The 70,308-nt window shown below is 48.2% G+C and overlaps 4 long non-coding RNA genes and 10 other non-coding genes across 14 annotated transcripts; 6 read left to right on the forward strand and 8 right to left on the reverse strand.

The window, feature by feature from the left end:
• Positions 1-817: 817 nt before the first annotated feature.
• Positions 818-900, forward strand: TRNAL-UAA (transfer RNA leucine (anticodon UAA)). Its single transcript has one exon. It is a non-coding gene; the product is annotated as a tRNA-Leu (tRNA).
• Positions 901-5,689: 4,789 nt separating this feature from the next.
• Positions 5,690-7,118, reverse strand: LOC131513638 (uncharacterized). The gene is made up of 2 exons (XR_009262679.1): positions 6,789-7,118; positions 5,690-6,589 (listed from the first exon to the last, which is right to left on the reverse strand). It is a non-coding gene; the product is annotated as an uncharacterized LOC131513638 (long non-coding RNA).
• A 2,315-nt stretch (positions 7,119-9,433) lies between these two features.
• LOC131513637 (uncharacterized) lies at positions 9,434-12,491 on the reverse strand. Its single transcript, XR_009262678.1, has 2 exons — positions 11,932-12,491; positions 9,434-10,348 (listed from the first exon to the last, which is right to left on the reverse strand). It is a non-coding gene; the product is annotated as an uncharacterized LOC131513637 (long non-coding RNA).
• Positions 11,386-17,230, forward strand: LOC131513636 (uncharacterized). The gene is made up of 2 exons (XR_009262677.1): positions 11,386-11,733; positions 12,760-17,230. It is a non-coding gene; the product is annotated as an uncharacterized LOC131513636 (long non-coding RNA).
• LOC131513635 (uncharacterized) lies at positions 16,668-20,781 on the reverse strand. Its single transcript, XR_009262676.1, has 2 exons — positions 19,465-20,781; positions 16,668-18,116 (listed from the first exon to the last, which is right to left on the reverse strand). It is a non-coding gene; the product is annotated as an uncharacterized LOC131513635 (long non-coding RNA).
• Positions 20,782-25,490: 4,709 nt separating this feature from the next.
• Positions 25,491-25,564, reverse strand: TRNAI-AAU (transfer RNA isoleucine (anticodon AAU)). The gene has a single exon. It is a non-coding gene; the product is annotated as a tRNA-Ile (tRNA).
• A 2,073-nt stretch (positions 25,565-27,637) lies between these two features.
• TRNAT-AGU (transfer RNA threonine (anticodon AGU)) lies at positions 27,638-27,711 on the forward strand. Its single transcript has one exon. It is a non-coding gene; the product is annotated as a tRNA-Thr (tRNA).
• Positions 27,712-31,161: 3,450 nt separating this feature from the next.
• On the forward strand, positions 31,162-31,234 carry TRNAV-AAC (transfer RNA valine (anticodon AAC)). Its single transcript has one exon. It is a non-coding gene; the product is annotated as a tRNA-Val (tRNA).
• A 1,600-nt stretch (positions 31,235-32,834) lies between these two features.
• On the forward strand, positions 32,835-32,916 carry TRNAS-CGA (transfer RNA serine (anticodon CGA)). Its single transcript has one exon. It is a non-coding gene; the product is annotated as a tRNA-Ser (tRNA).
• Positions 32,917-33,723: 807 nt separating this feature from the next.
• Positions 33,724-33,796, forward strand: TRNAR-ACG (transfer RNA arginine (anticodon ACG)). Its single transcript has one exon. It is a non-coding gene; the product is annotated as a tRNA-Arg (tRNA).
• Positions 33,797-35,185: 1,389 nt separating this feature from the next.
• TRNAI-AAU (transfer RNA isoleucine (anticodon AAU)) lies at positions 35,186-35,259 on the reverse strand. The gene has a single exon. It is a non-coding gene; the product is annotated as a tRNA-Ile (tRNA).
• A 2,404-nt stretch (positions 35,260-37,663) lies between these two features.
• On the reverse strand, positions 37,664-37,736 carry TRNAF-GAA (transfer RNA phenylalanine (anticodon GAA)). The gene has a single exon. It is a non-coding gene; the product is annotated as a tRNA-Phe (tRNA).
• A 9,862-nt stretch (positions 37,737-47,598) lies between these two features.
• TRNAI-UAU (transfer RNA isoleucine (anticodon UAU)) lies at positions 47,599-47,692 on the reverse strand. The gene is made up of 2 exons: positions 47,655-47,692; positions 47,599-47,634 (listed from the first exon to the last, which is right to left on the reverse strand). It is a non-coding gene; the product is annotated as a tRNA-Ile (tRNA).
• Positions 47,693-66,723: 19,031 nt separating this feature from the next.
• TRNAT-CGU (transfer RNA threonine (anticodon CGU)) lies at positions 66,724-66,796 on the reverse strand. The gene has a single exon. It is a non-coding gene; the product is annotated as a tRNA-Thr (tRNA).
• Between the last annotated feature and the right edge of the window lie 3,512 nt (positions 66,797-70,308).

Genomic DNA, 70,308 nt, shown 5'->3' on the forward strand with positions numbered 1-70,308 from the left:
TCCCTGAGGGCCGTGTCACACGCTAGGTGTTGGGTAGCGCCCTCCAGATCTCATTTCAGCTCAGGAGACCCCAAATGTCCCATCGGATCCGTACATTCCCCGCGACGACTTGCAGCGCCCTTGACGGAGTGTGGTCCGCAGACGGAGGGCGGTGGTCACCCGAGTGTGCCCGGTGGGGTTGGCATTCTTGGGGCCCACCCTATACCGGAGGTGCGGGGTCCCACCCTCCGCTCCTTCGGGGACACACTGGGCTGGCAGTTACAGCCCCTTGCCATTAAAATCGGAGTCACGCATGTGAACTGTGTCCGCTAGGAATTTCCAAATCTACCGCCAGGGCGAGCTCGTTTAACCTCACGTCCCTTGGGCCCCAGCCCCGCTGCCCAGCCCCGGGTTGGGGAGGGGGGAGGGGGACGGGAGGTCTGGGACGGGGGCGGGGAGGCGGGGCACGAGCTCAGGAAAACCGCGGCCTCTCACGTGAGTCCGGATGGCGGCGGCGGGGAGCGGAGGGAGCAGGTGCACCGGGTCAGGGGGTGGACGGGGGGTCTTACTCTCCGTCTCTCCCCCGTTCGTTTTTCTTTTCGTACCACACAGAAAGAGCTACTTCTCTGAGGCACAGGCAGTGAGCTCGGGGGAGGGGGGGGGGAGGGGGGGGGGACGTGGGCGCTCCCCGAAAGCAGGCGGCGGGCTGCTTCCTCTGCGACGACCCGCCTCACGTCCGATGCAACCCCCAAAATCAGAAACCCGGGGCTTCCTTCCTGCGCGGCGCGAATACCGTGCTTGCAACAAAAAAACAGTTGCCGGGGGCAGAAGCCCAGCCACCGGGATGGCCGAGTGGTTAAGGCGTTGGACTTAAGATCCAATGGGCAGGTGCCCGCGTGGGTTCGAACCCCACTCCCGGTAGGGCGAGTTTCTGGAGGCTGGAGGCCCCCCTGGGGCGGCGCCGGCGGCGAACACGGCCTGACCCCGCGCCTGCTTTTCTTCTTGTCCCTCCTACGCTGTCCTCAAGCAGGAGCACCTGCGCGAACCGAACCGATTTTTGCTCGGACCCCCTCCGAGGGCCAGCGTGAGGCCCTCCTCCCCCCCCCCCCTCCCCACGCGCCGCCCCAAGTCCACAGTCTTCCTAAGGAGCTGCTCCTCCTGCGGGCCTTTCCGTCCCAAGGGGGACGGAGGCCTGGGGCCCCGCCGGACGACCACCCGCCAGGTGCACCTCACGCCCCGCTAGGCTGCCCCTGCGGCTGGCTCTGAAACACGGATGACCCCGGGCCAGCGGAAGGTGGATGTCTGCAAACGGAAAGACGCTCCCGCAGGGGGGTGTTAGCTTGCCTTCCGGTCAGTGTTGTTGGGCATCTTTTCAAGTGGATGAACCCCCTGGGTCTCCTCTCGTGTGAACTTATTATATCCTGTACTCATTTCTCTCCTTCCCTGTCAGGTCTTCCTCTTAGGGGAAACAGGAGTCCGTCGGGCCTTCTGTCGGTATGTCACAGGTTTATTTGCCTTGGAACTTGGCAGGGATTTTGGAGGCGGACACTTTGGACTGTGTGCCCCCACAGTGATCAGCCTTCTGGTTCAATGTCTGACTTGCATGTGCCTTTTCCTGCTACAAGAGCGAGTGACAGAGGAACGCCATTTCTTCTGCCATGGTCATGATTTTTTTTTGTATCTAGATCTCCGAGGTATCTGATTTTTCCCTGTGTTTTAGTATGCGAGATACAGATCTAACTCTACCTTATTTCCAGGGGATTACCAGTAATCTTAACACCATATTACTGAATGTCCATATTCTCCCCATCCGTTGAAATGCCGGACTACTAAATTCTGTTCTCTAAAATGCATAGGACCAGATGATTGGAAAGACCATGAACCTTGGAACTCAACAACCAATGTTCTAATTCTGGCTTTCCCATGGCCTCTCTGAGCCTTGATTCCTTCCTTTGTTACATGGAGACAATAACCCTTATCTCACGTAAACGCCTGCTGAATTAAAGAAGTCTCTCTGCCTCTGGATAGATTAGTCATCTTTCCCCTGAGAAGAAACTCACACACTTCTTTTGTAGCAGTCCTTAGCAGAAACCCCGAAATCAGATTTAACATCAGATAAAATTTGTCCTGATAGCTAAATTGCTTCTATGTTTTGAGATCAAACATCGAGATTCCACATTTGAACGTTCTCTGATCCTGGGGCAGCTCAGTGCATCATTCTCATGAGCGGCCTTGAATTTCAAGTGTGAACGTTGAGTTTCACGTTTGCTCCCGGCCATCCCCGGCAGAAGGAAGGAACTTCCTGTGTCTTCACGGTCAGAAATAAGTCGGTTTGAGAAAGACTAACGTTCCATGGAGAGGCAAGACTCCTCCCTACCAAAGGTGGTTTCTGTCATCTTTTTTCTTTCCCGTGAATGAGGTAGAGAGAGGACGGGTGGAAGTGGAAGATTTATTTTTTTCTCAAGTGAGATTCCAGATGGCAAAGATTTTACCCCAACTGAAATCTGCTAAAGAGAAAACACAGCAGTCTCTCAGTGGTCGGTTAGCGATGTCGTGCAGACTGGTGCCCAATGACACCGACTCCAGGTTCCGTCACTGCACAAGTTCTCTTATGTCACATCTCCCCACCAGAGAGTCAACTCATCTAAAATTACCATCCCAAACCCATCTCTGCCACCAGGAAGATCTGAACCTGTTGTGTCAGGCACTTGACTTTATTAACTTCCTCCCGATCATCAGTGATGCTGGCGACTTCCACGCAGCCCCAACCTCTCCTGTTGTTCCTCGAGGCAGGTAGAATTCCGTGATGGCCTCCAAGTTGCCCTCCCACGGTGTATAAGCCCTGTACAATCCTTCACAGATACTAGTCTTTCATCTAATACATAATTAATAGCTACCAATTCATCCCTTAAACTAGTTTATATACATAGTTTATAAATATATATATAGACCATAAATGGCACATATGGTACATATATATGTGGTGTGTATATATATATATATATATATATGGTGTATATGTATATATTTTACAACATGCATCTTGATATTGGGAATGCAACACTGAGGGAAAAACAAACTAAGTTTCTTTCCTCCCACCCAGGCTTTCTGGGTAAAGGAAGAGACACACAGGTGGCTTTTATTTTCAACAGGAAACCGATTCGAGGAGGAAACTGCGGCTTTCTGGATTGGTTTTGTCTTTGGACAGAAATCGTCAAGCCAGCCACACTCCTACCACCTCACCCTGGGCCATCCTCTCTTTACTGCTTGCGCCAGCCTTCTCCAGAGAAACAGAACGAGTAGGGTGGAATATATAGGTTGGCTCCTGTGAATATAGAGGCTGAGAAGTCATCAGATCTGCAGGCAGCAACTGGGAGGCCCAGGAGAGCCAATGGTGTGGTTCCGGTCCAAAGAGCAGCAGACTTGGGATTCAGGAAGAGCCAATGTTTCAGACTGAGTCCGAGGGCAGGAAGAAATGGCTGTCCCGGCTCAAAGTCCGTCTGGCAAGAGGAGTTCCGTCTTCTTCAGGGGAGGGAGGCCCATTTTTTCTACTCAGACCTTCAACTGATTGAAGGAGGCCCACCCACATTAGGAGGGCAAGGTGGTTTACTGTCTACTGATTTAAATGTTAAACTCACCCCAAAACACCCTCATGGAAACATCCAGAATATGTGACCAAGTATCTGGGAACCCCATGGCCCAGTCAAGTTGACCCATAAAATTAACCATCACACCAGTTCCGTGTAAGCAAAACCATGATTAAAAAACAAGGAAGGACAATTTTCACTAATCTCAGCACAGTGAGAATTTAAGAAACAATGCAGTATATATAGCTTTTGCATGAGTAATATATTCACTTGGCTGAAAAACGAGAGAGTATTAGAAGCTTCCTGAGGTCTGTGGTCCCTCCTTCCCCATCTCTGCGGGTCTCACCAACACCTTTACCTCAGTTTCTTATACAACCTTCCTTTTCTTAATGATACTTGCAAATATGAACGTAGTCTTATCTTACCTAACTTTTTACATAAAAGAGAAAATATTTACCCACTGTTCTACAGCTCCAATTTTCGGGTAATGCACATGGCCCAAGTGTGGCTTATTTTCAGATGAGTTTATCCAACCAGGAAAGAGTTGGATCTGAACGTTTCTTTCCCACTGCACCTCTAGAGAAGGGAATGAAAGCAAAGTGTAGGAGCTAGAACGGAGGAGGAGAACTAGAGGGGACTAGAAGGGAGGAGGAGAAAATGAGATCCCCATTACTTTTTTTTTTGCTCTTAGGGACAAAATACTTTTTGTCTGATGCAATATAGTGTTCAGAGATACCTGAAGTAGGGGTTTCGAAGCAGCTAGTGATCAAGGGAAAGTATATATTCATCCAAGAAATATTTATTAACCTTCACTCTTCAGAATGTAATAGTTATTATTTTTTAGCAAAGATGCTTAAGAAATAGCATTGTTAAAAAATGGATAATCCTTTTAAAAAATGGATGTATGTATACGTATGTATATAATGTCCAGCAGTATCTATACTGCTATATATACATTTTATATATATATAAAATGTGCTTAAGTGTTTACTTAATGTGGGAATATATATGTATATTTTTGTAGCCATATTTTTTATGTGTTTTGGCAACAATCCTCTGTAATACTTGTATAATTAAAAAGGAGAAAAGTAAATGCAGAAATAGTGAAAAAAAAACCAAACAACCAATCCTTTGGATCTTTATAAGTGGAGAAAAGATGAAATACTTAAAAAAAAAAAAAAACTTTATGAAGAATCTTTCGTCCTGACAGTGTAAGGTGGACGCTCAGGGTTCCTTACCCAGGATGGGAGTCGTCTGACCTACAGTCTGTATCAGGGCTAGTGATGAGGAAGGTTGAAACGATAGAAACTTAGAACAGTGAACACTCTTGTTGGTTATCAGGATTCCAGTATGAATTCAGTTCTCTAGATCAGGGGATTCCTGCAAAGGTGGCCACTCCCTGATCAAAAGATAAATGTGCTTTTAAAAGACCATGGGGTAGACTAGTTCGGAAGGAAGACTTCGGAGCAGATTCCCCAGATCTAGAGAAGCCGACCCCTTACTGAGACCCTGAGAAGAGAAGGGTTCACGGACACGTGGACACCGCAGCAGAGCGATCTTGCCTCCCAGTTCTGCCTCCGCCACGTACCCCCCCGCCCCGCCACAGTGTCTCACGGTTCCAGTGGAGATAATAACCCCTACGTCACCGAGTTGTGAGGACACACACACACACACACACACACCCCGCGTGCAGCACAGCAAGTAGGGAGTGCTCAGTAATCACTGGTTCCTGTGCCCCATAAAAGAAAACCATTCCCTTCCTTGATAAGCTGTCCTGATGAAAGTGTTCCTGATTAATTTCTGTAGCTTTTAAAACATTCTAGACGTTCACTTCTCACTTCTCTAACACTGTCGTCTCATCCACACTTTTACAGGCCGAACACCTGAGTCAGGTGCTCCCAACACATCACCCCGGGCCTGGCCGCGGGCCTCCGGCCTGGCGATCTGACTCCAGTCTCCAGGACCCTCTGCGGTCCCACAGCAGCGGTGTCGTGAGTAGCGCCAAACGGTCACCGCCCTTCCACCAGAGCGAGGAAGACGGCTCCGCCAGCCGCGGACGCTGTGCCCGCCAGCAGCACTTGCCGAAACGACACTGTGGGGAAAAGTGATCAGTCACAACGCTCCCAGAGGGAGGAAGATCTTTATTGAAACTTCAACTTCACAGATGGAGGAAGAGCTTTGTTAAAGACGATGAAATACTGTTACGGAACAGCCCAGTAAGTGCACATTTGTAGAGAAAATGGAGGAGAGGCATCTTGTAATTTAGGAACCAAAATACAAGACTGCCTCTCTGCTTCTTCACACACGATTCTACCCCTTCACTTCCTCCACCACGAAACACACCTCTGATCCACGGCTCTACAAAGACACCTGAACAGAACAAGGGGGAGAGTCGGGGACACTGCCTTTGGGGTGGGTGGCTGAGAAATCGCCAGCTGCGGGTAGGGAGCCCTCTTCGTTCAGTTCGCTCTCTCTGCTTGGTTTTCGGCTCAGTTTCGGGTCTTCTGACGAGACGGTGTCCATGTGGCTTGGTTGAGATTTTAAAACTCCAACAGCTCCCAAACCCTGGGAACTGTGAAGGCAGAGGGCTCCTGAGAAAACAACTATGCTGATGACTCTGGTGGAGACAGTCTCTAATTTTCAAGGAGTGGAACAGGCCCAGAGACTAAGGTGTGGTTTTGCGATCACCCCGTAACACAAGGTCCAAGCTGACAGCGTCCAGCTGTGTGACTGGGACGGAGACACAGGGCCCTGCACCCAGAGGGGCCTCCTGCTCGGCCTCCTGCTCTGCCGTCACTATCTTGAAATGGTTGATGACCTTCGGCCAAGAGACCCCACAGCTGCATTTTGCACCGGGCCTCACAAAGCATGTAGCTGGTCCTACGTGTTATGTTCTACACTCTGCTGTCAAGAAAAGGAAGTAATTCTTCCCCGGGTTCTGCATTCTACCCCTTGTCCAAAGTGCGTTTGGTGCAGAGAGTGCTTCTTGATCCCACTTCTGGGGTTTATACTGCAAAACCGAGCTGCAGGAAGAAATCAAGCAAGAACAAAATTTTTAACATACATCCCGAAATCATGGGCAAGCACCATAAGGGACACTAATGCTCAGAACCGAAGAGGAAAAGGAGAAAGTAAGGAAAGTGACTACTGATGGAACTTGAGACTAAGGAAAAGGAAGACCAAAGAAACAAGCTTTATCCACTTCCCGGGAGGCTGACTGACCTTCCTCAATCAGAACCCGATGACCACTCCCCAGACAGGAGAAAGATGGCCGAGCCGGACAGGTGTATGAAGTAAGGACACTTTTGGTGATTTCTGGCGGGTCAGGTCCCCGAGCCACTTCCAAAGTTTGCAGATAGTGCGTAGATACCGAGAGGAACACAAGAGCCCGTGCCAACCCAAGACGGCGGAGAGATAGACCTTCTGATCAGCCTGTGCGGACACTTCACGGCTCCACTGCAGAAACATGATCCGTGAGCCAAACCGTCCTCCATACTGCGAGACCACTGTTTTCTCCTAGATTTTTCTTTTCCTTGGCACTCTCCTCAACGTTTTTTGGGTTTTTTTTTTAATTTTTTTTTTTTACGTTTATTTATTTTTGAGACAGAGAGAGACAGAGCATGAACGGGGGAGGGGCAGAGAGAGAGGGAGACACAGAATCCGAAGCGGGCTCCAGGCTCTGAGCCATCAGCCCAGAGCCCGACTCGGGGCTCGAACTCATGGACCGTGAGACCGTGACCTGAGCTGAAGTCGGACGCTTAACCGACTGAGCCACCCAGACTCCCCTCCTCAACGTTTTTTTAAAAAGCTCATCAAGCTAAAATCTTCCCTCTAACCCAAGGGCAAGATGTTCAGAGTTCGCTCCAGCCTGTCCTTACCCCTGACGGTGAAGATAAACGCATAGGAAACACCGTTTCTGGGCCTCAGGGAATAACCAGCAACAGAAAGTTCAAGCAGAACGAGCGAGCCGAGAAGGGCGCTGACCATGAAAATCCCACCCGGTGTTAAGGAGGCTAGAACCAGGGACGAATGGCAGAGTCTGAGAAGCCCTCCTTCTCTAGGACCCACTCCCCGGCTGTCCAGGCCCCAGGTGAGGGGAGCCGGTGAATGCGGGTGGGTGTCGGGCGCGGGCAGGAGCGGCTGTGGGGGAGCTGGGGAGGAGGGGACTTGAGGCTGCAGGTCGAACCTCGTCTCAGCTGGCTTGTGCCGGGCGCCCAGACTTCGAAGAGCGTGCTGACAAGGCTCTATTTCCAGGCAGCTCTATTTCCACCCAGGACACCAGGAAAGACCACCACACCAAGGAGGTGGCCAGGAAATGACAGCTGAGGACCCTGTCTCCGCTCGGTGTCTTCATGCTAAACCACCGCTGGAAAGGCATCACCTGAGAAAGGGAAGGGGCAGGGGGGAGTTTCCCCAGACTCTCCAGATTAACTCCTTACCCTTCAAAAACAATTCCTAATGATCCCTCATTCCTAAAACTTTCTTGAATCTCCCATCCTGGCCCACAGTTTAATTCCTTATTTAACAACTACCGTATGCCCACGTCATGCCCGACATTCTGTAATACTGCCTTCTAACACCGCTCCCGGGTCGGCTGTCATCCCCACCAATCCAGACCGCAGACTAACAGCCTCTCCCCCCATAACTTTATCAGGTCCTTCTGCTTAGAAGCCTCCTAAAGTCTCCCCAGCACATGTGATGTAACCCTTTGAGTAGCATCCAAGCCCTTCCTTAACCTAGCTTCACCCTATCTGTCCAGCTTTATTTCTGTCTACTTCCTCCAAAAATTCAACCTCTCTGCCAAAAAAAGTTCACCATACCGTTTCCCAAATCCTGTATAGGCAAGAGTTCCGGTATGGGCTCCATTTAAACCTTCTGTCCCATTGCCCACTAAGTACCATCCAAGTATCTCATTCACTTAGTAAGCGGATATGTCTTGACTACCCCCTGCGGTGCCCACACTGTTCCAGATGCCTGGTGTTGGTCTGCAAACAAATATGGTTACCATAGGGAGATCTCCCAAGAGTGGTGCAGCCCCTGGGCTCTGCTCGTCCCCATCTACCTGGTCCCCCTGCTTCTCTTCCCTCATCAGCCAGTGTGAATCTATCCTTCAAGGCCCAAGCTTCGGTTGGAAGCTTACCCAACCCCCATGTCCAAACTGTGTGCAGCCTGTGTGAATACATACGACAATGAAGTCATGTATCACTTCCAGCAAGGAGGCCAGCATGCGGCTGGAGTGGAGACAGAGAGTACATCGCCAAGGTGATGAGGGCCAGACTGGAGGATCCAGCAGTAACATTAAAGAATTTGGTTTTTATTCCGAGAAGCCATTGCAGCAGAGAAATAAGGTCGGACTCACATTTCTATGGATTCACTCAGTTGCTGTTTTATGATTAGACTACTGGGCAAGGTTTAAGCAAGGGACTCAGGGAGCTACTGCGATAGTGACACCGTATGACATCATGGTGGTCTGGAGCATGTGCTTATTGAGGAGGGCGCTGCCAGTTTCCCACTGGGTTTACTTGGCAGGTAGAGCCACTGGGCTTAGTGATGGATTAGACATGTGAGTCAGGAATGAGCTCCAGGTTTTGGATTCAGATCTGTAAGGACCACGTTGCTTTTTCCTGATACGGGTGAGATCAAGTTGCAGGCACAAGGGGGTGAGAAGCACTTTGATTTCGGACATGTTACATCAGATATACCTTTTTGACGTCCAAGGATGTTAGGTGATTGTATATACTCGCATGGGGATTAAGAAGGAGGTCCAGGGTGGAGACACAGGGATTTAAATCTGAGAAATGTCAGGAGATGTGGGAATTTTTTTTTTTATAATTTTTTTTTTAACGTTTATTTATTTTTGAGACAGAGAGAGAGAGACAGAGCATGAACAGGGGAGGGTCAGAGAGAGGGAGACACAGAATCTGAAACAGGCTCCAGGCTCTGAGCTGTCAGCACAGAGCCCGATGCGGGGCTCGAACTCACGGACTGTGAAATCATGACCTGAGCCGAAGTCAGCCGCTTAACCGACTGAGCCACCCAGGGGCCCCAGGAGACATGGGAATTGAAACCATCGCGAGTAAGTGAGTTTCAGTGTGGCCCAAGGAGAGAAACGATCCTAGGACTGAGCTCCTAGGCTCCTAGGAATGATCCTAGGCTTTCCAGGATTTAGAGACCCAGGGACAGAAGTACCCAACGAAGATGACTGGGAAGAAGTAGCCAGTGAAATAGGAAGAGACCAAATGAGAGAGGTGTCCCTGAAGCCATAAGAAAATGTTTCAAGAAGGAGGAAATGTCTGTGCCAAATGTCATCGATAAGACAAGTAAGGTGAGGAATGAAAATGGATCCTCAATTCATCAATGAAAAGGTCATTGCGACCTTGACAGACACTGTTTGAATGGAACGACAGAGCTCATCAGAAAGATGGATGGAAGAGGAGGCCCCCTGGAAGAACGGACAGAGGACGGACGGACACAATAACAATAGACAAGTCTTTGAAGAGCTTGTGGGAATAAAGGTCTTTTGTTTTTAACACGCAGAAGAGAGACCCTGGTAACCTGAAGGAGACGGCAATATTCCCGAGGCTAGCCCCAGATGAGAGGATGAGCAAATTACCCACGGTAACTAGGAAGAAAGGCAGAACACACACCCGTGAGGTCATAGATGAGGTCATGAGACTTTGTGGAAAACGTCTTCTATTTTCTCAGAGGAAGAGACGGCAAGGTCCTGGCCGAGGTGAGCACGGGGCAGGAGGTTCTGGAGACGGTGACAGGTGAGAAGTTACCTAGAAGAGAGGGCTGGGGAATGGTGTGGGATCGCGGGGCAGCACGAAGGGCTCACTCAAGGTTTATGGTCATGAGTTTACAGCTAGACAAGTCAGCCTGCTTTTTTCCAGTTTCATTCACTGTATGGGTGTAGGCAGTGAATAAACAGAAATGCAGATTTTTGATGGGTTGGCATTGCATACGAGTATTGATGAGGCAGGTGGGTTGAGGGGGTGTGCAAGAGGGTGGCTCTAATGGCGTCGGGTAAGGAGGGAAGTGAGGACGTGACGAGGGGGGTGGGCAACACGGGGGGGAGGGGGGGAGTGGACACAGGTGCCCTGGGGTCAGGGGGCTGATAGAGCTGAGGCCTGAGAGGGGATGAGTGGGAAGAGGTCACGGACAGAGCGAGACGCTTGAGGGTCTAACCATGTCTAAGTCAGTTTTAAACCTGCAGCTCTCAGCAGCAAGACACTGTGGACGGACAGATCAGCTCTGGAGGTCACAACGAACCTTTCTGACTTTGTGCTTCCATTGTTCGTTTTGGAGTTTTTAAAATTTATTTAAATATGAGTAAACACACATTTGGTACTTTCTACCTTTTACTTGTAAGTAGCAAAGGCAAGTAGTGGGTTACAAAACGTCCAGACTATACACACGCGCACGTACAGTCTACACGCAAGACAGATTTATGGCCGTGAGCCGAGGCTCAGGTTGGAAAGCCCTGGTCTGAGCCTGGGCCGTATGAGGGGCTGCGAGGAAGGGGCGGAGACAAGATCACGGGATGAGTGACCAGGGAGCTGGGAGGCCAGGAGTACTGGGAACGGCCTTCCCGGGTACTAACCTCACCAAGAATCACGCCAGGGGTCGTATCAGAGTGAGAGTACTCCAAGGGCTTACATTTTCAAAAAACGGGAGGACTTATCCCATCAGGCTGTAGATGACAGCAAAAATAAGGAGAAGGTGTGGCCAAGTCCTGGGGAAAAGTTTCCAGGCTAGGATTTTTTACGGAGGGGGAGAGAACAGTCTGGAAGAGGTGAGGAGGAGCAAGGGGCTAACACACTGGGGAGGAGCCAGCAGGGGGAGCGGGGTCACCAGGAGAGAACCCAGCTCTGGTGAGGAAGTGGACAGAAGGACCAGTCGGAGACTGAGAACACAGGCCACTGTGCCTGCTCATTGGTGGCCCACGGAGTGACATCATAAAGTGGGGAAATCCTTACAGACCCAGCATTTCGATCTAACCTGCCTCTGCCAGCACAGTGCATGATCTCATGTTCTCTTTCTCTGGCATTCGCTCAACACAAAGCCATCCTTTGTCAGTGTCCCTTTTTCTGCTCTGGAAGGAGGAGGAGACCCCACACTTGTGAACAAGTCCAGACGCGACTGAGAGCGACGTCAGGGTCACTAAGTGGCGAGCAGCTGACAGATTCGGGGCTGGGGGCGGGGGAAGTGTCACAATGCCGGAGTGCGGGGAAGACTTCCGGAGCCCTCCCCCCCCCCCCCGCCCCCACCCCCCTTCCTGGCTTCTCTATCCCCACTAAGCAACTGAGACCCAGGCCTCCAAAATACGAGGCCAAGGCAATGATGGAGTCTCTTAAGTGCCCACCTCCCCGCATTAGCACTTTCGTGTCAGTGTTGTTTGACATGCAGTCCTTCGCTCAGGGGCCTTTGCCGTCCTTCCTCCTCCTCCGTCCGCTGACTCCACTTTATGTTGCTTCCTGGCTCTTTTCCAGCGGAAAGGTTACTTTTTGTTTCCTCCCACCAGCCCGTAAGGTCACCGGGCGCAGGGACCTCGTCTGGGTCCCCCTCGCCTAGAACAGTCTGGCACGCAGTCACCTGTAATACCGGGTGAATGAACGAGCCCGTCACAGAATGACTGCACCAGCGCTCAGAAATGATAAATCACAAGTGGGATCGCCAAAACTGGACCCGTCGAGAGGCAGAGCTGCTTTGCGAGGAACTAGCTGAGCTTCCGGGACGGCCACAGCACCAGCAGGGGGTGGTCCCTGGAGCTAGGTGGCCAGCGGGGATAAAAGTCCACCACGAGCACCTGGGCCTCACTCCAGGAGCTGGCTGACTTGGTCAAGGTACACGAAGAAAGATGGTATTTCTGGAGCGAGAAACCCTGGATCTCCTTCTCCCCACACACCCACCAACTAGCAACAATGCAAGGACAACCCCCCCACCGCCCCGACTTTTTCTTTTGAGAGAGAGAGCACGAGTGAGTGGAGGAGGGCAGAGGGACAGAGAGCATCTCACGCAGGCCCCATGCTCAGTGCATAGACCTACGTGGGGCTCGTCCACCATCCCTGGCTGGGATCATGACCTAAGCCAAAATCAAGAGTTGGACAGTCAACTGACTGAGTCCCCACCCCCCACCCCCACCAAATTCCCTTTTTAAGAAATCAAAAACTAAAAGGTTTCTTCATCCTAGGGGATCACAGAACTCGACTCACCAAAACTAGTAGATTTGGGACACACTCTTGCTGGGTTTGCAAGGATATTCATCACCTTCAACATACCAGAGTCAGTGAATACCTGATACAACACATTAACCGAACAAAGGACTAATTAAGAGGTGCAGAAAAAGCATCTGACAAGACTCAACAACCTCTCATGATAAAACCTCTCGACAAACTAGGTTTAGAAGGATGTGCCTAAACGTAATAAAGATTAAATATGAGCCCACAGCTAACATCATTGTCAAAGGTGAATAAATGAAAGATTCCCTCTAAGATCAGGAACAGGGCAAGGATGGCCACTCTTGCCACCTCTGGTCATCACAGCACCGGAAGCCCCAGTCAGAGCCATTAGGCAAAAAAGAGAAAGAAAAGGCATACGAATCAGAAATGAAGAAGTAAAATGATCCCTGTTTACAGCAGACATGATCTAACATAGAGAAAAATTTTAAAGACTCCATTTTAAAAAGTGTTAGAATAGGGGCCCCTGGGTGGCTCAGTCAGTTAAGTGTCCGACGTCGGCTCAGATCACGATCTCATGGTTTGTGGGTTTGAGCCCCACATCAGGCTCTGGGCTGACAGCTCGGAGCCTGGAGCCTGCTTCGGATTCTGTGTCTCCCTCCCTCCCTCTCTCTGCCCCACCCCCCCCCCCACCTGTGCTCTCTCTCTCAAAAATGAATAAACATTAAAAAAACTTTAAACTGTTAGAACAGATGAATTCAATAAAATTACAGGATATGATATCAGCCCACAAAACTCATGTGTGCTACTAGACACAAATAACAAACTCTACAAAAAGGAAATTAGGTAAACAATGCAGCTTATTACAAAAAAGAATACTCAGGAAAAAACTTAACTGAGGACATAAAACACCTGTACACTGAAAACTACAAAACAAAGATGAAACAAAGAACTTACAAACAGACTTCCTCTTGGGTGGAAACCTTAATATTGTTCCAATGGCCACACTTCCTAAGAGATCTACAGACTCGATGTAATCCCTATCAAAATCCCAAAGGCATTTTTCACAGAAACTGAAAAAACAATTCTATAATTCATACAGAAGCACAAAGGACCCTAAAGAGTCAGACCGATCTTGAGAAGAACAAAGCCAGAGGCATCACACTTCCTGGTTTCAAAAATACTACAGAGATACAGTCATCAAGAGTACAGTAATGGCATAAAAAGACATATAGACCAAAGAACAGAGTGGAGAATCCAGGAATAAAGCCATGCATCTACGGTCCGCCAATCTTCAACAAGAATGCAAGATGGAGAAAGGATAGTCTCTTCGACAAATGGTGATGGAAAACTGAACATTCACACGCAAAAGAATGAAACTGGACCCTTATCTTACACCACATATGAAAAACAAACAACATACAGTAATAACTTATATGTAAGGCCTGAGATTTTAAAACTGCTACAATAAAAACACGGGGGAAAGCTTCATGACATTGGTTTTGGCAAGGATTTCATCGATAAGGCACCAAAGGCTCAGGCAACAAAAGCCAAAGCTGACAAGTGGGACTACATCAACTTAAAATGCCCTGCACAGCAAAGGAAACAACCAACACAGCAAAAAGACAACCTGCAGAATGGGAGAAAATATTTGCAAACCATGTATCTGATAAGGGGTAATTCTCTAAATACGTAAGGAACTGCTACAGCTCAATAGCAATAAATAAAACAAAAAACTAGTAGTCCAATTAAAAAATGGGCTAAAGACTTGAAAAGACATTTCTCCAAAGAAGATATATAAATGGCCCACAAGTATATGAAAAGATGCTCAATGGCATTAATCATCAGGGGAATGCAAATCGAAACCACACACACACACACACACACACACACGCACAATGAGATGCTACCTCATACCTGTGAGGATGGCTATCATCAAAAAAACAAGACAAAAAAAAAGGACAACGGTGCTGGTGAGGATGTGGGGAAAACAGAACACCCCCACCCTGTTGGTAGGAAGGAAATGATGCAGCTGCTATGAAAACAGGAAGGCGTCTTCTCAAAATATTAGAAGCAGAACTATCATGCGGTAGCCACCCGACTTCTGGGATTTCTCCGAAAGAGACAAAATCAGGGTCTGGAAGAGAGATTAGCACTCCCGTGGCCACTGCAACAATGATCAGAGTAGCCCAGGTGTGAACACCACCTAGACTTCCAAGCAGATAAAGAAAACCTGGTCTCTGCAGACAACGCGAGGTCATCCAGCCCTAAAACGGTGGCATTGCGCACTATTCCACCACACGGATGAACCCTGAGGATAGCATTCCAAGTGAAATAAGCCACTTCAGGACAAATACTGCATGATTCCGCGATTTGAGGAATATAGTCTAGTCAAATTCACAGAATCAGAGTAGAACGGGGGTTGCCGGGGGCCGGGGGCCATACGGAGTTACCACAGACACGGTTCCAGTCAAGGAAGATATCAAGCTCCGGAAATGTGCTGCGCAACACGGACCTCCGGCCAACGACCATCTATTGTACGTTTAAGAGGGTAGAGTTCACGTTAAGTGTTCTTTCCACAATAAAAAAAGAGAAATGAATCAGTGTAGTGACGGATGAGAGAAAAGCGAGTTCGTACAGACACAGGAGAAACTACAGGAGGGTGTGGGGCCAGCAAAGAATGAAACAGGCCGAACACCTGTGATTCTCAACTCACTTCCCCTCGTGCGGAGTCCACAGAAACCCCCTTCGGAGGTGAGGCCAGAAGTCCTAAGTGACGTGAAGGTTACTCCCTCAGAACTCAAGAATTGGTCTGTGACTGCTGCTACCGGGCCAAGAGGTCTGCAGAATTTAGGACGTATTCAGACCATGTGAATATTTACCTAAAATATGTGAAGGCTGAAGATGCCCCCGAGATACTCAAATGAGACCAATCACCTCTCAGCAGTGTATTGACGCCGCGAGTACAATTCGCGATTTGCAGGCTGGCTCCGTGTTGTTCTCTGCAGAAACGCGTACTTCCCAAGTGAGAGACTTCAAACCTGAAGGGATCTATCCGTTTAAACTCTGTAGAACATAACAGCGATGATTCCGAGAGCTCTCTCTCAGCTCCCGTAGTTTTCAAACCCGGACACACGTGCCCCCCTGGGAACATGTGGACACACTGTAAAGGAACCAGCTTGTGACCGTGGATTCCCACGAGACTCGTGACCGATCTGCCCGCAACCTGCTGCTTTCCCACCTTCCCTTTCGTCACAGCCCTCTCCACCCGGCTGTCCCAAATCACACCCTTCACGCTGACCCAAGAGGCACAGCCTCCTCAAGACGTCTCATGAGAGGACCCTGAAATAACGGCGTCAGTGAGCAAGTGAGCCTTCCATGACTTGTAACAAAATGGTTTCTACCCTATTTGCTTTGCACAGAAGTGAGGAGGGTCTAACCCAGCTGTCAGAATCAGAGTAACAATTTTATGACGCATAATGTGATGTGGGCATGTAACACAGGTGTCAGAAAAATTAGAACAGCATTCCCACTTCAAAATCCTTGAATTCCTACCTACTGATTCACGTAAACTGATATAGTCTCTCATCTACAGTAATGAAAATAGACATAAAATTGATACTGAACTTGTCCCATTCTTGCAATGAGGAATATTCATCCACAGATACATGCATTAATTAGAATATCTTAGCCACATCCATCTCATTAAGAGTGAATTTGCAACTCAATTTTACTTTATTAACCTATAAGTTAATAATCAAATATATCCACAATGACTTGATTTTACACTAATAAAAATTATAACTTAATGCTGAGAGCAAATGAACTCTTAAAGTTATTATGGTCAATGGAACTTTTTAAAAAAATTAAGTTCACTGTTTATACTATTTTATTGCAGAGAAGACAGGGTAGACCAAAAACAGCCATGTTTCAGTAGAATTTATTTTTGTGGGGTGGCGAATGAAAATACAAGTTCAGGCACAAAAGACGAGGATGTAAAATTTCAGATGTTAAAGCAAATTATTTTTTTTAATGGATGATAGTTGGGGCGCCTGGGTGGCTCTCGGTTGGTCAGGCATCTGACTCTTGACTCCTCTCAGGTCACGATCTCATGGTTCATGGGATCGGCCCAAGTCGCCTCTACACTGAGAGCGTGGAGCCTACTTGGGATTCTCTCTCCCCCTCCCCCGCTGGTGCTATCAAAATATATAAACTTAAATAAATAAATGGATGATAGTTCATTTAAAATAATCATCACTATGGTATTTAGATTCCACTGGATAAATTTAGGAGAGTGTTAGGGGAGCCTGGGTGGCTCAGTCGGTTAAGTGTCTGACTTCGGCTCAGGTCATGATCTCACAGCTTGTGAGTTCAAGCCCCGCATCGGGCTCTGTGCTGACAGCTCGGAGCCTGGAGCCTGCTTCTGCTTCTGTGTCTCCCTCTCTCTCTGCCCTCCCCCACTTGTGCTCTGTCTCTCTCTCTCTCTCTCTCTCTCAAAAATAAGTAAACATTAAAAAAATTTTTTTTTTAATTTAGGAGAGTGTCAGAACACATTTTAAAATGTCATCATTTACAATCTGACAATCATATTCTTTACCATCGTTTAAACTTATGATGGAGAATTTTATATGTCAATGTAAAAATGTTCAAGGGGGTGCATTATCTATTATCTTTCAAAGGGGTATGCTTTCAAATTCTGGAGATCACTTCTCTAGAATAGGAGTTCTTAACATGGGATGTAACGTAGTCATTATAGAAACACTAGTAGTTCGTCTTACTAGTTTTAGGACACTGGCAAGTCACTTAAGTTCGGCTCAGTCTACTTATATGTAAAATGGGGAAAGTACTCTATGTACAGAGATGAATCTGTCGAACTTCAGTATGCATTAGAATCACCTGGAAGGCTTGTTAAAACAGATTGCTGGACCCTTGCTCCCAGAGTCTCATTCAGAAGGTCTGAGGTCAGGCACCCAAATTTGCATTTCCAACGAGTTTCCAGGTCATGCTAACGCTGTTGGCTCAGGGACCGCGCTTGGAGAACATCTGGTCTATCTCAGGAGATCATTATGAGGACTTTCTGGGCTAGTACGTAACGTGGTGACAAGAGCAGTGGCACACAGCAGGGGCTACTACTTACCTGCCGGGTGGTCAGTTAGGATGGGACTCACTGCAACAGAAAAGTCTAGTTTTTCTCTGGGGTAAGTATGTCATTTATCAAGAAGTCCTCAGGTAAATCATCTAGGGCTGGCACCACTGTTCAAGAAAGCCACGAAGTTCCCAACCACCTTCTGTCTTCTTGCTTAACCGCCGTCGTCCTGTGGCTTTCGTCGTCATAGACCCGTGAGCGCTTCTGTTCCTCCCGGAATCCTGTCTGCATTCCAGATAGAGAGCAAAGCACAGGCTAAGGAGGTGATGGAGCATGACGGCCAAGTCACCCTCCACCTTTGACAAAGACTTCACTCTCTTTAGAGAAGTCACTCCCTTTAAAGAAATGTTTCTAGAAGCCCCTCACAAGTGATTTCCACTTGAATCTCAATGGTCAGACCCAGGTCACATGCCAGCTACTCCAACTACAAGGGAGTTGGGGAAGGAAAGACTTTCTGGCTCTAGCTATTACGGTGGCGGAAACCAAAGGAGAAACAAATTTGGATACAAGACAGACAGCACAGCATGTAGGCGTTGGCCACTGGTGGTCAATTCAACTTCCAGCCCCATTCCCTTCCTGGAGGTCAGTGGGTAGAGCTGAAAGTTCCAATACTCTAATCTCAAAATCCGGTTCCTAGAGCTTTCCAAAAAAGTCACTTCATTAACATAGGCTCAGGTGTGGCTGAAAGAAGTTTGTGATGATTAATAAAAGATACTCTTTTCACATTTAGCACTCAAAAGCTATTTCAGGAACCAAGTGTAACACCAAATATTATAACCAAAGACGCCCCTCTTACTCTAGTCTCTTAGGAAATGACAAAGGTTTTGGGAGCTACGAGCCAAGAACCATGGAGGAAGACCAAAATATATACCTAATGTATCATAATAGTTTATTCATAAATAAATAAACTTTCTTTACTAATATGGAAATCTCTAAGATATAACATTAAATGGAAAAAAGCGAGTGTCACATAACATATAAGAAAGAGTGAAAATAACATATCTTTGTATTTGCTTGTATTTCCACAAAGGAATTCTGGAGAGACAACTAAAAACACTAACAAAAACAGTTCCCTGTTTGCTGTGCCGGGGAAGGGAGTGGCGTGGATGGGAGGGAAGGTAGGAGTGAGACTTTACTGTGTACCTTCTTTATTATTTTCACTTTGAAACACATGAATAAATTGGGTTTTCAAAAACAAATATATAAGGGGCACCTGTGGCTCAGTCGATTAAGCATCCGACTTCGGCTCAGGTCATGATCTCACGGTTTGTGAGTTCCAGCCCCGCATCGGGATCTGTGCTGACAGCTCAGAGCCTGGAGCCTGCTTCCCATTCTGTGGCTCCCTCTCTCCCTGCCCCTCCCTCGCTCACTCTGTCTCTGTCCCTCTCAAAAAATAAATTTAAAAAAAACGTTTAAAAAATTAAAAAAAAAAAAAAAAAAAAAAAGAGAGAGCCCATAGCAGAAGCACCGCACTGGCTTCACAGTAAAAAAACACAGGTTTTGATGTCAGACGGACATGAATTCAAACCCTTGGTTCTGCCACTTACTAGCGATAGGATCTTGAGCTACTCACCGAGTTAAACTCTGGGCCTTGGCTTCACCAGCGTGAAAAACGGATTTAACAAAAGCATCTCTCGCTCAGGGTTGTGAGGATGAAGGAACACAACGTGTAAAGCGGTTCAGCAGCAGCTGGCATACAATCCCTCCACCTGTTGTTGTAATTACTGCAACAGAACAAAGGTCATTTTTTTCCCCAATCACTAGAGCTTTCAAGAACATCGCTGGATTTCCACATTAACTCCTGACAGAAAAGATACTAAAATTCCATCACCGAGCTCCTAACAGTGCCAGGAAATCCTTACACGGATTGCACCTTTGCTGAAGAAAACTCTGCTTAAACCGAGAAAAATATCGCGGCGTTCTTCAAATTCGATAAAAAGAGGTAAGATTCTTTCCCTCTACTCGTTGCTTGTATGACCCAAGTTTGTGACTCAGTACCGTGCTGGTAAATTTCCCTGGGCCAACGGATTGTAAGTGCCGGTTAAGCCACAATGTCTCCACCAGGCACCGCGTCAAAGAAGGGTTTCTGCCCGGAATAAAGAGGGGGCTCGGACAGCAGCCAGGGGTGACCACCACCGTCCGCACATGGACACTTCAGATGATCTCAAGGTCGAGGCCGGCTGTTGAGACAGAGGGGCTGCAGTAGTGACGACCACCTGTCCCCCCCAACCCCCGCCCCATAACTACCATCTCGTACTCATCTGATGCCCAGAATCGTCGGTCCCTGAACGCAGCCCCATTTTCGCCTCCCACGGAATACTCTTCCAGAAGATGCTGTTATCCGGGGCAGTAAACTCCAGCACCTGCCGCTCAAGACCCCGAACCCTCCTCCGCAGGGAAAAGGCCACACTGCTCCGGAGGGACTTCCCCTGGTGGGGCGGGGAGGTGCCTTCGGCTCCCGGGCCAGAGTCGCCTCTCGGCCCGGTCATCCGCGCACTCGGTTCCCTCCCAAAGGCCGAGGAGAGGCCCTTCCGTGCCTTGCCCCGCGCCGGCCGCTTCCCAAGCGAGGAAAGGGACCGTGGGGGCCAGCTCGTGTCCCAGACCCACGTCCACGACAGTTGCCCCCACGTCCCGCCCTCGTCAGGTTGTAGGCTGCGAAGCCCGGCCCTCCTCGAGCAGCCTCGAAGCGCGGAGGGGGTCCCGCTGGGGCCCCGGGATCGAAGAACTGGCGGCCAACTCCGCTGGAGCTCCCCGCCGCACAGCCACCTCCGAGTCCACCGCCGAGCGGGACGGCTAGGCTTCCCTCCGCGGCGTCACTTCCGGTCCGCTCTAGGAAGCTGGGAGGAGTCTGCGCCTCTATGGTTAGTTGCTCCGCCTGCCTTTCTCTCTCCTCCTTACCTTCAACCTGGGCCCGGAGGGGTTGGATTTGCCAGAAATTGTTTGGAAAACTTCAGAAGTATGCATACAAAGAGAGAATCGTATAATGAATCCGATAACCATATCTAACCCTTTCAATAATTATCAATTGATGGCAATTTTATTAATCTATAACGCCAACCCTCATTCCCCCAACACTTTGCAGGAAATCTCAGACATGAATCTTCCATAAATTTAGCACAGCCGGGGCTAGGGTGAGGCAAGTGAGCACTGCCTTGGGCACAAAATTTACAAGGCTACCAAAAAGCTTACCAATCGAGATAATATTTTAAAGCAATGTTTTAAAAATCAAAATTAATGCAAAAGATCCATAATGAATACAATATCAAAATTCTTAATAATCAGTATTACTGATTTTCCTTTTGTCTCAGGCTCCACTATGACTGGAACAAGGCTAATACTTATGTATCTCTAAAAGATAAGGACTCTTAAAAAACATAATCACAGTATGATCACATCTAAATATAACAAAAATAAGATCAAGCATTCAATTATTGTTCCAATTTTGCCACTTGTTTGATATCTTATAAATGTGTTGCATAATATAGTTATATAGAGGTATTAAAATTATAATATTCTATATAATATAGACTATATTATAAGAAGCATGTGTATAAGATACACATACGCATTTTAAAAAACAAGTGATTGGACATATATGTCTCTTCAGTTCCTTGAATCTATAGTTTCTCTCTCTCTCCCCCCTTTTGTTTGTAGAAGAAACTTGAGGCTTCCCAGTCTGGGTTTTGTTTCCCAAGGACTTTTAAGAATGCACACATCAGAAAACCAGTCTCTCACTTCAATGAAGAGAAGGAAAATAATCTTTCCTTCTGCCCTTCTGAGTTCTCGATGTGGGCCCCTATAATGTAAAGACAATTAACAACGCACTTTATTTCACATGATTTATGTGACACGGGAGGCCTCCACAGGGAATGTCCCAAAGTTAGAGTTGCACACGCTTACACGGAATTGGACAAAGAGCAGTAAAATCAAGAAAATGTGATGAGGCAAGGTGGCAGGGGCTAGGGAGGTAATTGGGTGAAGTGACCAGAAGATACGGGTGAATTTAACAAGGCTTGTTTGCACGGATTTCCCTCAGCCTCAGCTTTCTATCCTTGAGAATCAAAATGTTACTCTTCTCCTGGTAAAAGGAATCAAGGTAATTACCAATCGAGATAATATGTTAAAGCAATATTCAAAGACATCTTTCACAGGAGAATTTTATCTCCTACTTTTAAGAATACGAAGAAAGGCTGGAGTGTTTTTCTTGTATCTGCTGCTTTTCAAAAGCGTTTCGCTCAAAATGACCATTGCACCGCAGGGGCATGTTTCAGGCTGCCATTGTCTGCCACCCTTCACCAGATTCTTCCTTATTTCCTAATGCCAAAGCCCATAGATCAGCCAACCTACCTCACAAAAGGAGAATTTTCAGCTGGACCACCTGAAGCTAGAGATCGAGCAGAGACTGGAACGGGCAGGGCAGGCCAGAGACCCAGACCCTTTCCCTCACCAGCCACACTGGTCATCTGGCTCTACAGTACGGCCTATTCACTTGGTTTCATGGCCTTTGAGTTGCTGTGCTGATGGAGGGGAAGAATTTCCTCTACCCTTCAAGTTTCTTCTAGCTGGTCTAAGAATTAAGTTACGTGAGACAGATCAACAGGAGGAGAAACCCCAAAGTTTAATTACATACATATGGGGGCCCCATAATGAGCAAAATTAAAAGCTTCCTTCCACAAGGAAATAATGCAAATCAAATGTCAATGATACGATAATGCACCTGAGCTAGAAAAAAAGTTAACATGAAAAGTTTTTTAAAAGAACCCAGGACAAAACTTTGTGCGAGCAAACGGGGAAGTCAGATCTGAGATGAAACAACCAGCGATTCTTAGGACAGGTAGAGAAGAACATAAATTGAATTTGGAAGTGAATGCGGTTGAAGGTGAGCAGACTATCACACCCCAAAATATGCCGTTTTAACATACTGGTTATTTGTAACTAAAGGTGTTTGAGAAACAATTCATGCATGAACAACACTCTGACCCTCCTTTGTCCTGCCAAAAGCAGGAGCAGAGTCTCCCATGTGAAGGGTCCCCTCCCTGTACCAGAAAGGTAGAGGACATCCTTAGCACTAGAGATAAGGATTCGGGGTCTACAAGATTCTGTTTGAGAAGCCTGTACAAATAAACCTTGTCACTTCTCCACCGTGAATTATCCCAAGTCCAAACCCCTTTGTGCTGTCAGTTCTTCACAAACTGATTGTTTATTTGCCTACACGGTAGGAAAGCTTCCTGCTTTGGTCACATTTTTGAGTTTCCTTTCTTTATGGGGTTCTCACATGTATAAAATTAAATTTATCTTCCTCCTGTGGATCAGTCTTATCTCAATTTAATTACTAGACCAGCCAAAGAACCTAGATGGGAAGAAGGCAAAAATTTTTCTGATCCTACACGGTGTTATAGGAACAAAATGGACCAGCAGTTTTGGGTTGATCCCAGAGTTGCTACAGTATACTTCAGCTCCAGTCTTTCAGTATCTTACAGTTTAAAATAACAGTTGTAACTAAAAGCTTATATAACAGTTATTATGTATCAAGCACTATCTGTGCGTTTTAAATGAGTTAACATATCGAAACATAACAACAAACCTATGAGGTAGGTATTATAATCATGCTCATTTTACAGATAAAAAACTGAGTCAGCATTCTAATCAGATAGCTCTACAGAACTTCCTTTTAACGAAGTCACTATGCTGTTTCTCAAAGGCACGTTTGTCATTTTGTCAGTGGATGATCATATTCCAAGGAATCGTCCTATTCAAATAACCAAGTTCATGGCATCTTGAATTGTACTTTAGAATATTAATTGCTCCAATTTTAAATTAATATTAATCTCATCATTAATACCGAATATGAACCGTGGACTTGAAAACTCCTGTCTAGATAAGAAACTCTGAGCATATGTGAGCCATGTATCCTGCACGATTGTCATGAGGAATTCTTTCTGGGAATTTCACTTTAATTACTTAGTAGGTTACTTCCTTTTATTTAGTTTCCCAATAAGGAAAAGAAGTATAATGAGTGTAAACATCCTACAGATTGATGATTCTTTTTTTTTCTCTTTCTTTGTTTTTTTCTAAATTTTTTTGTTATTGTTTGTTTTACATTATATAAGTATATATAGGGGCTCATTGCAGAAAATGTGGCTAAGCAAAAAGAAAAAACTAAACATGGTTCATAACTCCACCATCTAAAGGGAATGACTATTTAGCACATTTAATAATGTCCTGAGACATGTGTGAAACATTCTTATTGCTTCTTTAGTTTTAAAGTTTTAAAAAACATATATGTCACACTTACAGAAGAAAAAAAAAAGCAAAAGTAATACAAAGAACTCCTATATACTCTTCATCCAATTTCAACAATTGGGAACACATTTTCCACGTTTGCCCCTTGTCTTACGTTACCCATTTCCCCCCAAACCACATGAGAGTTAGTCGCAGGATAGTTTTAAAGAGATCATAGTCATGCACACACAGTCTTTCGGACTCCAGTCTGTCACTTCATATTTCCTTCACATCTTTTCATGAAGGACAACACAGTGCCATACTGGAGTGAAAGATCGATACACATTTGTCAAAATTGTAATTTTGTTCGATAATTGAGCAGCTTAGAAGTGCCTATTCAAGTCTCTAAATGTAATATGGCTTGAGAAAGAAAGCGCTTTGTTCACATTAGAGAAAATTAAGGATATCATCTCCACTACCTCCTTCCCTGTGTTGGAAAACCCGACACTTTGTATGATGTTGAGAAATTTCTAGATTCAACTCCTGGCTGGCAGGACCAACTCATTTGAAAATAAGCTTTAATTTTTGACTGTGTACAAAGTGGAGAGTGCAATTCGAAATACTCAAGATATACTAAGAGAAAAGTGCAAGGGCAAACAATGGGTAAATGATTATGAATCTTTTGCGGGGAAAAGAAGAAAAAATAATAATAAATACAAATATTTATATCTATGAAAACCAGTAAGGATAAATGAGAAGTTAAGAACAGAGTTGACCTACAGAAGGTGATGGTGAGAAGTGGGCTAAGGAAGAATACCGCTGAAAGGGAAACGTTTGCATTTATCTTTTTAAAGTTTCTTTCTTCAAAACCATCAATGTATGTATCATTAACGCAAAAACAGAAACCTCAAATAACGTTTGAAGTTATGTAACCCTTTCATGTCAGAATAAGTGTGAGAGTGTAGGAAACAGAGATCTTTGTCAATCCTTACTATTAAAGTTTTGGAAATTTTTTCTCATTTTGTACTCCTTTTTGTCTTTTAGACTGAACCGGGGAATGCAGAATGACCCACGGTGAGTGGTAGGAAGGGCGATTCCACAACTGGTTTTCAGAGGAAAAAAATAATTCAGGTTTTTCTCCTCCCAGAAGAGTTTCGTCACAGGAAAACAAAGCCCTCTGCTCTGTCGCCCCCGCTAGTGTGCGAGAGCGCGGGGGGCCGAGACAGGTGCAGGGCACCGGCAAGCTGGGGGCGGGGACTGTGCCCACCTTGGGGGCCAGCACCGCAGCAAAGAAGTCCGGAGACTCGCTCACCCAGCAAAGCCCGCACCCAGAGGGTGCGCAGGCCCGCGGGTACCCTCCACGTGTAGCGCAAAAGCTGGCCCGTACGGGGATCGAACCCGCGACCTTGGCGTTATTAGCACCACGCTCTAACCAACTGAGCTAACCGGCCAGGACACGTGCCGGCTTTTTCCCACGGTAAACGGCACTCAACCAGCATTGCTTCCTCGAGGCTAATCTCGGGAAGAAGAGAGGATCGCTCCTATTCCTCGCGTCCTTCCCGTCTGGAGGGGCCGAGGGGGGAGAAGGGAGGGGGGAAAGCTCCATATTCGGCCTCAAGGGATCGGGCTTCTTCCGGGAAAACCCGAGAAGATTCAGGCCAACGTCAGGGAGCGGGATCCGGGCGCCTCGGCGCTCCCGGGGACCGTCGAGACAGGCCGGCTCCGCCCGGACCCTGGGGACGCCGCACCTCGGGCCCCGCGCAGCGCCGCGCGGAGTCCGCCCCTCAGTGTCGCCGAGCTGGAGCTGCAGTGTGGCTCCCGGACGCGTGGTGGCGCCCGAGAGCGGGGCTGGGGTCTGCGGGGCCGCTGACCCACCGGGACCCGGAGCGCGACCTGAGCCCCCGAACCCAGCCGGAGGGAAGGGGGAGGCGGGGCGCGTCCTGGGCCCGGGAGCAGCGCCGGGGCTGAAACCGGAGGAGGAGCCGAGGCCCCGGTCGGGCGACTCCGGAGGAAGGAGGGAAACCTCGGAGCAGGTGCGCCCTTCCCAGCACGGCCTGATGCACCTGCCGGGACGCGCCCACGCGCGAGGGGCCGGCAGGGGGCGCGGGGCGCGGAGTCCTGCCATCCTCCGCTCTCTGCTAGGTCCCGCTTCCCCCTGGCTTCCCACCACGGCGCTTTCTAAGCCAGGGGTACTAATATTTTCAGAAGTTCATCGGTCTGTGCACATTCTCAAAGCCTTCTTTCCCCTCCATTTATAAGTACCTGTGAGCACGTGTATGTATTACATGGGCTTCTCTCGGTTATGCACTATAGTATGTAAGGTGTTTAGGACTTGATATGCGCTGTTTCTCCCTAGAAATGAGAACCATATTCTTTGACCAGCTAACTTTGCCTTTTATTTCCTAACTTTCCATTTCAAGTATTTGCGTTTAATATCATACATATAAATCATTCTTCTGGCCATTTAGCACTCTTTTGGCAACTTTGTATACCGTTTGAAGCAACTAGCAGGTATCTTCATGTTTTTTGTTGTTATTCTGTGGTGAGAATTCTGAAAGTTTGTAGAGTAGAAGATTAATATTATTATCATTCTTGTTTTCCTGGGGCACTTGCTATGGTAAATGATTTCTGAAAGTCTGGACCCCATTCAGACTTCACTTTGACCTCTAGAGACCAAAGTATGCATCAGTCATTACTTGCCTTTTGTCAAGGGTCAGTTCCCTGGGAAACGCTCTGAGTTCATGGGGAACGCTCTCAGAATCAGTAAATACGAGAGGGTGAGGGAAGTGGGATTGGGAAGAGGCAGAAGCTGAGCTGCGTGTAGTTTAACAGAGGCCTCAAGCTGATGCCTCAGGGGGATTTGAGCTTGGAATGGCGCTTCAGGAATGTTCTGCGTTGAGGCAGAGGGGAGTGGGGGAAAGACTTGTACTCTAACATCACCCAGTCTTGGATGGGAGCACCCCTCGAAGGTGGGTGTAACTTTGAGCAAGGTGCCTCTTCTGCGGAGGAAGTTCCCAGAGACCAACCCAGCCGTGAGTGAACCATGGGCAGTCAACATCTGTGAGTGGAGAAAGGAGTGCCAGCATTTTGGAGGGCCATCTGACAGGTGCAAACAAATCCTCACAGTTCTTTCAGAGCCATGTGTCAGACACGTGCTAATCTTTGACCAGTGACCTCTCCTTTTCCACACTAATAGAGGAGAGAGCAGGTGTGGTTAAGAGAAGAGGATGATTAGTAGAAAGTCAACTCATTTTTCCTTTAGGGTTCAACAAAGGTCTGTGTCCCCAACAGACTTCAGTGGGTCTAGTGGTGTCCACCTTGAAACAATGATCCAAAAAGAGACAATCATTTCAATCCAGGCCCTCTGTTCATCCTTCCAAGAGAACGTTCTTCTTTGGTTTTGACTGAGACATGTCTGTTCTTTCATTTCTGAAACATCTGGTGAACTAGTTACTAAGTTCATTACAGTTGAGGTGTGTGAAATCATACTGAAATAATATGTAACTTATGGGCCTACTGTACCTGGCTCCGTGGCTTAGCTGGTTAAAGCGCCTGTCTAGTAAACAGGAGATCCTGGGTTCGAATCCCAGCGGGGCCTGTGCCTCAGCTTTCTTTCTGGCTTTTGTGATTTAACCTCCCATGTTTTCTCCAGGTGGGTAGGTAGCAACTTGAATTTACCTGGGGGAATACTCACGCCTTTGAGACGCATATCCTATACATCGTAAGAGTAATTTAAAGACCCAGAATATTTGTTGTAGGGGTGATGTATCAGGAAAAGGCAAGGAGCCTCACCTAGCCTAGCTGAGGTTTGCCCCTCTGCCCTGCCATTTGAGATCAAGTGCCAGAGATTCAACCGCTGTGAAAACACCCTTTCAGATATTCTTTGTATTACTAAGAAATTACTGATGACTAAGAAAGGATTAATCAACTTTCCTGTTGATTTTTGACCATCAGGAAAGGCAAAGGTGTTAGAAGACTAATATTTTATTAAAACTCCTTAAAGTGGATTTGAATCTAATGGACTCCATGAGAGTTGAGTGGTTAACAGTACTAGAAAATAAAAGGTAGTTCCTCTATAAGATAATTTTAATCAAGTCCTGAACATTCAAAATTGTGTCTTTGCTGAAGAGAGTTCTAACTAAATACCATTTATTTCCTGACATAAGTTATTCTTTATTCAAACCTCCTCCCCTATTAAATGTTCTCTGGCTTGGGATCCTCAAACAGACAGCTGTCTTCTGCGCTCTTACAGGAGGCATATGGTGTTGTTTTAGGTCAGCTGTGCGCTTCTTTCTTCTTCGTGTTCAGGTATTCGTTGCTAAAATTGGGCACTGGAGAGGTTGGTGAATTCATCTGAATGAAATGTCCACTAAAAGGTGAAAGGTAAAGTATGGCGATGATGAAAAGTGTTGGAGAAAGGGAAATGATTGGGAAGTACGTCCAGCTTTCACCAGGAAAGCTTAGGTGTGAAATGAATGTGATAATGACCACCCTGTAGATAATTACTTGCACAAATCATTACTCAGCAGACTCAGCTGAGATCTTCTGGATTCATCCGTCCCTGTTCCCTGGTGTCACACTTTCTTCTCTGTGTTGGTATTGTTTAATGCTGAGTCTGTGTCTACAATTCCACATAAACAGCACATCAAACTTAGGAGTGTCGAACACTCTCAGACGGTTAAGTTTTAAGTTCTTGAGCCTTGTACCTATACCATGATTACACCTGGAAAAAATCTCAAGCACCTTGGCGCTTTCCAGGGCTGATGTCCCCAGCGCTGACCCATTGCAGAATCTCTGGAGGTGATCCTTCATCCTTTAGAATTTCTTCATCAACTCTAAACATCTTGGCGGCCTGCCTGGAGCTGATCTCCCCAAATATCCACATCCAAAACAGATCTCGCCCAAGCTTGAAACTCATTATTTCCATCTGCACTTAGATTTCACATAGGCACTATTAGCACAATGCGCCCTAAACTCAACTGACATCAATCCCATTGGAAACCTGTGGTTAAAATTAACCTCGATTCCTCCCACTGCCTTTCCCACCATGAAGTCACCACAAAGTCTTGTTGATTGTGCCTTCAACATGCATGAGATGTCCTTGCCATCTGTCCTTCTATTGGTCCCTCTTTGGGTCTTCAACGTCTCTTAGCTGTCCCTGTCTTCCAGATTGGCCATCGAAAGCCATTCTCGACACACCAAAGTCTCTGTCTTAAAATACAAGACATCACTTCCTTCTTAAAATTTCCCAATTTTAACCCTCTCTTCTTTTTCTAATAGATGCATGTAAACCTGTATAGTTTCCACTAAGTATTGTCCTAGTTGCTTTTAGTTAGAATTACCTTCTGGTTTCCATTATACTTTGACTTTGACTTGTGGCTTATATAGAAGTGTCATGCTGAAGTTTCCCTATATCTGGGCATTTTCTACTTTTTTGTTACTGACTTCCTGTTTAATTCTGTTGTCAGAAAATATCTGAAGGTTTATTTTAGTCCTTTAAAAATTTGGGGGACTTGTTCGATGGCCCTGTTTGGGTGAATTTTTCAGGTGCACCTGAAAATAATGTGTATTCTGCAAGAGTTAGGCGTAGTGTCTTAAAAGTGCTAATTAGGTTAAATTGCTAAGTTACTAGCCATGGCCTAAATCTTCTATACCCTACTCATTTCCCCTTTTCTTTCAGCTTCTCACCAGCTACTCCAAGGGGTCTTTTAAATCACCAACCATAGTCGTGGTTGTTCTATCTCTTATTTTAATTTTCTCAGTTTCGCTCCATCCAAGAATTAATAAGTGTCCTTGGTGAATTGATCATTTAATTGTTGTTGAATGTTCCTCTTTAACCTTGGTCTTGCTTTTTACCTTCAGGTCTACTCTGTCTGATATTCATATGGCCACACCAGCTTTCTAATGCCTAGTGATTTCAAGGGAAGCTTTCCTCGTCACTCTACCTTCAACCTGTCATCATTAGTCATCTTGCGCGTCTCTTGTAAGCAGGGAACAGTTGGCTCCGGTTTTTCTTATTTTGCTATTCTGCCAGCCGATCTCTGCCACTTAATTACGTGTTTATCCCACTCACACGATATGAAGTTATTTATATTTGGATTTAAGTCCATCGTCAAGTTATTTTTTTGTCCATTTGTCCCCCCTTTTTATGTTCCTCTTTTTCTGTGTTTCTTTGAATGAAGAGTTATTATTCCATTTAACCTTTGTTTAACCTAAAATGTATTATCTTTTCTCTCCACCTCCTTTTTAAGATTTTTTAAATCTTTGGTTTCCAAGCATTTCAATATAATTTAGGCGGTTATGATTTCCCTTATGATTATCCTGGCTGTCATTTGCTGGGCTTCTTGAATCAATGAAGTGATGTGACTTTTATTTTTTCATTGAGCTGTATCCTTAAGATTAGTGCATTTTAATAGTGTAAAGTACACCTTGATTTTTTTTTTTTTTAAGGAAATCTTCACTGATGACGTCTACACTCCAAGAATTAAAGCTTAGGCTCCAACCTGTCTCATCACATTCAGATTAAATTATACCTTCCCCTCTGTGGAAGGCACACACCTCATCGTCTCTGGTCTGGCCCACATATTCCCATGTAATCTCATTTCTTTCCATGCCCTCCTTCAAATCCTTGGATATCCACCGACCTGCCTCCTGACCTCCCCGCGCCCCCCCCGCCACGCCTCCATCCCCGCCCACCCACCATTCCCCGCCTCCCAAGATCATGCCCACTCCACTCAGTTCCCAATGACAAGACCCCCCTTTCTGACGTCTCTGCATCATGCTTCATAGTCTTTTCATCTATGAAGTCTCAGATCAAGGGTCATTTTCTGTAGAAAGCCTTCATGGGCACTGGGGTAGTTTCCAATTTTTTTGGCTAGACAGGCTTCTCTGAACATTATGGTAGATACCTTTGGTGAACGCATTTCTCCTGGGAATCTTTAATCCTTTAATCTTTTCCCTTTAATCTTGTAAAGGGAAAATTCCCCTACGAAAAAGACCTGGGGGCATCAAGAAATATTTACTTTTACCAAGCTGTTCCCAGCACGGGGTTTCCGTAGTGTAGTGGTTATCACGTTCGCCTAACACGCGAAAGGTCCCCGGTTCGAAACCGGGCGGAAACAGCCGCTGGGCCCTCGTTTTGCTCCTGAGCCTACATCCTTTTAGACGTGAACCTGCACTTCCTTTCTGGGGTCTCAGACTTAAAAACACACGCGAACATTTGCTACACCCAAATACGTCAGTTTAGTATAAGGATGATCTTGAACTGAGAGCAACTGAGAAAAAGCAAACAGGAAGAGCCCTCTGTCCTCCTGTGTGCCTGAAACAGGACATAAGTGTCCCTTGGTGAAGGTTCCCCCCCACCCCCCATGTCCTGCCAGAGAGAGAACCACCCCGATGACTGGAGGTAGGAAGTCAGCGCCAAGAGGAGCCTGAGGAGATGAACTGCGAACCAACCCCGTCTTCCATTCTTTCCCCGCTGTTTTCTTTCCCACAACCGTTGCCCCTTGGAGCCCACGCTCCCCTTTTCTTGGTCTACCCGCTTCCCTACAATGTATCACCCTTTGCTAAAATGGCATAAAAGCTTTCCAGTCTAACTGCTTCTTTGGGTTCTCACTTCTTTTACGTGAAGCCTTCACGCCTGTAAAATTAAAATAAGAAAAAAAAATCAACATCAACAAAATTTGTAAACCTTTTCTCCGGTTCATCTGTCTTTTGTCAGTTGGATTCGCAGGCCCCAGCCCCCAGCCTCAGAGAAGAGAGGGAACATTCTTCTTCCCTACATATGGAAATTGTGAACATCGGGGCTTTGGGAATTTGAAGAAAATACACGCATATCCAAAAGGATGTGAAGGAATAAGCGTGTAATGGGGAGCCAGGAGTACTCACGTTTCAACACACGGTCCCATGGTCCCATGAACTAACTCACATGGTCCCACACAAAATAAATAAGTTACACAGTGTGTTGCAGTGGTTATGAGTGACATGGGGGAAAATAAAGCAGAGAATGAGGAGAAGCACTGGAAAGAGGGGAGGTGAAAGTTTCAGGTGTGAGTTTCAGGTGTTATTTGAGGAAACACCTGCAGTAGTTAAGGGGCTGGGACTGGGCAGGGTAAGCACGGGACAGCGAGGAGCCTGATGCTTACAGCGAAGAACAAGGCTGAGAGCGACTGCAGCCAGGTGAGCAGGGGTGCAGGGTGACACCCGAGGTCTTCAGGGGCCCGGAAACTCAGGTGGGGACTTGGGCGCTTACTCTGATGAAAGGAGGAGACGCCACTGAGTTGTGAGCACAGCTGGGCCATCAAGAGGAGCAGGTTCAGAAAGATCCTGAACTGGCTGGCTGCTCATGATGGAGTGTTCGGTGAGGGCTGGAAAGGCCGGATGCGGGACCCGTTAGGAGATGCAGCATATTCCGTGTTAGACGTGCAGGTGCTGTGCACCAGGCTGCTAGCAGCTGGGCGGTGAGAGCGTTTTCGGATCTAGATGCTTCTGAGGGCAGAGGGAAAGAGAATTCCCGCACCTGTGTGGAATGAAAGAATAATTGAAGTCAGGCGTGTTGCCAAGATTTTTGCCTAAATATCTGAAAAGTTGAAAGAGCCATGAAGTTGAAGAAGGTTTTGAGGGGACCCTCCGGCATCAGCCGCCCCTATCTCTTCTGCCACGCCACCGGGTCAATGACAGACCCTTGTCTTCAGTCCAGCGAGTGAGGCCTTCTCCACGGGGGCTGTGATGGCCGAGTGGTTAAGGCGTTGGACTCGAAATCCAATGGGGTCTCCCCGCGCAGGTTCAAATCCTGCTCACAGCGTTGCAGCTTTTTGGTGAGGGTCCCAACCGGCCCCCTCCCTTCAGCCACGGTCCCAATTTATAACCCTGAATGTTTGAGGTGCCTGGGCCACCAGCCCGGTGTGACTTCCACCCTCCCCTTCCCTGGTCTGGGCGCCTGAGAACCTCCAGATTTCCACATCTCCACCGTCCATGCCGAGATCCGGCCTTGGAGAGCTCAAAAACACGGGCTGCCTGATCATGAGGCTGTGAAATCTGACGAACGCCTGCTCACGCTGGCGACTATTCTGCCTCCCTCGAAGAGCCAAGTACAATTTAAGCCAATTTTGTGTTTGTTAGTAAATGAGTTCCTGGTTTCCAAGTTTCTCCGTCAAGTGCGAATCTTAAAATGTATACTTCCACTGAATTCTCGCCTCCTTATTGCATCTGGTGTTTCTTGCAGTCTGTGGGCGACGTCTGCGGGCGGGGCGGTGAGGAGGAGCCCCAAAGCCAGGCACCAGTATAAGCTGGAGTGAAGACAGAGTCCAGAGGGAACGTGAACCCTGCGTCCGTGGAGATTTGTTCAAGCAAAAGCCAAACCAAAACGAAGCAAAGCAAACAGCCCCGAAGCGCCAAACAAGTGTCCCATGGGGACAGTCAGAGAAGTGCAGGTTGCCCTCTGTCTTCAATGAAAACATTTTATGTAAATGTGTTCTGCAAGCAAGTCATAAAATCAATTATGCTTTCCCAGAATTGGTACAGATTTTGTTCCTAGTCAACCACTTCCTCGTCTGGTGTGAATTGTGTAAAGTAACGAAAATACTGACACTGAGGCCACCTGAGCAAGCGCGGGCCAGTGGCGCAATGGATAACGCGTCTGACTACGGATCAGAAGATTCTAGGTTCGACTCCTGGCTGGCTCGTCGGGCTCGCTTTTTTCTCTTCATGCTTTCTAGGTACCTATAAAAAAAAGAAAAAGAAAAAAGAAAGATTGAAACAATCCTCAAAGTCCTCCGAACACATTTTCCTGGAACATGATCCTTCACCCTCGCGATGCTATGCCACATCGGCTGTGGGTTGAGTCTGAAAGAGACGCGTCAGAAGCATCGAAGGAACGATCCTCTAAGCTTTTTCTTCCTTCATCTCTTGAACTTGAGACAGGAGATTGGCCGAAAAAGACCGTTAGAAGGAAGGTTTTAAAATCAAAGAAGCTCTAAAAAATAAAAGCTGTTCTTCCAGTATCTTTTCCACCCACATTTTTCCCCGTGGGAAAGAAAGGTCCTCACCCCAGAGGTCTCTCCTGCGAGCTGCTTCCTCCCACGGCTACCAGCCAAGAAAGGGAACCCCTCCTGGGGAACCCCTCAAGGAAGGTTGGGCTGTGGGGACACGGGTGCGAGCGGCTCTTTGCCTCAGTGGGGCCCCTTAGAGCTTGGCCCTGACGGCCGGCCGCAGTCGCCACTCCTCCCCGACATGTCCCCACGTGCCCGGCCAGGCCATCGTGGGGACAGACGCCCCCGCCCCCGAGGGACGAAGAGCCGACAGGAATCCCTTCTTTTACAAAAGTAAACTGCAGGAGAAGATGAGGAAGACCTGGGAGGTGGCAGCTCCCGGGGGTGGGGGTGGGGTGGGGAGGGGGCTCTCAACAGACCTGCCTCCTCCCTGTGCGTCGGGGCCCAGCATAGAGGCTGGGGGGGAATCACTGCCAAGTGGGGGAAATTCTTCAAACCAGCCCAGAAGATCATCCTCATATCATACGTGGACCGATTTCCCAATGTGTAGCCTGTCTCCTCGCTCGGCGTGGCAGGTGAATTGCGGTCAGCGCGTGCGCCTTGGCGGGCGGGGACGGAACCGAAGAAAGCGGGTGCAGCCTCGCCGGGGGCCCGCAGGTGCAGGGGCGGAGACCCGACCGGAGCAAAGCCCGTGTGTCGCTGCCCCAGCCAACCGAGTCACCGCCAACCTCCGCCTGCCTCCTTTTCTCTCTAGCAGCTTCTCTTACGCGCCCGGATAATACCGTCTCCTGGAGTTTCACCGAAAACCGAGCAGGCACATTGCTACAACTGTCCTTGACGCCCCTCTTTCCTAAAACACAGCCGCCTCGTTCCCACGCCACTCCCTCGGGTTGCTTCAGGAAACTCTTCGCAGCGGGTGTAGTTACTTTTAATTAAGAACAAGCGAAGCGAAGCGAAGATACATAGCCTTCTTGTTGGGAAGAGGAAGGTCTGAACTTCTGATTCTGATTAGCGGCGATTTGGGGTCCGACGAGTGAGTTGGCCAAGTCCACGCGCCAGGAAGGCCAAAAAGGTCACCCTGCGTGGCCCGTACGGGGATCGAACCCGCGACCTTGGCGTTATTAGCACCACGCTCTAACCAGCTGAGCTAACCGGCCACCCGACGGGGGACGCTTTCTAAAAGAATAAGTTCATCTACAGTTTTGTTTGCCTAAAACTAAGGGGAATTTCTTCTTTTTCTTCTCTCGCTTCTAAGGACCATTTTGAACTGTATCCATAGCCTGTAATGAGAAGTCTACACTCTCAGTTCTTCGGATTTGGACTAGGAAATCCACGGAGAGACTTGTGCAGACGCTGGGGCCAGCCTATTTGTGGAGAGAGCACCAAGACGGGATTTTCGGTTGTGGTGAAGGGAGTGTCCCCTTTTTAGAGGCGAGTCGGTAGCTCCGGATCACACGTCGCCAACTTCTCTCCCAGGACTTGTACCTTAGTGACGCGTCCAGTTCAGGTCGGTTCCAGACAAGGAAACGCAGACGAGCGCGAGGCAGGAAAGGCGCTGTGCCCCGGGGTCTCTGAAGCCCCGCAGACACCTGCCCCGACGTCATGAGCCGGGACGGCGGCCCCCAGCAGCACGGGTCACCACCGTGAGTTGTCCTGTTCGGGAGCGGGAGAGCAGGGCCGCGGAGGTTTGCAGAGGGCGAGGGGCAGGCGGCGCCCGGCTGTTAATTCTCCGCCGACGGCACCTGCTGGCTGTCCCTCGGATCGCGGCGTGCGAGCGGGGGGACCCCCGGAGTCAGCCAGCTGCGCGCTGGGCGTCCCACGAGCCTCCTGGCCGGTCCCCCGAAGACAGGTTGAAGGTGTTCCCGGCGTGAGTTACTCCCCACGTATTTGTCGAACTTTCGTGCTGAGAATACTTTTCCGAGAATACTTTTATTTAAAGCTAAGAGAATCAACAGGTGATGACGACTGTTGGGTTCAAAGCCGACGCTGGCGCAGGACAGAAGCACGCGCCTCCAGGGTCCGCTCTGGAAGTGTCCAGGGTCGACGGGTAGAGACTGGGGGCCCAGGGCTCCCGAGTCCCCGAGGTGGCCTCCGCGGTCTGCGTCCTCCTCGTCGTCGCGGGGAGCCGCGCGCCCCACCGCGACCTGACCCCGGGGTCCGCACGGCAGCCGCGCCCCCCAACCGCGTCCCGGGCTCCGGGCTCGGCAGGCAAAGCCGCCGCGACGCACGTCGCTGGTTTCCGGGCCTTGAAACGCCGAAGGGATTACCCTGGACTCCTTCCTCCGGGAAGAACGGAGTTTCCAGGGCGGCCCGGCCCCCTGACTTTTCCGACCCCGCCCTTGGGTCTCCGGGACCACCGCGGGCCCCGCACTCGCTCCCCTGCAGACCCAGCCCCTCCCAGCTGGGGAAACCTAGGGTGCGGGTCAGCTGTCCTCACCCCATCTCGGTCACCTGCCCACGTGGACCGAAGGTCCCACGTCCACAACTGTATTTTTCCGTGCCTGCTTTTAAGTGAAATCTTGCGTGTGAACGTAGTGATTCCGGATCAGAAGAGGGGCTCGTGAAAAGACCCCCTTTAACATAATGGTATAGAACGAATCCATTGATCCTAGCCTCTACCCTCAGATCGTCCTCGGAGACCACCAGAGCGCTCGTCTGCTTCCTTCCCCCCCCCCCCCACAATATCCTACCCCTAGTCAAGCGTTCCTTTAACGTCCCCACCTACACCCTCGGCCATATATTGTAGCGTGTGCAGCAAATGTCTTGTAAGAGAATTTCACACGATGCGCGTTATGTTCCAGATTAGATTCCGTTAAGTATCCAGCACTGCCTTGGGAAAAATGATAGATCAATGTTCACAATTCCTGTGCTATTTTATAGCATATATATACTCACGTATAATCTTAATAAATACTAGTAAAATTCAGTTCATGTGGGGGGGGGAGAGGGGAAAGTGGGTGGTGGGCATGGAGGAGGGCACTTGTTGGGATGAGCACTGGGCGTTGTACGGAAGCCAATTTGACAACAAATTATATTTTAAAAAATAAACCGAGCTTCTTTAAAAATAAATTCAATTTGTGTTTAAACTATCATTCTCGCCTTTCTGCACAGTAAAATGACGCACTAGGACTGTCCCTAGAGCTGAAAACCAAAATGCTGTATCAAGTAAGCAAAACTTCTCACAAGATTCAAAGTGCTGACCATGTAAGGACCCTAAGTGAAAGCAGAAACAGAGGTAATTAAGGGAAGAACTCAAAGTGCTCATGCCCTGATTCTTATAGATGCATTTAATAACACCCCAGTGCTCTGAAAAAGGCACTGAGCTCTCTTTACCTGAAGGAACTGGAGGAACTTAGTGTATAGATGTAGAATTGCGTTTTGCCAGAGTTTACCAGAGCCCTTTCCAATAAAGTAAGGGTAAATGTATGCGGCTCCTTTCCACATAAATGGTGCTGTGGACTGAACTTGTTTGAGGGCGACTGACATTTGCTATGAGTTCACGGTTTCCGAGGCCCATCAGTAATAGGAAAGTCAACATTTGCAAAAGGGGCGCGGGACGCTTGCCGAGACCCGGGATCGAACCAGGGACCTTTAGATCTTCAGTCTAACGCTCTCCCAACTGAGCTATCTCGGCGAGCCCTGAGAGCGTTTCTTGTCAATTACTCCTTAAATAAGCTTTTCTGAACAGCCTGTTTGCTTTTTAGGATGATACGTTTCAGGAAAGTCAGTAAATTTTTTGTGTTGTTTTCTGAAAATGTAACTCAAAAATAATCTTCTGAAAATGTTACATTTTGCCTATTTCAAAACTAATCCTACGGAAAAAGAAATCAGACGGGGGGGGTGACTATACATACAGTAATACAATACTGTATGTTAACTATACGAAAAAAAAGTTAAACAAATTTACACAATGTGTGACCATATTTAAGGTTTCCTGAGTATTGTAGGAAGAACAAAAAAAAAGGTGATAAAGAAAATTTTGTACTGGGTTTCTAATGTATGAATTAGATAGCCGTGGGAGTGTAGGGATTCAAAGCTTCCTGTGGAAGAATTCAAGAAAACACCATTTGGGGTAATTTCTAGTTTGAACCCCCCCAATTTTTTTTTTCTTTTTTTCAACATTTTTTATTTATTTTTTGGGACAGAGAGAGACAGAGCATGAACGGGGGAGGGGCAGAGAGAGAGGGAGACACAGAATCGGAAACAGGCTCCAGGCTCCGAGCCATCAGCCCAGAGCCTGACGCGGGGCTCGAACTCACGGACCGCGAGATCGTGACCTGGCTGAAGTCGGACGCTTAACCGACTGCGCCACCCAGGCGCCCCTCCCCCCCAATTTTTTTATTCTTTCAGTTGTTTTTATTCCTTTCCCCTTTCATTTTACGAAAGTATAAATTACATAGCGTAAAGTATGCAAATCTTAAGTGCACAGCTTGATGATTTTTACAAGCACACACCCTGTGTAAGCACCTGAGCACTGTCAGACTCCCTCTCATTTGCTGTCCTCCCAAAGTCAGCCACTGGTCCGGGCTCTCACTGTATGTGCTGTCCTTTACTGTGTCTTCATACACATTAAAACAAATTGAATCTGCATCCTTATGTCTGGTTTCTTTCACTCGATATTGTCTTTGAGATTCATCTGTGTTTTTATCTGTGAAGACAGTTTGTTCCTTTACATCAACTTCCATTTGGTTACACCACAATTCACGGGTTCATTCTAATGCTGATGATGGCATTTGGTTTCCAGTTCTAGGTTACAAAAGCCACTGAACCATCTTGTGCATGGTTTCAGGTGAACATAAGCACTCATTCATCATATAAATAGATAGATACATACAGAGATAGATACATAGACAGATACAAAGGTATATGGATAGATACATTGATAAATACCTAGATTCATAAATACACAGATAGAATATGAAATTGCTGGGTCACAGGATATATGTATGTTTAACTTTATTAGATGTTGCTAAACAGTTTTCCAAAATGCACGTATTAAGTGTATATACTCTTAACAGCGATGTGTGAGGCTTCTGGTTACTTCATAGACTAGCCAGTACCGGATATTGTCAGCCATTCTAATTTTGGCTATTCAGGCCAGGATGTCGTGCAGTTTCTTTGTGATTTTCACTTGTATTTTTTTTTGATGACTAATGATATTAATTATTAACAGAGAGGAGAATAAGATATTTTTGGTGTTTGTATTGTTTAAAATAGTTACACTATGGGGGTATCTGTTATTTGGATAACTGAAAAAAATACTAATTTAGCATACCCTGTATCAAAAATTATATGAGCAACTTGCAGTCAACAAACCCCACCTCCTATATAATGCAAAACATCATCATAGTATTTAAGCGCAGACAAGCCCAAACACAAATCTTTCCTCTTTTGCCCAAACCTGCTGGTAAGACCAAACACAGACCCTTCCCCTGTCACTCCTCGCCAAGTTCTTGTCCTTTGTGACATGAGTGATTGACTAAGATGAGAACTGTTTGTCCCTCTGTCCCCCCACCCCCACCCCCCGTTCAATGATTCGAGAAAGACTCACGGGACTCAGCATATAGGTGTCCTCATAGCTATGATTTATCACAGCAAAAGTCAGCAAAGGAAAAAGGCACCAGGCGCAAAGTCTGGGGGAAACCAGGGGCGAGTCAGAGAGGACAGGCTTAATTCCCACAGCCAAAAATTGTGACAAGACATGGAAAATGTCCACCAGGGAAGTTCGTTAGAGACCCGGTGCCCAAATACTTGGGGGTGGGGGGAGACTGCCTAGCGTATATCAAAACTGCAGACCCAGGAAGAAGGCAGGTGTTCGGCAGAACTGTATGCTTTGCATGAACAGCTCAGGCACAGTGAGGCGCTCCTGCCATTTGGGAAACGGTCGGAATCTCTTAAAATCTAAGTTCCCGGATGCCAGCCACAGGCCCATCCTGCAAGCAGGCCCTTCTAAGGACAGCAGTCCCAGGCCTGCTGTGTGAACTCTGTACAATCCCCTTGAAAGTAGCCAGACACACAACTGAGCACTTCCCACTCATCTGATTGAAACTTCCCCAATTGCTAAACGATTCCACACAACCTCATGTGGACGCTGTGTATATTCCCTATAAAAGTCTAAGGCAAACCACCCTGCAGAGAACACCACCATCCCGCATTCTGGGGCACTCTCCCGATCACGAGGGCCTAAAGAAAGTCGGTGTCCTCATCTATCTGGCTTTTGTCTTTGGCCGTTTGGTGTCCTGGGTCACACGGGAGTAAAAGCCCACCTGGGACACCCGTCTTATCCACCGAGACGCTGAGGGCTCCCAGCCTGCTGTCGTCCTTTCCTGACGGCGGCTCTGGGATCGATCCCAGTGAGACCACCTGCTGATACAGGTGCTCCAGACATTCGTCTGGGGCAGCTCAGTAAGAATCTAATTTTGCTTCTTTGTTTGACAGTTATTTTGCTCTGGCTTTTCACCTTGATATTATGGGTAACTCTAAATGCACCCCAAACCCCCTTCAAAAGCTCCCGCCATTACCTGCTTTGGCACAACGGTGACATTTCAGTTCATTTCCTCCCCCAAATGGCAGAATTTAACTCCTACGACTATCTGTTTTTAGTATGCCCTTGATTATGTAAGATAACAAAGTCTTTCCACCTTTGACACAGCTACGGTTATTTATAATGGCATTACCTTCTATGTTGACTTTTCAAAATAGGCTATATTTCAGGGCATTTCTAGGTTTACAAAAAAAATTGTGCAGAAAGTTCAGGGAGTTCCCAGATTCCCTATTCCCCCAAGTTCAGAGTTTCTTCTCTTAGTAGCATCTTGCATTAGTATGATACATTTGTTACAATGGATAAACCAAGAGTGATACATTGTTGGCAGCCAAGGTCCATAGTTTCCTAGGATTTACTCTTTGTGTTGTACAGGCCCATACGTTTTGAAACATGCAGTGGTTGAATGAGGCAGCCACTGCGATGTAGGCGTTAGGCTGCTCTTGACCTTCTGATGACATGTCACAAGGAGGGTCGTCGGCCTCCAGACCTCAGCTGACCGCGGGCAGCGGAAACTGTCAAAAGTGGAACCACGTGTACGGAGGGATTACCGCACAGACAGTCCCCACTTATGATGGTTCCGTTTACGTTGGTGCAAGAGCCATACACATTCAGGAGGAAGCTGACTTTGGATTTCGATCTTTTTCCAGGCTGTGATGTAGGTGGGGTCCTCTCTCGTGATGCTGGGAAGCATCACGACCATTCTGACCCCGTTCTGCTGGTCACTTTCAGCACAGCATTGAGTGAATTACATGAGACATTCAACACTTTAGTATAAAATAAGCTGGGTGTTAGATGATTTTGCCCAACTGTAGGCTGATGGGAGCATTCTGAACACATGTGAGGCAAGCGAAACTGATGTCCTGTAGGAAGTGCGTTAAATGCATTTGTAACTTACATTTTCCATTTATGATGGGTTTAGCAGGACGTAACCCCACTGCAAGTCAAGGACATCCGTATTTGTAAACATTTTCCACTCATTTCCCTTGTTCTTTGTTTTGTTAGTTGTCTCCCGCTCCGTTTCCACCTTCTGGGGCTTACTTGAGCATTGGCTGTGATTCCACCTTCTGTGATTCTCACGGACTGTGATCAGTGACCGTGATTCCCTCTGCCGCTCTCCTTCCTCTCCAGGTTTTGGGTTACCAGCTCGCCCTGTGACCTCAATATCCTGATACATCTAGGGAGAATTATTGATTTTCAGCTTTTCTCTTGTGGTGAGCATGAGAGTGATGGCTCCCAAACTGTTTACATGTTGGAGCAGAAACTGAAAGTCCCCTGTGTTTACCTTTAAGATCTTATTGTCACTTGGTTAAATAGGGAGCCAAGTATTAACTTGCGAACCTATTTAATTAGGTGTTACTACCTGGAAACTTTTGACATTTTTTTCTCCTCGCTTCAACTCCTGACGCAGTTTGCACCTAACACTGACTGAGATTTCCCAGAGGGCTCCTAGAGAATCAGCCACGATTTGCTCCTTAATATTGTAAAAAGAGGGTGTTAGAAATAATTAAGCTTATTCCCTATGTTACTATTGATCCGTTTCATGGGAAGCACTGTCAGATCGGGGGAGATTTCTACCTGACTCCTCTACCTGGAGCTGGCCAAACAGCAAAGTGTGAGGGCACAGTCCCCAGGCTTCTTTCACTTCTGACACGTATTTGCAAGTTTTCGTTCTGCAAAACACCATTGGGCTCGATAATTTGCTAAAAGGGGTCCCGGAGCTCATCAGAGCTATTATACTCATTGGTTACAGTGTATTAAAGGGAAAGGACACAAATTAAAATCAGCCAAAAGGAGACACACATCCAGCAGACTCTGGCAGAGTTCCAAATGAAATTGCTGTCATCCTCAGGATAAGCGATCGTTCTGCATCGACATGTGACGATGCACAGAGTATTTATTGTTAGCTCAGGAAGTTCACCTGAGTTTCTGTGCCCAGAGTTTTTATCGGGCTTTATTGTACAGGCATAAGTGATCGATTACGCATGTGCTTGAACTCACTCTCCAGGCTGCCTGAGAGCATGACCTAAAGCCCCCACCCTAGATCACATGGTTGGTCTTTCTGACATAGCTGTGGTATGTGGCCAGACCCATCCTAAAATATATACACAGTAAAACCTGGGGTTGCAAGTATCTTGTTCCGCAAACGTTTCACAAGACAAGCAAACGTTTCTGATAAATTTTCACTTGATACATGAGCGATGTCTTGCAAAACGAGTCGTACGTGACGCCGAACGTCAGGTGATCACAACTGAGCCAATGGTTTTGAAGTTCGCTTGAATATACAAATATTCAATATTTGCAATGAAGTGCTTTAGATCACAAGCATGTTTCTGAAATGAATTAGGCTCACAGACCAAGGTTTCACTGCTACTTTTGGGTATGACATAGATTAGCTTCCAATATCTGAAGCAAAGGACAGACCTCTCTGGCCGTTTTCACTACCTGGGAAGGGGTGGGGTCCTCTCCACATGTTCACCTCAAATGGTATCTGGCAAAGAAGAGAATGTAAGTCACTCTAGCTTTTGAGGAAACTAACAACATTGGTAAAACAAAGAAAATTGTCAACTTTTCGTGTTTATGGGCCCTGCTTCTGGGCTCCCAGGGAAGCCATGCTTTAACATTTACCAAGGTCAAAATGACTCAGCAAAACCTCAAAGCAGGGGCTCTATTTCTGCCTTGAACACACACGGTACATCTGCTTTATTTAAAAAAATAATAATAACCAAAAAGGAGCATTCCTAACATAAAGATAAGAAAAGTTTCAAAACCTCCCTGGTTCCTGTAAGATTAAAGTCACGCGGCGTTGCACATACTAAAAATGTAAGATAAAGTCTAACTTTCTAGAGTGTTCTTCATCATGATGATTTGTAACATTAAAATTTTTTTAATGTTTATTTATTTTTGAGAGAAAGAGACAGAGCATGAGTAGGGGAGGGGCAGAGAGAGAGGGAGACACAGAATCTGAAACAGGCTCCAGGCTCTGAGCTGTCAGCACAGAGCCTGACAGGGCTTGAATCCATGAACCAGGAGACCCTGACCTGAGCCAAAGTCTGGCGCTTAACTGAATGAGCCACCCAGGCGCCCCCATAACTTTTTTAAATGTGAAAAACATATATAACTGCACCAAATGTTCCTTCCTAAGAGCTCTCTCTTCTTTGCAAGGTTTGTGTATCCCAGGCACCTGAACTAACTTGTGCTCAAATGAAACTCTTTTCCTTTCTCTTTAAAGATTTTTAGAAAGCTTATTCAATTTGCGTCCACAACGTAAAGCAACAGCCTGTGCTCGGGGACCTGGGGGCTGGGAGATAGAACCAGGGAGGACCTTGATACTCACAAATATTCAGAGCCAAGGAAATGTGTTATCTAGGCAAAATAAATAAATAAATAAAAATTCACAAAATTGTTACATGAACCATAACTTGGATGTGACAGAGGACACAAGACTGGGCCATATTTAAGTTATGGATAAAATCACTTACAGGGCTTTTTAAGGATATGGATCTTTTCAGTTTGCACCAGAAATAGAAATGGAAACTGGGGAGAAATAAGCAAATAGTAAAGACACCCAGGGGTCAAAATTGTGAGAAAGTTTCTTGTTCAACTATTTAAAATTCTATCACTCCATAAATAGTCACAAAATTTTACTGGACACAATGAAGAGGGAAATTTTTGAAGTAGAATATTTAGCTGTTTCCTCTTCTTCTTCTCCTCCTCCTCCTCCTCCTCCTCCTCCTCCCCCACCTTCTTTTTAATTTTAGAGAGAGTGCACACAGGCTGGGGAAAGGGGCAGAGGGAGAGAGAGAATCTTAAGCAGCCTCCATGCCCTGTGCCCAGTGTGGAACCCAACATGGGGCCCAACACGGGCTGGATCCCACGACCCCAGGATCATGACCTGAGCCCAAATGAAGAGTCGGACCCTCAATCGACTGAGCCACCCAGGCGCCCCTATGTGGCCTTTTCTGATGGCACACGAGGTCTCACGGTGGCTAAAACAAACTCATTACCAGTTCTATTTCTCAGCCAAGCGTGTAAATCAATCCTCATTTGGTGGAAGTGTGTGTCAACTCTACAAAAACCTCGAGTTATAGTGTTTAAAATATCTGATATTTTCACCTGGAACAGCCAACAGAAACCCCTTTTTTTTTTCCTTCTCATCATTCCCATCCAAACCACCTTACTTTTTCCTCCTTCCTTTTTTATCTTCCTTTTCTCTTCAAAGTTCTGCATTCTTCTCCTGTACCATTTTGAGACTCTATAGATATTTTTGAGCATTTTGAGCACTTTTGAGCAAAAAGTCATGGTAATTGCCCTTAATAAGCAAACTCGTAGGAAAGACGGCTGTATATGTAAACACATCTTTTTTTACCATGAGATAAATGTGAATTCAGCACTACAAATTATCTATTAGGAAGAGGGAAGAAACCATCAGGTCTGTTTCCGGGCCACGAAGAAGGAGCAGGAATCTGGCACATGGACCAGATGAAGAGAATCTCATAGGCAGGGGAATAGAGAGAGACGTTAGGAGGTGAGGTGGAATCAAGAAGACCGCGTAACAGACAAATACGAGGAATCAAACATGAGTCTCGGCCACAGACATCAGCACAGCGCGATGCCAAGTAGAAGAGGTCGAACCAAAACCCCACAAGTTGTAGGATCTCACTTACACGAAATTCTAGAAGAGGCAACCGGATGGCAGTGGAGAGCAGGTGAGTGGTGGCCAGGGGGGCATGCAGGGGAAGTAGGCTACACCAGGGAAGGAGGAGATGCTGGGGGAAGGCGCTGCTCCCCGTCGACGGTGGTGGAGTTTACCCCTGAGATACGATCGTCCTGCTGGGCAGAGTAAAGCCTCCGTGAAGATGTCCACACCACCACCCCCAGATCCTGGGAATGTGCTGCCTCACACGGCAAACGGAATTTTGCAGATGTGCCTAAATTCAGGATCTTAAAATAGGGAGATTATCCTGGATTATCCAGGGGCTCCAATACAATCATAAGGGTCCTTAAAAGATGGAAGAGGAGAAACATTAGAGTCAGGAAAGGAGAGGTGACCACAGAAGCAGCGATCAGGGTCATTCAGTGGCTGGCTCTGGAGATGGAATGGCCCAGGGCCAAGGCGCCGGCGGGCTCTAGAAGGCTGAAAGCCGAGCAGGCAAGAAGAAGGATGCTTCCCCAGAACTTCCAGGAGGTCCCAGCCTGGCCGGCAGCCTGATCTCAGGGCAGTGAGAGCCACCGTGGACTCGCGGCCTAAGGAGCTGCAACGCAATGATCCTGCGCTCTTTTAAGCCACTAAGTTGGTGAGAATCTCACGAAAAAGGCGTTGCTAGAAAACTGCATGGCTGTCTTCTGTTTTGAACAACCCGCGGCAGTGCTCTAAAATCAAGCCTCGGAAGCCAGGGACAGCCCAGCCTCGGACAGCACGCGGGAGAGCCCTGGGGACACTGCTCTGTGCCTCTGGGATTCTGCTTCCACACCGTCTCCTCGAACATCCTTTGGCCTCGGTCCTAACCGGTACCGTATATAACATCATGTCACGTATTAGCTTTTCAAAAATTATCGAAGAGGCTCTTCTGTGGAAAAATACACCGCAGTGAGCTTCTGGGGACATCCCACAGCTAGGCCGCGTGTTTGTTCTTCCCTGGGCCTGGGCAGGACTTCCGCGGTGGAGACCTGAGACTTGCTTCCTTGCTTCCTTCAGGCCTCTGCCTACAGGCCACTGGCTTAGTGAGCCTTCCGTCACAACCCTACACGATACAGCACTCCCAGCACATACTCCGGTGCCTCCTGTCCCTTGTCGCCTTTGTTTTTCTCCAGGAAACATTCCGCCACTCTGTCTACTTGGATGTTTATTTTTAATCGGTCACTGCGGATTCCTCCCTCCTAGAACTCAGCATCCAGAGCACAGAGGCTTCATCTTTTTGCTTCAGTGGGTATCCTCAGCACGAGGCACGGACCCAGTAAAACCGCAGGCATTCCATATATGTTAAATGACCGCCTTTGAAGTAAAGAGCCCAGGAGAGGGAGTGGGTTTAAGGCTGATAATTTTCCCACGCGTCGATGTTACAGACCCGATGGGGTTAAGGTCAGAACAGCGCAGAGGTCAGCAGGATGCTGGGCTCTGGGTTCAAACGAGAGGGCTGGGTGCGACAGAAAGGGTAGACCTCGGTTCTTAGGGAGAGGCTGTAATCAAGGGAACGAATGCCACACAAAGAATGCGTATATCCTTAGCCGATAGCCGCTTATCCTTAAAGCGGAGGACGGAACTGTAGGGAATGTCGTATTTAAGGAACAGAAGAGCAGGAGGCCCTGAGACAGAATAAATCCAGGACAGCCTGGACAAAGAAACAGGCAACCTTGAATCACTTATTTCAGACACAGCGTCAGAATGAGAGCAGCTCTGCAAACAGGCCTTGTCTGTTTATTTTCTGATGAAATTAGGAAGAAGTACGTACCCAGCCACCTGTGCCCGGTGCCTCACTGCTGGAGGCCGGCCTAGGCGACTCAAATCCCACGAAGATGTCACAGGTGGAATCCGGCCACCAGACGGCGCCCTGCGGCTTCAGAACTAAGATGCGGGAGCGCCCCCCCCCCCCGCCCCCATCCGCACCCCCGGAGCTGACAGCAGACAGCACGCCCCGGCGCTCCGCTCCCCCGCCCACTTCCCAAAGAGCTGCGGAATCCTTTAAGGAAAGGAGCGGGGAAAGGATGGGGCCTCCTCCGCCGATATGCAATGGCTGTGAGGCCCCCTGACCCGGGAGAAGCGCCTTTGCCTGGATAAATTCAATTTGCCTCCTCTGGTGTGTGGTTTCGTCCCGTTCGAAAACTACCAAATGCCCTCCATATCCGCGGTCTCGCCACGGAAAACAACACAAGCTCCCTCCAGCGCTTTGTCCGGAGGAGGAGGGGAAAACGCACCCGAAGAAAAGGAGTGTGAAACCGCAAAGGGAAGAAAACATGCTCCAGGTGAGGCTCGAACTCACAACCTCGGCATCACCCGCACATATACTGCTGTATAAGTACCGCGCGCTAACCGATTGCGCCACTGGAGCATGCTTTCCCCGCACCGCCAGCGCGCGCTCTACAGAGCCTGGGGCCGACGCGCGGGCGCGCGGACGCGCGGGGACCCGCCCGCACCCGCCGCCCCGCCGCGAGCCGACGCACGCCGCCGTCCCGGCGCCTGCCCCTCCCCCCCGGGACGGGCGCGCGCTCCGCCCTCCCGGCTCCGCCCCCTCCCCCCCCCACCTCCCCCCGCGGGGCGGGGCCGGTGTCCGCGGGCGGGAGCCGTGGGGCCGCCCCGCCCGCAGCTCCGAGAGGCTCCCACCGCGCCCGGGGCGCCGACGAGCCGCGTCCCCGGCCCCGGCTCCGCGCGCCCCCTGGAGTCCGCGCCCGCCGCCTCCTCGCGAGCCCGGGTCCCAGCCCGCCGCTCCGGCAGCCCCCGCGGGAACCGCTGGAGTCGAGACCCCTCCTCGCTCCTGCTGCGCGTCACGGCGGCCAAGGCCCGGTCCACACACCCCCACCCCATCCCTCCACCCCCCTCCTCCACACTCCCACTCCCACCCCATCCCTCCACCCCCCCTCCTCCACCCCCCACCCTCCACCCCCCTTCCTTCACACTCCCACCCCCATCCTCACCCTGCTCCTCCCCCCACCCCTCCAACCCCCCCACCTCAACACCCCCTTCAACACCCCAACCCCACCGCACCTCCACACACCCCCAAACCCCTCCACCCCCCACCCCCCCTCCTCCACCCCGCTGGGTCTTGCAGGTTCCTGGCCGTTTGCCTGGCTGTTTGTGACGTCATGCCCACCCACAACCCTCGTCCCCTCCATGTGGCCTTTAATCATAAAAGCCCCTTGTGTGCATTGGTCTGCTGGCTTATTCGTTTGATTTGGGCCCGCGGAAATTGCAACCATTAAAGTGGAAGTACACACAAGATACGAGACCTTTTTGCTTTCATGGAATAATTCCTGTGCAGGAGAAGCGGAATCGTTTAAAGAGGAGAATAGCCTGCCCAGTATTCTTGACCACACACTGCCTCACAGTCGGGGCTGAGAGGAATAGACCGGGGACCAGGTTCCTCCTCCCAGACACACGCACGGCGGGGAAGGGGAGCGCAGACCATCGCTGGGCCGCTGTCATTCCCCGTGTGTGACACCTGAACACGAGAGGTGAGAAGCAACACTAGATCTTCGGTAGATGACCCTCAACCGGAGAAGTCCTCCCCCGCCCCGCCCCCAACCCCCTCCATGGCCTCCAGAGACCAAGTTGGCCTGACCTCTAGAGACCATCCCATCTGAACAGCAGCCGTCGGCAGGCACTGTTCTACGGCCGCGCGTAAATCCCAGGGCAGCGTCCATGGGCCCGTGTCCCGGATCCGGATCCAGATAAGAGCCCGCATCTTGGGAATTACTGTTCTTAAGGCGTGGAAACTTACAAGACTTGGGGCGCCACCGGATCTTAAGCTGATTTTCATCAGAGAAGCCAAATCTGTGACACAACATAGGCCTTAAAGCATAAAATCGTGTGCGTGGGGAAAAGCAGGAAGCTAAATGCTTAGAATCGTCAATGGTAAAAAAAATAATAATAATAATAACCGTCTTCTGATCTCCACCTTCTGTCATGTGGAAGGCTGGCCGGTCTGGACGACATCATGGGCTCCCCACCAGCCGCTGACATCAGCTGCAGTTTCACAGTGGGGGCACCAGCGGGAGGGAGGTCAGAGAGGACACGGAGGTGGGGGTATCTATCTCTCTGCACTCCTTTCTGGGCCTCACCTCCGTCTAGGTCATCCAAGTGGACCTTTCCTTCATCTCCAATAATGGCTTCTTCCCTGCTGCTTCAGGCCCTAGGGATGCTAACCACCCGTCAGCAGTAGCTGTGTTCTCTGTCCTTCCCCTCAACCTGCCCACACCTTTGTCAAATAGCCTGTTTATGAACCCCTTCTAAGACTATCCATTGTGAAGGTTCCCTCCGCACCTGAGTTCCTGCGTGATTGGAGCCGTGATATAAATGGCAGTGTTCGGAATGACTGGCCGTGGTTTGGGAGGTAGTGTGTGATATTATGTTTTGAAGGGGGGGGGCACCGACGTGGAAATAGGCATATTGTTGTGATTGATGGGGTTCAGAACATGCTAGCTTAAAATATGGCAAGTTGGCAAATCAACTATTTCAAGCGGAAGGAGCTTGAGAAAATGTGAGAAGCAGGAAGGTCACTCTGACCCGCCCCCTGCTCATCTGCCCTGAAGCAGGTCATAAAACTCCTGTGTCAGAGGTACCCTGAGGAAAACAGCATCCTTATCTCCAAAGACAAAGAAAGGGACCCCGGGACCCCGGCCTGTCACGGGTCTGCAGGCTCGTCCATTCTTCATCAAGCTCGGCGTAAAAATAATCAGGCTTAACCCTGCCTTCAGGTCTTATTTCCTTATGAAGGCTCCTGGATCACGTACACCTTATGTCAAATAAACTTGTGTGCTTTCCTCCTGTGAATCTGCCTTTGTCGGTTTAATTTTGAGAGCCGGCCAGGGACCCTACGAGGGTCAAGGAAAACCTTTTTCCCTCCCTTGCATAATAGCAATACAAATAAAGGGCAACCACTGGGTCTTTAACCCACTTTTCAAGAAGACAATGGACATATGGTAGCAACTGAAATGTCCCATTAAAGTCATTTCAGCCAGGGGTGCCTGGGTGGCGCAGTCGGTTAAGCGTCCGACTTCAGCCAGGTCACGATCTCGCGGTCCGTGAGTTTGAGCCCCGCGTCAGGCTCTGGGCTGATGGCTTGCAGCCTGGAGCCTGTTTCCGATTCTGTGTCTCCCTCTCTCTCTGCCCCTCCCCCGTTCATGCTCTGTCTCTCTCTGTCCCAAAAATAAATAAAAAATGTTGAAAAAAAAAAAAAAAAAGTCATCTCAGCCAGTAACTCTAGGAAAGACTCAAATTCTGTCTCAAAAAGATGATGCTATAGAGTCCATGATTCAAGGTCCTCATTATTCTGCCTCTGCCAGAGGCAGATGTGGCTGGACTTCATTTGCCATTTGAGAAAAGTGGTGTCTTTTTATAACCCGGGGAAAATGCCATTTACCTTTGGGTGTATCTTCTCCTCACAAGTCTTTAAGACCATATTAATAATGCGGAAATGTTGAAATAGCATTGGAAACACCTCAGAGCCTGGCTGCTATGTGCTTTGGGGGCACAAAACATTCCAACCCCTCTGAATCTGTATTTTTACAATAGTGGTTCTTCCCCCTGAAGGAACTGGAAAATTGCCTAGCACCATACCCACGAACAGTCCTCACCCTCAGAGACTGAGTTTATTGGTTTGGGATAGATCCCCAAAATCAACATTTTTAAAAAGCTCCTAGTTGATCCTAATAACTATAAACCCTCCCTGTCTCTAAATCTAAGAAAATAAATAAAAATAGGAGAAAGTGTTTGGATCCCTAGCAAGTATTCAAAGCGGAGAAAAGGCTAAAGTTATATGTCCATTTTTTAAAGGTCACCCGAAGAATGAACAGTTACGAGCACCAATCTAAAAGAAGAGAACTGAGCAGGTTCTCTGTACACACTCCCAGGTACTTCACAGAATGAATCAATTATGTAAGAGCTGAAAGCAAACAGTAGTATCCTCCAATTTGGAAACATGTAGATTGTCGGTGGGAGGTGGGGGCTGCAACCTGGGCAAAGGTTGCACAACATCCTTCCAGACCGAAAACTCATCTCCCCCAACACCGATCAGGGGAACTTCCCTCAAGATGAAAGAACTGCCAAACCTCAGTCTGTTGGCGTCTTCCCTGTAGGATGACGTTAGGAGAGTCTTCGAGGAAGAATTATCCGGAATGACTAACCTCCAAGAATAAAACATGTCTTGGCAGGTCACAAGGAACGAAGGAAATTAATGTGGAAAAATGGGTCAATTACTGAAAAGATGCCCAAAAGGTCTGTAGCCCCCTCCAGCCCTGTGGAGAAATCGGCATCTTGTACAAGACCCAAAGAACCCTGAGATTCTGTGTGTGTGTGTGTGTGTGTGTGTGTGTGTCTTTCTCTCTCTCTCTATCCCCCATCTCAATTCCTCTCTCTCTCCTCCCCCCTCTCTCCCTCTGTCCCCCCTCTCTCTGTCTCTGTCTCTGTTTCTTTCTGTGTGTCCCCCCCTCTCTCTCCCCACCCCTCTCTCTCTTTCCTCAGAAGGGCGGTGAGGATGAAGATAGGGAGAGATAGGATTAGTGGAGGTCTATGGTCCTAAGGCTCACTTTCTCTGATAACCTCAAACCAACACTTTCACCCAAATCAGAAACTATCCAAAACTGACATGTTAGAATGCGTCTCTTATGGCCCTTTAAACAACATTTCAAAGACTCATCGTACCAATCAGAGTTCTTACCTGTATATGGCCAACCCAACTGTGCAACAAGTGGGTAAGAAATCCACCAGAATTCCTGAGACCAGAGGACCAGGTGTAGACGCTGTGCAACCAGCAATAATGCCCCATCCACCCACCAACCCCCCCCCAGCACAGCCGCACCGCCAAGCAGTGGTGCAAGGTTCTTCTGAAAAATGAACACATTTTCTGCCCCTCTCGGCGGAGCCGATGCTCGCACTACCTGCTTTTCCACGTCCACAGCGCCTGAACCGAAGCCTGACGCGGGTCGGGGGGCCGGTGGCAGCTGGGTCACATGCTCATGCTCTGGCTTCGAAGCAAAATGAGTTTAAAGACGTCAGAGCTGAATGAAAATGGAGACTGAAGAGCAAATAAAATGCATTACAGCATTTACAAAGTAGAAACAGTGAGTAACCCTAACAAACTGAGTCTGTGACAAAACAAGATTAGGGAAAAATTCATAAAATTCAAAGGAAAATGACAAACACGGAAACAGAATCACGTAGGTTTTACCGAAACACGATGGAGAGCTAAACGATCTGGTGGCCGGTGTCTGAAGTAGAGAAAAATGAAGTGAAACAAGAAATAAAACCTCAACAAAAATGTTTGCAAATATTTATAAAGAAAGTCATCTTCCGGGAGAAACAAATATTGAATCCGTCAAAACTGAGATATCTTGTCATTGTTACCAAACTTCATAAACAGAAAGACAGCAAATGACCTACAAAGGGAGGGACATCAGGTCACGTGTCTCCAGCGATGTTAAATGTGATTAAAACACATCATAACCTTAGGAGCACCTTGCTTGGGTCCCACGGAGCCTGGGAGTGCAAGCGGGCATCCAACAGCTTGAAAAGTTATCACCTTCACAGTAAATCTACTGAGCATCCCCTTTGGGCCAAGTAACAGGCTAAAGGGTGAAACCAGGAACAAGGTGACAGTTGGCCCATGCGGGGAGATGATCGTCCCAGAATAAAGAAACTATAGCTAGGTGGGCCATGTCGTGTTTTTCAACGTGCTTTCATGGTTTGTACTGTATAGATTAAATAAAGTCAAGTATGAGGTAAGGGAGACATTATTCTAGATATCCTTCTTGTGTGTGTGTGTGTGCACGCATGTGTGTTTCTTGCACGTGTGTTTTGAGAACGTTTAGGTACAGCTCAATGTGGGCTCAGAGCCTAAAACCTTCACATCATTAAACAAGAATAAAGAAAATAAGTGTTTGAGACATGATAGTGGGAAAGGAACAATTAAAGAACCAAGGGAAGCATAAGAAATTAATTTAAAAAGCTAAAGGGAAAAAAGCAGGATCCCAAAGATTATTTTTAGGAAAAAACAAAAGGGAAAAATATATAGATAACATGAAGAGAAATAAAATAGATAATAATTAGGTTATTAAAAACAGGAACATAAAACTGGGAATTACAACGAGGATGCAGGAGAAATGTACAAATATAATTTTAAAAGAGTATTTTGTACACCTCAACCAAAAAAAAAATGAGAACCTGGACAAAATTGGTGATTTTCCAGGACAACGGGCATTACTAATGTGGCTAATACCCACGGAGACAGTTAAGTGACTTGTCAGAGCAAAGCCAAGTGTGTGATGACATTGCAGGAGAGGGACACTGACTGGGTTCTGCGACTGGCACAAGAATTAAGTTGACACAAAACATTGACAGGAAGAAAAAAGCTATCTTAATTACGTTCGCACACGCAGGCATCTCACAGATGATCGAGACCTCCGTGCCATCCTGGGAGACGCACAGGAATCGAGATGTGGAGCTTCTAAGTTGGAAGAGGCAACTTATGGGAAAGTAAAGGAGGAAATGCATGGTAAATAAAGTTGCCTTTCTGTGCAGCTAAGAGTGTCTCCTGGATAAATTTGTCTCTGGGAATAGCTCTCTTCTTGGTACAGATGCTTTTTCTAGTGGAAGTTTCCCTTATAAATGTAAATTCCTTTACAAAATTTACAGGAATTTACAAATTCCTTTACAAAATTCCTTTACAAAATACACTGTATTTTAGGCATTTAAGCAGCTGGGGGGGGGCAGTAAAGAGCTTGTCTCTGCTGGTCTTCCGTTGCCTAAAAATAATGCCTTTCCCAAAGCGGCATATTTTGGAGTGGAATGCTTTGAACCTTTTTAATATTTAAATACTGAAAATAGCATAATGTAGGAAGAAGTGACTTTGTTTTTGATTTTATAACACCAGCATTACTCTGATACCAGCAACAAATGAAAGTAACACAATTAAAGAGCTCCGATACAGGAATTCTCTGTACTTTCTGCTCATTTTTCTGAAAATCTATTCTAAAAAATAAAGCTTGCTAATTAAAAAAAACGAACACCGATTCATTTTGCTTTGCAGAGTAGGAAAAATAATTTGCCCTCTGTCCCTCTGGGTTCTTGCCCGAGATCCCTGTCGTGAACAATTAGCAAAAGAAAAACACAGAAGCTCACGAACATGGAACCTCCGGTATATATGAAAGACGCCCAGGGGAAAATGAGTAACTCTTCAAAGTGACTTCCAACTCCAGCTGAAATACCATCCTAGTTAAAGACAAGGAAAAGGAAGGTATGGGGGCGCCAGTTTTGAGGTTATCAGGAAAAGCAAGGTAAACACAGGTAGTGTTTGTCACGCAGTGTAAAGTCAGTGCCTTTTCCATTGATGATGTTACCAAACCCAAGTTTAGCTGAGCGTCATCGACTGAAAGACCCATACTCAAGTTTTGACTGGAAAGGAATCGACCGTTATTCCGGAGCCCAGCAAACTGAGGAGAAGGCAGACTCTTGTCCAAAAGCCAACTCCCAGGTTTCTGCCCGGCCCAGGGGTTTTTAAAGGGACTTAGGGGGTTAATCAGCAAAGGAAGTAAAGGGGCCTGCAACATTTCTTGATTATGCGCAGACCCCATGGTGCCAGCCGCTAATGTTATCTCAGTGCTGGGATGTGTGAGGGAGTTGGGTTCCTGTTTCATGGTACGTAGGAGGACTCCGTTCTTTCTGCAAAGGAGGACAGGTCTGCAGACACCCACGGGGAGATTAGTAAAATCATTTGTGTGACCTGAAAAAGAAAAACATTTTGCTAAAAAATTGCTAGGCTAATCGGAAAGCTAAGGTGGCTTTAAACCCGCTTGCTGGCCTCCGTGGCCTGGGAACATTCTGGTCCTTCACTCCTCAAGGCCAGTGGTCTGCAAATCTCAGAGAGAGCACCTTAGTTCTGTTACAATGAAAGGCCTTGGGCCAGCAAGTAAGGGGTGTGTTAGCTTGAAGCAAGTTAACCCTTAAGACTGACCGGAGGGAGGGGTCCCTGGGTGGCTCAGTGGGTTGAGGCTCAGACTCCAGCTCAGGTCATGGTCTTGCGGTTTGAGGGTTCGAACCCCACATTGGGCTCTGTGCTGAGAGCCCGGAGCCTGTTTCAGATTTTGTGTCTCCCTCTCTCTGCCCCTCCCCCATTCATGCTCTGTCTCTCTCTGTCTCTCAAAAATAAGCAAACGTCTAAAAATTAAAAAAAAAAAAAAGACAGACTGGAGGGCTGTTACCAAAAGATGCTCTTGTGATTTAGAGTACAGAGAAGGAAAGCCTCTCCCATAGAGAGTTCCTTTATAAACTGCCCTTACAGACGGGTAACTTCTACTCTGTTTTTAGAGCTTCTTCTGTGTCTGGTTTTTCTCAGAACTAATCAGCTCAAAACAACCCTTATGGCGAACAGGCGCACCGTGGGGTAGAACAGTCTGATCTTCAGCTAACTAACACCACTGCGGAAGGTGTTCACGAACAGAATCGAGCAGTACCCGTTTTAAGCGTACTTGCAAAAAACAGAAGGTGGTCATTTAAACAATTTAAAGTTGGTTCCATACTACATAATTAATGAATGTAATTCATTAATTCAATTCAAATGGAAAAAAAAAATGACATAATCTTGAGTAGGCCAAATAGGAAGTACCTAAATTCGGCACACCTTCCCTAATAAAAATACGCTTTTAATACTTAGGCATGGAGATGTCGGGGCCCAGGGCAGGCCGCCCCAAGATGGGTCCCTTTGGCATAAAGATTATTTTGTGTTAAAAGCTATCAAAACCGAGCAGATCCAGGAAAAGCTCTTTAGCTCCCCCTCGACTGTCTATAAAGAATTTAGATTGAGAACCTGCTCCAGGAAGAGAGCGGTCACCATGGACGACGACACTCCTTGGTGAACTAGGCAGGGCATGCAGGGGGTGGGGGTGGGGGGGAGCCCTGCAAGCCCTGTTGGACGAATGTCCTCCCTGCGTCCCACCGTTTCTGGGTGGCCCAGCAAACATTTGTTTACCAGACGTTTACTCGTTTCCATCTTCCTGAGGATTCCATTCCTTCCATTTGAAGTCCCAGACCCCGACCGCCAAGGTTGATGAGGACGTGTGTGCCTCATCTGTCTTTGCCTGACTGTCTTTGGAATTTCCCTGTCTGTGTGGATTCCCCCAGACACAGGCTTTAAATTTTATTTTCTCTGCTAATCTAGTTCACGTCCATTTGAGTCTTCGTCCGGCTAGGAGGACCTTGAAGGGGACAGGAGATTCTCGCTCCCGAACGGATCCGTGACTGAAATATCACGTAGGCGCCCAGCAGAGGGCTCTGTCTCGCGTCCTGGGGGATGTGATGCAGAGTTGGGGTATCTTCTGGCCTCGGAGTGTCCCTTCGCAGAGCCTGGGGCCCCCGGGCCCCAACGGGTATTGCCTTGCCTGGCTGATTCCCGTGGGACGGTCCTCGTATGCCATGGTTTTGCGCGAGTCTAGAGGCATCAGGCTCAAACACTCTGGTTCCTACAAATTTTCCCGTTTGTGACAGCCTCTCTCTCTCCGTTTGGTGGCTTGCAGAGCAAAACGCCAGAGACACACTTCCAGACGACAGTTGCCAGAAGCTTCCTCTACACTTTGACATTCATCTTCGCTGGGGTTTGGGGGTGTTGGGTTTACTCGATCTTTGTATCTTCCAGAAATGTGAGATGATCTAGTCATTCACGATTCTCTCATACGCTCTGGTCGAGCTGACTCGACGGTAGGAAAGCCGTTGAGCTTCCCGATTCTGCAGACTGACCGGCTTGGCGGAGGGTTTCCCGCCACCTTCCTGGGCCCCGAGGCACTGCGATGCCCTTTCCATCGTCTGGTGTAAGCCGTGCACTGAGGTTTCTTATTGGTGTAACTTTGCTCCCGCCTTCGGACTAAAACACCTTGTCCGAACCACCCCATTTTCAAGCTCTCCTTTCCCCCGATGTTTTCCACGTTTCCGAAACAAGGCCGAGGGACATTTCGCGACACATCACTCCCACACACGCTAGGCACCTGTGAGGCAGGATCTTATGCCCTCGGACTTCCATCTCTCACCCACGGGGAAAGTAGGAAGATCAGCAGGCGGGTGGGAGGGGCCAGGCCGAGCGGGAACAGACGCAGGAAGGAAGCGCGGAGCGACACCAGCAGAGGGCTGCGGCGTGCCTGCCCTGCTCCAGCCGGCCAGACCCGGGGACACGGCGCTCTGCCGTGCAGGGGTGTGGGGACACTGCTCCCCCCTCAGGATCGCATCTTAGCTTTGTTTTGTTTCTCGCCGGCACCTGTCCCATTGCCTTGCACCCGGGGGTCCCGTCTGTGTTTCTGAACAAAGGGCGAGAATTCTCATTTAACTTTCCACCTGTTCAGTATCTTTCCGGCTGTTACATGAAAACTGCACGGCCCACTCGGGGTATCCTGTTGTCGGAGAGAAGCGCAGGGCCGCCCTGACTGGTACGTGTCTATGGGTCCCCAGGTAGGAAACCTGGGCCATTTCCACACTTGTGGGCCTGCTCCAGTGCCCTTCTCCGGACTCTGTAACGTGTCCCTCCCGCTCGGGCTTTCCTCACACACGCATTCCTGAGCTAGAGGCCCGCCCCCTCCATTCACCTGATTAGACCTTTTTACCGCTGATTGGTTAGGGCAGGAGGGACATCGATGCTGTCCCCTGACCTTGGCAGAATGACTCTGTCACCAAGGAGCCATTAGGAAACTGGGGGACCACCTGCCTTGTTCTCTAGGGACTCTTTTCTCTTGTCCTTCTATGATGCAGTCAGGCGTGTTATCTTATGACAGACAGCCCCCTGCTCAAAACAAACAAACAAACAAACAAAAAAGATCCAAGTAAATGTACAAGATTTTTACAGATTGTACAGACTGTGAACTGCTTCTGGTGGAGACCAATTTCTACAACTACATCTTAGTCTTTCCCGTTTCTCTTGTGATTAAGGGGTTGCCTCTTGGTAAGGAAAAAGATTTTTAATCATGGAGTTAACCATCATGGAGTCCAACCAGATTTTTAAAAATTTTTTTAGCGTTTATTTGTTTTGGAGAGAGAGACAGGGCACGAGTGGGAGAGGAAGAGGCAAACGCAGAATCCGAGGCAGGCTCCAGGCTCTGAGCTGTCAGCACAAAGCTCGACGCGGGGCTCGAACTCAAGGACCATGAGATCATGACCTGAGCCGAAGTTGGTCTATTGACTGAGCCCCCCAGGAGCCCCCTGGATTTTTTAAAAGCCTGGTCCTCTCAAACGACAAATAGCAGTGACAATATTGATGGTGACAACAACAATATAGCAGATTATTAAATGAAATGGATTAACGTGAGGAACACGTTGTGAACTGTCAAAAAATCAAATAAAATATTGTGTATATTTTGAACACTTCTTTTGAGTAGCCCATCTATGCTATTAACAGCCCCACTTATCTCAAGGCAGAAGTTAGGAACTCCATTTTGTAGTCTCCCTGGAATCCAGAGTGCAGAGACAGATCTAGATTTTTCTCCAATAGACACACCCATATGGGAATAGATTTAGAAGAGACTAATGTGCGGAAGAAGTATTGGACAGGCTTTGTGGCCGTTTTGAGGCTGTCAGTGGAGACACATTGGTTGTCAGAGTGGGCGGTGAGTTAGGCTCTAAGAGGAAGCCTGGAGGCCAGCACGGAGGAGGCTGTGCCCAGCTTCAGGGAAGGTCAGAGGCCTGTGTGGGCCGCACTCCTGAAAAACCAGGTCACACCCACACCGGTTGGCCCAGATGGCCACTACGGCAAGCCCCCGAGCAAGTGAGGAGGACAAGTGGGAGACCAGCCCCAAGCAATGAACATTCTGTCCCCTAGTTCACAACTGTCAGTAACAGAGGGAAACCCGACCCCAGGGCACCAGCTCTCTCTCTAGCTCACCTGCTCCCACATCTAAAGAGTGTACTTTCACTTCAATAAACTTTGTTGCTTGGATCACTGCACACCGCATCTTGTGTCCTTGAATGTTTTCTCTTGAGGAGACCAAGAGCCTTCAGCGACATCTTGGGGGCGGGCTGGGGCGGGGCCTCGGGGCCTGGGGTCACCCCAGTTCTCCGGGCAGCCACGTGGCTCAGGAACAGCAGGTGCTCCGTCGGGTTTAGCAGAGGAGGTGGCAGGGACGCCCAGTGCACTGGTACCCGGCTGTCTGCGTCCGCAGCCCCCTGGCTTGGACATTGTCTCCGGGCCCGACTCTCCGGACATCCATGTATTTGGAACATCGGAGAAGAATTGTGGCGCATTAAAGGACGAATCGGCTCTCATATAACCATGACGTGAACATGTGTCTGTAGAGGGGAAAAAAGTTCTCCTTGCTCCCCTGGGGGTCCTTGGCTGGGTCTGAAAATTAAACTGGCAAAGACTGAGGGGAGAAAAGCATACAGACCCTACCGGATTTTTACGTGTACGCGGAAGTCTGCACCAGAGCACGAAGACTCCAAGAAGTGACCAGACCAGGAAGCTTGTATGCCGTTGGGACAAAGGGACAATAATTTGCGAGGAATTGACAATACGAGGGGGTTTGGGGTAGGGGTGGCAAATGGTTAGTTTAACAAGATTTGTTTGCACAGATCTCTTGGCCCCCGGTTGCCCACCCCGTGGGGGTAAGAATGTCTTCATTCTCGCGGCACAGACCTGCTGCACGGGATTTTGTGACCTGCTTCAGGGAAGGAGAGCAAGGGCAGGTCAGTGTGACCTTCCTGCTTCTGGATCTTCTCCAGTTCCTTCAGCTTAAGACAGTCAATATGTCAAGGTGCCGCATTTTGGGGCAAAGTTTTCGGAATCCTATCATTTCAAGTATTTTAATAAACTCAGTAATTTACGAGGGAAACGTTAGCTAATCAGTAAGATATTATCGTTGGTTCAAAAGAGAATTCAAAGCAACGCACATACGTAGTCGAGTGAGAAATACAGAAATGAATTTACAACCCAATGCCAGCCCCACAGCCGGCGAGCACCGCAGCTGACCGGCCTGGCGTTGCACCCGCTGTAATTTGGACTCTCCACACACAGGATTCGCATACTGTCAGTTTTCTATGGGTTAGCTTCCTTCTCCACAGTTGTAAGATTTCACCCACAGACCAACCCTCTCTAGGATCAGCAAATCCCCGGAGGCCCCAGCATCCCGTTGAAGGGGAACCCACAAGTCCCTTTTGCCCATCTTAAAATCTCCCACGAGATGCTCAGGTAAAAAAAAAATAAGTTTATTGATTTATTCTCAGGAAGAGAGAGAGCACGCGGGCACGCACACATACACGTGGGGAAGGGGCAGAAAGAAGGAGAGACAGAATCCCCAAATGGCTCCAGGCTCTGAGCTGTTAGCCCAGAAGCCTACGCGGGGCTCAAACGTTGGAACCATGGGATCATGACCTGAGTTGAGATCAAGAGTTGGATGCTTAAGCGACTGCACCACCCAGGCGCCCCCAAGTTGTTCAGTGAAAAAAAAACTTTTAATGTTTATTTATTTTTGAGAGGGAGACAGAGACAGAGCGTGAGCAGGGGACAGGCAGAGAGAGGGAGAGAGGGAGACACAGAATCTGAAGCAGGCTCCAGGCTCTGAGCGGTCAGCACAGAGCCCAATGAGGGGCTTGAACCCACGAACGGTAAGATCATGACCTGAGCGAAGTCAGACGCTCAACCGACTGAGCCGCCCAGGTGTTCCTCAACTTTAAAAATAAATTCCATTTCAGGGACACCTGGGCGGCTCAGTCGGTTGAGAATCTGACTCCTGATTTTGGCTCAGGTCATGATCTCATGGCTCATGAGTTTAAGCCCCTCAGAGAGTACCTGGGACTCTCTCTGCCCCTGCTCTGCTCATGTGCTCTCTAAATACATACATACATACATTCCATTCCATTCCATTCCATTTTAAACTAACTAGAGCAGCTTCTGATTTTTGCAACCCCCAACTCCGGTTTACAAAATTCTTTCAAACAAACACCGACTTTACAGGAAAATACCATCCATGCATTAAGCACCAGAGCAACCCCGCATGCCAGATTTACTGGCTGAGCTGAGCTCTAGGGAACGAGCAGGAAGAAACTTCACTCTCCCTCAACTGCCTCTTTCAGCCGGCTCTGCAGACCTTCCTCCTCACTTCTTGGTGAAAATTCCAGTAGATCCAGCTTTTCTGGATTCTTGCTCAGGCTGACAAAGACTCCAGGGAGGCCTTGGCCCCCGGGGCCTACTTCCCCCCACCCCCCCACCCCCCCCCCCGGTTTATTTTTTCCTTTTATTTGAAGTTTATTTATTTTTGACCGAGACAGAGACAGTGTAAGCAGGGGAGGGGCAGGGTAGGAGAGAGAGAATCCTAAGCAGGCTCCATGCTGTCAGCACAGAACCTGATGCGGGGCTCGAACTCAGGAAACTGTAAGATCATGACCTGAGCTGAGATCAAGAGTCTTCAGGGGCACTAAGGAATCTACTCCTGAAATCATTGTTGCACTATATGCTAACTAATTTGAATGTAAATTTAAAAAAAAATAAAAAATAAAACAAGTTAAAATAAAAAAAAAAAGTCTTCGGCTTAAGGGACTGAGCCACCCAGGCACCCCTGTCTCGCCCAGTTTAGCAAGAATCCTGCAAAGTCCGCTGCGTAAGAATTCTCCCAGTCGTGACATGGGATCAGATTCCTCGGCCTCTACCCTTGAGCTGTGGCCCCATCTTTCACAAGAATCCCGGTGTCGGAAGTCTCTCCTCTTAGCCATCCTCAGGGCGGTAACTCTCCAACGACCTGCGCTGTGTTTGGAGTTGGGTTCAGTCCCTCTCCCCATGACAATGGTCTTGAGTAAAATCTCACCATTTTTAATGATGGAGGCAGGTTGGGTGGGAGGACCCACAGGGGCTCCCAGAGGACCAGCCAAGAGGGTCTTTGGCTTCGAGCAGGATCGAAATCAAACAGGAGCCAGAAGGAAGCGAAACCAGTTCGGTGAATAGTGTAAGTGGTAAGAGTGTCGCAGACGCAGAGTCTGGAAGACTCGGGAAGACTCGGGAAGGGAAGGAGAGTGAGTCTTGTCGCTTGCGGTTAAGAGTTTGTATCGGAGGGAGGTCCAGAGTACTTGCTCCTTAAGGAATCCGGGGCAGGGGCCAATCCAGGGCGAGCGACAGGTGGACAGGAAGTGTTATTTCACAGATCACCGTGGGTAGGGGGTACTGACGCAGCACCGGCCGGGTTTGCTGGAAGCCAGTGTCCCGAACACGCTCGGGATCCGGTGTCCGGGGGGGCTTAGGAGGAAACTCAGAGAAAGACTGACTTTCTCGCCTCCCCCCTCGGAATGGGCACAGAACCTCTTTGGTTTACTCCGAGGCAGGTGAACAGAACAGGAGTACTCGGGGCCTAGCGGAGAAACAGCAGGACCGCGCCTTTCTGAAAGAGAGGCCCTCCGGTCTCCCCATGGCACCGACAAGCGTCGGAATAAGCTCTCTGTACCAATGCTAAGGAACACTCCCGTTTTCCGGTACAGCGTGATATCAACTCTTTAAATTCTCACCCAACGTAAAGCTTTCTCCTTTCCCGGCTCGGGCCTTTTCACGATGCTGACGCTGCAGTGGGCAAGGAGGTACGTTTGGTCTCCTGAACTCTCCCTCCTCACTCATGCCGCCCGGTCTGGCTGCTGTGAGGTTGGGCCGCGTGGGGCAGACTGTGTCTTCCAAGCCCCCCACCCGGCACCCCTCCCTACAGCACACGTCCCCCCAGGCACCCCTCCCTACAGGAAAGAAGCCTCAGTCCCTTAGAGGAGGAGACACATACCCATCACCAAGAAACACCCGCCTTTTTCTGAGATCCGCGGAAGAATGGCTCACTCTCTCTGTCCCTCCGTCCGCACTCAGCCATCAGAGCAGCCACTCAGGCTCGCACTTCTAGATGCTTTTAGCCATAAACCCAGAAGTTTTCTGAACCCTGTCCTTCTGGGATTTTTAGGGAGACTCATCACATAGGCCTGAGGAGGCTCAGTAACTCAATCTCTAGTCCCTCTTCCCTTCCTGGAGGATGGGGGTGGGGGCAGCCGAACATTCCAAACTCCTGATGGTGGCTCCGTCTTCCGGTGACCAGCCCCCACCCAGGACCCCACGCGGAGTCGCCCCTTTCGAACAAAAGATGCTCCTGTCACCGAGGACATTCCGAAGGGTTTAGCAGCTCTGCGCCAGGAACTGAGGTCAAAGACCGAGTATTAGAACAAAAGACGCTCCTAGTGCTCTTGTCACTCGGGGAAACTACAAGGGACTTGGGAGCTCTGTGCCAGGAACCGGGGACAGAGGCCGCTGTGTACCTACACACGGTCTAAACTGAACAGCACGGTCTAAACTGCTGGGTCCATTCATATGCAGACTTTTCAGTAACTATAGCACGGTATTGTAAATGTATCTTTCCTTCCTTGTGATTTCTTTCTTTTTTCCTTTTTTTTTTGTTTTTGTTTTTGTTTTAAGTGATCTCTGTGTCCCACGGGGAGCTTCAGAGTCACATGCCCTCCTCACTGAGCCAGTCAGTCCCTGGGATTTTCTTAATAACATTTCTTTAGCTTACTTCGTTAGAAGAATACAGTATACAAAATGGTGTCAGTTGTTATAGATCAGGGTTCCGGTCAACAATAGGCTATTAGTAGTTAAGTTTGGGGGGAATCAAAAGTTATCTATGGATTTTTGGCTGCATGGGGATCCGGGCCCTAATCTCCCACATTGTTCAAGGTCAACTCTCTCTCTCTCTCTGTATATAATGCTATACTGTATATGAAATATCACACAGCAGGCCTCTACTGTACCCAATCTCGAAAATATGAAACCCCATAATGAAAACCCAGGGAATTCACCATCATGCCATTCTTCGGGTCCCAAGTTCTCTTCTTTCTTCTCCACACCTTTCAGGGTCTCCTTACATTTGGTTTACACCTAACGCCTGGGATTCTTAGCTGTGCTCAGCGGATGGGATAAGGAGACGTGACGTGTGTGTTCCGTCTACAGAGGTCAGCCTCCTTTCAGTCTATTTAAGTTTTTTTTAATTTTTTAAAATTTACATTTATTTACTTTTGAGAAACAGAGTAAGACAGAGCATGAGCAGGGGAGGGGCAGACAGAGGAGACACAGAATCTGAAGCAGGCTCCAGGCTCTGAGCTGTCAGCACAGAGCCCGATGCGGGGCTTGAACTCGCGAACTGTGAGATCGTGACTGAGCCAAAGTCAACCGACTGAGCCACCCAGGCGCCCCTCAGCCTATTTAGTTTTTATAGTTTCACTTTCATCAGCCCCACGAGGAAGAGCGTGTTGTGAGGTGGATTCTAGAAGTCAGGGAATCATCAGAGTAACGGATTTTACATTTGGCCTCAAGCACCACGAAGTAGGGGTGGGTATTGCGACATCCAGATTTGGCCAGTGGACATGTCTCCAAAGTCTGTTCTTTTGGCCTCATTATCTTTCACACTTCTTCACACCTTGATTGACCGTGCATGAGGTTACAAATTTTATCTTGCAATTTCTTGGGCCTTGACCCTGGCTACACACACCCACCCACACACACACACCAAACAGTGGAAGCCATTGGCTTATATAATCCAAAACGAGGGGAAACAGTAACCTTGGGGACTAAAACGAGACGCCCTCAAATCATCTGCTTCATACACACAGAGGCTAAAAGGAATTCATGTGAAAAAAGAAAAGTTCAGTCTTTCATTTGGATTTCTGGGATATCATTCCACCAGAGATGTTTTTTGGAGGCTCACTTCATTTCTCTCTAGTTCTGTGCCAAGTGAGATGGCTCGGAGTTTCAGAATCATAATGAGAAGCCGTGTTTTATGTCTTTTTCTTAATCTGGCAAGCAGTTTTTCTTGTCACCTTCTGCTCTCCTTTCTGCCCCTTCCCTCTGCTCCCCCAGGCCCCTCAGGAGACCACCAGAGCTCTCTGAGGCCCAGCCAGCAAAGTGTAGCTTCCTGTTTACAAAGCAACTTTGGAACAGAAGCTATTTCTGAATCGGGAAAGAAACGCACTGGCGTATTATTTTCGACAGAGAAGTTAAAGATCATTAATAGTGCTTGTTATATTTAGCAAAAAAGTTTTGCTTTCTCCCTTAAAGTGCTGAATTATAATAGTTTCCTTAGGACTGATAACTACGGACACGGAGTTTCCTACCTACTACCAAGAAGTGCCATTTTAGTAAGAAAAAGAGAAAAAAAGCCATCAGTTATTTAGTGGGCCTTATACATATGCTGTAATAAAGGTGTACAAATGGTGTTAGAAAAAGCACCACTCGCCTAGATTGAGGGTAAAGCGACCCACGAGCCGAATCCTGAAAGATGGGGAGGACTTTGCCAGAACAAGGCTTGGGGGTGTATTTCGAGCAGAGAGAGCAGCGTCCACAAAGTCACGAAAGCACAACGAACCCCGGAGACTCTGAGGAACAGCCAGAGTCCTTAGCTGGGAGCAGCAGAAAGCTGACTGATTTTAACGAAAATGAATCAAACGTGTCTTTCAGAGTTTACAGTACCCTTTCCAAACACCTTGCAAAGGGAGGTGTGTTGGATTGTTTTCAAAACTCCAAAGTACTTTCTGGAGAAATATATCTGTGGCTTATATACTTATAATTACTATATTATTAATTATTTAATACAAGCGTGGTGTAGGGAGATTCCATCACTTGAATCTCTGGTGTGGATTATTGGTTTTAGCAACACACGGACGCCATTCAGCTGACATCCAGTGTTCACGTTGGGGGCAGCCAATTCCAATCATGAGACAACAAAATGAGGCCAGAAGGAGGAGTCCCAGATTTGGTAGAATCGTTATCAGGGCTGAGTTGCTCTTTGGTCTTCTCGGTTTGCTGCCCTTGGCTCCTTGACCTTCAGATCGTTTTTATGCCTCCTAAGGTATTTGCAGAGTCGCCGCACTCCGGGTACAGTCTTTAGCTGGGCTTCACTCAGCAAACCTTTGCTGAGCACACACTAGGGTCCCCACTTGGCCAGGCTCTGAGATACAAGAGTAAATCGGGTGTGACTCCTGTCTGCGGGGGAGTTTAGCGTCCACTGGGTAAGTGCGATAAGATCCATGATTATAACACAATTCCTTTAGGCGTCCAGGGGCTGAACGAGGCAGGACCCCAGGGTGGGGTTGAAGCTCCATACAAATCAGCTTCCCCGCTGGCTTATACCGGCAGTCGTGACACTGGTGGCTCTTCAGGTTTTTTCCGCACCTGAATTTCAGGTGTTACCAGTAATGCAGGTGGCGGAGCGGCTCAATTTCCATTTATTAGGAGAAATTTCAATTTTAGAATCATCTCCTTTTGTTCGCAGCAATTTTCTGAGAATACGGAATAGAGATGCAGTCGGTTCATTTCTAGTTCTTGATTCCGGTGTCAATGAAACATTCCTTTTGAAATCATCGACCAAAGATGAAGAAAAAAAAGGCAGCTATTGGAGGCCCCAGTGAGATTCGAACTCACGACCCCTGGTTTACGAGACCAGTGCTCTAACCCCTGAGCTACGGAGCCTCGGTGGGGCCCTCTTTGACTGCTTGTCCTAAGGTTGATTATATATTCAAATGTCTGGGTTCCTGTTTTTTTAAGGTTCTGGAAATTCCATGTTCCACCCTCATCCCCTTTCCTACTTTCTCCGTGACAGTTTCAACATCAGAAGGGCTGTCTGGGGCCCGGGCTCGGACCAGCAGCGCCTCAAAGTAAGGAGACCGGGGTCAGGGAGGAAACGCGCCCGGAAGCCGCGGGCCCCCGAGCCAAGCCCGCAGCAGGTGCGCCTGGAGCTGGCAGGGACCGCTTCCCTCCGTACTCTCGCGGCTCGGTCGCTGGCTTACACGGAAACAGGAGGCACCAAACCCAAACACACCTCGACTGCTGGCCAGGCCAAAGGAGTCATGAAAACGACCCGGAAAAGCAAGATTCCGGGGCTGGGAAGCGGGGGGCCGCGCGGCGCTTCCGCCCGGGACTCCGGAATGCGCGCTCCACGCGGCAGGGGAGAGGCCGTGCGACCCTTGCCTGCAGGGCCGGCGGCCAGCCGGGCAGAGGGACCCACAGGCTGGGACAACCACCGTGCGCAGGCGCAGCACTGCCTGTGTGCCCTGGGGCCTCACGAACGCACGCGATCGGAAACCTAACAAGGGGTGGGCGTGTCCATGAAGGTGAGAGCGAGGTCAGTGGAGGGGGTTCAATGTTACCACTTACTCTTCGGCGCCGTACTGACCCCCCTAGGATTAGAGGTCCGCCCCCGCCTCCGGGAGCGGCCAGTGTGTTCACATTCTCCAAAATCCTCGACTTGCCTGCGCAGAAGGGCCCTGTCTTCCGAAGCTTCGCGTCCTCGCCCGAGCATCGGAGAAGGGGGTGCAGGCCCGAGGAGGGTCAGAAAGTCCCAGCCGGCCTGTGATTTGCAGGTTTGTGTACAATGTTCACTTCCTGCTTCTAGCACCTAAAGCAATGTATAACGTCGGTGAAACAGGCCTGTTAGGGTCAGAGAAATCACTTGAACTTTTTTTTTTTGGGGGGGGGTTGTTTTATTTTTTAATGATCTTAAGTTATCTCAATGGGCTCTCTGCCCTCCCCTGTCTGCAGAGACAAAGGCTGAAATGCGTTCATTCGATGAGCCCTTGGGCTGGATTCTGCGCAGGCTTTCGGCAAGTCCTCAGTAGGTAGAGACCGCGTGGCGTGCGTGCAAATCTCGACCACGCGGCGTGTGTGACAGACTGTTTAACCTGCAGATACAGTTATATTGAGAGCGTTTTTGCAGCTCTGCGAGGGCCTGCAAGGAACCACAGTTCTCGAAGGGGACGAGCCCAGATAGCGCTCTTCTCCCAGCTCGAGTCTCCAAAAGTCAGCTAAGCCTTGCCTGGAACTCAAGACCTCAGGGGCAGGAAGACAGACGGCTCCAGGTTCTGATCATGGAGGCATGGCCCCCTCATAAGAATTAAAGAGCTCTCTTTAAGAAAACGGGAAAGGAAGCAGAGAACACAGTGGGGAGGGAGACGGGAAGGACGGAAGTAGGAGATAGACACCCTCCTCCATCAAGTCCCCAGATCTGTTGGCAATACTCCCAAGGGGTCCTGAACCACCCCTCTCCCAGGCCCGAGTCTCCAGGTGGGACTCTGAATTTTGGTCCACTTCCACTAACACCGCACTAAGGTACTATATAGCCACACGGGATATCAGGTGACTCTTACAGATTTTTAGAAGAAAACTATATTCAGTATGGGGAAAGGCCATAAAATACCAGTAAGTGAAAAAGGCTGAGTGCAAAACTACACGATACGATCACAGTTTTATTCTAAACGCCTTGCACCTTGACTTAGAAGGAAATAAGTCAGCAGAGTGGGGACTCTCCGTTGGTTTTCGAATTTATTTGTGTGTAAAGCCCTCTATAATTAGCTTGTAGTGCTTGTTCAATTATACAAATTAAAAGATACTTGAGTAATATTTCTCTGTGTTTGGTTGAGCCTTACTTAACGGTAAATGTGATCTGTGGAGCCAAAGGATTCAGAATTCCATAAATGTAGGACCCAGCCCTTTGACTCTGTGATGCTAACCTTGACAATTCACTTTTCCCTACTGTTGTTATTAATTTTTACCTCCTTCTGATGTAGGAAATCTTTGGCTAACTGGAATTTGGTTTTCGTTTTTTAAGTTTATTTATTTATTTTGAGAGAGAGAGAGAGAGAGAGAAAGAGCATGAACAGGGGAGGGACAGAGGGAGAGAGAGGGAGAGAGAGAATCCCAACCAGGCTCTGCACTGTCAGCACAGAGCCGGACATGGGGCTTGACCTCATGAACCGTGAGATCATGACCTGGGCCGAAACCAAGGGTCAGAGGCTTAACCGACTGAGCCGCCCAGGCACCCCTAGAATTTGTTTTAACAGGTGTTTTCAGAGAGCCATTGGATTGATCTCCAAATTTAGGGTTAGGTTCAAGAGAGGAAATCGGGGACCTCTACTTCTCTCTTGCCATCTCACATCTGCCAGTAGCTTCCACGGGCTGAATCCACATAGGAGCTAGCGGGGCAGGAGAGCCCAATGGGATACAGCCTTCCAGGGAAGAAACACAGGCCAGAGAATGGGTCTGGATGAGCAAAGGAAGGATGATCAGCACCCTAATGTAACTGCAGTGATAGGGTTAGGGTAGGGTTGGTCGAGTCGTGAAATTCTTGGATAGACCTCGGGTAATAGGGTAGGTTGACACTTGAGCAGCGGATACATATTTACTTCTAAACAGCTTGAATTGGCCCATATTGGGAGTACAGCCATTGCAGTATGTTGGCCACTAACTGCCATCGGGTGAGGAAGAAGGCAGGAAGTCTAGTCCTTTCTGGCAGACGCCTACCAGGGAGACTGGTCTGCGAAAGGCAGCTCTTCTGTGAAATAAGGCTGGTTCTGGAGAAAATGCCGTGGGGCTTCTGGTGTCATTCCAGACACCACCTAAGGCTGCAGTGATATCTCCTGCTCGAGAGGTAGTCAAGTCTGTTTCTCTTGGGGACCCCATGAGCTACATAAATAATGTTTTGGAAATCTCGTTCTGATTATACTGGTAGCGTGGACTATCTTTTTAAAACGCGCGATCCTGCCCCACACTTGAGTGTTGGAACACTCCCCTCATACCAGGGATGTGCAAAGTTACTGGTCAGGAAACATCAGTTTCTGGTCCACAGAGAGGTAAGCTTGCTCCAGAATGTAATTAAATGCACTCCTACCTTCCCTGAGGAACCTTCACTACAAACAATCCCTCAACAGAATTAAACAAGATGCTCACCGATATAACTGATTTCTTTCTGGCACGAGCTCCCTATCTTGGAACAGAGAAGATTGGTGGTAGACATTTATGGACTGTGGTGGTCTGCCGACCGTACGTTGAGTGGCTGTGTTCGGTTTTATGTCCTTCTTGTCACTTGCCCTCGACAGACTCTCCGCAGACAGTATCCACACACCTTTGTGTGCCCTTGGGCTGATGGGTAGCTGGTTAGTTCCACTGGACACAAAGCAGAGAGAAGATCCTGGTCTGCAGTAGCTCCT

Source organism: Neofelis nebulosa, chromosome 6 (assembly GCF_028018385.1).
Source record: "Neofelis nebulosa isolate mNeoNeb1 chromosome 6, mNeoNeb1.pri, whole genome shotgun sequence".
Lineage (NCBI taxonomy): Eukaryota > Metazoa > Chordata > Mammalia > Carnivora > Felidae > Neofelis > Neofelis nebulosa.